This window comes from Brachyhypopomus gauderio, chromosome 20 (genome assembly GCF_052324685.1).
Source record: "Brachyhypopomus gauderio isolate BG-103 chromosome 20, BGAUD_0.2, whole genome shotgun sequence".
Taxonomy (NCBI): Eukaryota; Metazoa; Chordata; class Actinopteri; order Gymnotiformes; family Hypopomidae; genus Brachyhypopomus; species Brachyhypopomus gauderio.
In genome coordinates, this window is record NC_135230.1 from 13,074,998 (window position 1) to 13,137,486 (window position 62,489).

Genomic DNA, 62,489 nt, shown 5'->3' on the forward strand with positions numbered 1-62,489 from the left:
AGACCGATGAGCAGTTTGGTGTATGTTTTATGTAGCCGGTGACGTGTATATATATGTGTTGTGAATTGATTATTTTTTATTTTTTTATTGGATGTCATAGTTTCATTCCAGCCTGGGGTTTACATTTACAGCATTTAGCAGACACTCTTCCAGAGCAGCTGACAACAGTGCTTAACCCTTAGCATTATAGGGTAATTGAACTGACCTAGGATCAGCATACCTGAGTAATAAGACTGTATTTATTAAAATAAGCACTGCTACTCCTACTCCACATCATATTGTCAATGGTTGAAGACACATACATTAATTACACTTGTAGCAGAGTCTCTGTTAACATACTAAAGAATGCTTCCCATAAAATTAGGACACACCAAATTTTGCTAATTGTGTTCATTTTAAAGGGATAAAATAAAACATGCATATCTATTTAATTTTCTGAAAAACCCTTGCTCAATAATGCATTTAGTGAAAATAATAGCTCAGGGAAATGAAAATCAATAGTGAAATCTTCATGATTAACTTCAACTCTTGTAATGCGACTGTGAGAGAATGTACCAGTTTGGTGAAGTGCACCCATGTAATGTCACCACCGAATAAAAGCAAAGCAACGCTGTGATTATTCTGACGAGCTCCCCCGTAATTTATTAAACCCAGCTGCACGCTGAGCTCCTCGCCTCACTGCAGCTACCTTGAACTGCCAAATTACTTTCAGCTGCTTCAACAGAGTTCAGAGTTTTGAAACAGCTGGACACCTTTCTAAAGACCAACCACCAGCCCTTCTAAAGGTTAGAAGTATTTTTATTTAGTTTAAAGTAGAAATAAAAATAGTCTATCTAAAATACTAAGTTACTGTATTGTATATGGTTTATTTAATGTTATATCGTTTTGGTATCCATTACAAGAGGGAAATGCAACATTCGCACGTTTCTATGAACTAATAGACATGAATACCATCATGAAAGACCTCAAAAAACAACCACACCATAGATGAGCAAAGTGAATCAACATTCAGAGACTTTTAGTCTTTTAGTCCAGTGTAAGGATCAGTTAGCCCACACCAGTGCCATTTGCTTTTGTTTATTCTAGAAGATTCTGTGGTCTACCGCTACACCATTAGCCGTGACCCGGGGATGTAACGCGACTCCTTCCATACGTTGCTTTGCCCGCAGTTGCTGGTCTTCCTCTTGCACTGAGAGCAGCGGCGGTACTGGTCACACTGGTCCAGGAGCAGTCTGCTCCCCGCCCTGGCCATGCAAGCACATTTAAACAGGACCTCAACCACACTGATACTGAAGATCCACAGGCTACATGAGACACACACACACCTAGAGAGCCCATCTGTCCCGCCGCATATCTCCTGTTGTCCCGTTTTTCTTTGTCTGCCTCACCTGATGAACGCTCTCTCCTCCTGGTCCCGCTGGCGTTTCAGGTCGGCGCTGCACATCCACGTCTCCTCCAGCGAGGCCCGTAGGTTCTGGAGCCTCTCGTATCGGCTGACGTGGTCGGCCATCATTCTGTAAAGGACAGGTAGCAGGATGAAGTTAGACGAACCTCCCCGGGACACATGCAGACCGAGGGATCTGAGCAGGACCAGGACAGAGGTTTGGGTACGCAAAACGTTTAGTCCTTTTGCTATGAATTCATCCGTAGCACAGTTAGCCTTGATTGGAACAATTCCCTCCAATTCGCCATGGAAACCGGTTAGAAAGTGAGAGCAGACACCATCTCTCCCTGTTGAGTAACAATCTTTCTGATTGTGCAGGAAGTGGGGCCCCCGATCAATGTGAATAGCAATAATAGCTATCAGAGCACAAAAACACTCAGGTTTCTTTGACACCGGGCAAAACATGCGAATATCTCAGAGAACAGACAAAAAGCCCACTGTAGCACCAGAATTGATCCTGGCTCCTAAATGTGTGCACATTAGCCAACGAATGAGTTTACACTCGGTTTATGTGAACAGTCCCTTTCCAAGAATATGTCAGCACAGTGGGTTCCAGGGAAGTGTTGGTTTTTATGCGAAACAGCTCATGCAGCGAGCAGGGCTGTCCGTGCTCCCTACTGAATGAACACACTCTGGAAGTTTTATATGCACCAAGGTTACAATACCCACGAATGTGAATGCAACGTGAGCCTGTCCGGGTGGAGACCAGGCCCATCGGACCGTGTTCCAAACCGCGTTCCAAACTGCATGCACGCCGTGTGCACTCACACATGGCAGTAACTTACTGTTCCTGCTGGCCTAATAATAAGTGTACACACGGGCCACACACTGCTGCAGCCGTTCCCACACCCAGACCAGTGCTTGTGCACTTCTGGCCCTTGTGCACACCAGCCTGTACAGTGTGGCGCACGAGTGCTGCATGAGCTGCATGAGATGGAGCAGAGCAGTGAACATGACCACACACCTTCACACACTCCCTTTAAGTTCCCAACGCCTAAAAATATGAACTGCTGTGTTACTGCATGGCCTACTGTAGCTGTTGGTTACATCAATACCCATCTATGATCAGCAATTCATGTTCCTGTTCATAGCTAGAGCTTAGTGTCTACAATACAATGCATATGAAATTACACAAGTGTTACATGAGCGTTACACGAGCATTACAAGGGCGTTACACGAGCATTACCTGAGTGTTACAAGGGTGTTACATGAGCATTACAAGGGCGTTACAAGAGCATTACACGAGTGTTACAAGGATGTTACACGAGCATTACATGAGTGTTACAAGGGCATTACATGAGCATTAAAAGGGCGTTACACGAGCATTACCTGAGTGTTACAAGGGCGTTACATGAGCATTACAAGGGCGCTACACGAGCGTTACATGAGTGTTACAAGAGCGTTACAGGGGTGTTACAAGGGTGTTACAGGAGCAATACACGGGTGTTACATGAGCATTACACGAGCGTTACAGGAGCGTTACAGGAGCGTTACGCTCATGTGTTCCTCACTCACTCCTTGCGGCAGCGTTGCAGCATGTCTCTCTCGCGCCTGCGCTGGTCCAGGTGCTCACACAGTGCCAGCCTCTTCTTGGCACTTGCCGCCGCCAGCTGCTCGCCGTAGACCTCACGTGCCCTCCGCTGCCGCTCAGCCTGGGCAGAGTGAGCGCCGTCACGCACCCCGAACACGGGGCCGTCCGAATCGGGCTGCCGTGCGGGGATACCCGTGCCCCGGTGCTCCAGCTGAGGGGAGAGCCACAGACACACACACACACACACACACACACACACACACACACACACACACACACACACACACACACACACACACATATTGTTAAGTGCCCCTGCCCACAAGTGCAATGGCAAGAGCCACCCCTGATATCATGGTAGTGCTTTTGGTGTCCCATACTTTAGGCTGGATGTCACATAGTCCTTTCTGCATTAATCCCATCTGTTAATTTGTAAACACTGACCATATCTCCATCATCATATTCTTTTTCATACTTGGGCACTCAGGGCCTTCTGAAGAATCTTCACGTTGCTCTTTTTCTGGTGAAGTTCCTGAGACCTCTGCTTAGCGATCCTGAGAAACACGACATGTCATCTGTTAGATCGCAGCCCAGATCTCAGAAGCCCCACACCCACACGCACTCTCGCACTCTTACTCGTCTGCGAGCTGAACCTGGTGGAGCCGCTCTGTCAGGTCCTGGTCTTGGCGGTCGCGTGCGCACCGCTGCCTCCTGCTGGCCACCTGCTCCGTCAGCTCCTGCATGTAGCGTCTCTGCCTCAGGAGTCTAGGCGGAGTGACCGGGCGACACCTGAAGATGTACGAGTCCTGACACTGTAGCAGGGGAGGGTGCGAACAAAACACAACAAGGGCCAGAATGTTAGCGGTGTATCTGTATTTAGACAGAGTAGATAGACCTGTGTGTGGGCGGGGCTTCACCTCAGCCTGGGAGGACTTTGTGGCCTTCTTTGCCCTCAGTGCTTCAGTGACGCCCAGATTAAACGCCGCCATCTTCTGACAGTCCTCCCGCTTCTGCTCCTCTCTGGCCTGTCGGTTTCACAGAGCCACCATAACACCAGGCTACATATTAGGGGTGTGTGTGTGTGTGTGTGTGTGTGTGTGTGTGTGTGTGTGTGTGTGTAGACTCACCTGTTCTCTCTGGAGGAAACGCTCACCTGTTCTCTCTGGAGGAAACGCTCACCTGTTCTCTCTGGAGGAAACTGCTCACCTGTTCTCTCTGGAGGAAACGCTCACCTGATCTCTCTAGAGGAAACGCTCACCTGTTCTCTCTGGAGGAAACTGCTCACCTGTTCTCTCTGGAGGAAACTGCTCACCTGTTCTCTCTGGAGGAAACTGCTCACCTGTTCTCTCTGGAGGAAACGCTCACCTGTTCTCTCTGGAGGAAACGCTCACCTGTTCTCTCTGGAGGAAACGCTCACCTGTTCTCTCTGGAGGAACTGCTCCATTTTCTGTTGCTCGATGAGCAGCAGGAGTTGCTCCTCCTCCAGCTCCTCTCGTCGCCTCTCCTCCGTCAGACAGACGGGTATGTTACGCTGAGCTCGCTGCATACAGAGATAACAGAGCTCCTACAAAACCACACACACACACACACACACACAGATGAACAACATATTGTGAACTGTTGACCTAAATTATGGACTCAAGAACAGTAACATTTGCAACAATTAAGCTCCATAGAACAAGGAAATACATTAGTTGAGGCTCACCTGTCCAGCTCGGGGGTGGTTGGTGCAGGTCGGATTGAGGTAGTCGTCTTGTCCATGCACTTCCACTTTGTCAACAGCTCCATCTGCTGGTTCCTGGGACATAGCCAGCCTAAAAACGCAAAGTATTTGTCTCTGGCTATATATACTGATAGATGATGTGTAATGGAGTAGGTGCAGTTCATGCAGTGACATGGGTTTAGCTTGGGGGGAGGGGTTCTCCTTCATCCTCATGACTCTTAATTAGGAAGTCAATCTGAAGAAGATATTTCTTCAAAGAAAGCAGAGGCCACTATGAACTCAGAAATGCTATCAATATTACATGAGTCTTATGAACCACAAGCCTCAGTGCATGGGAGTCCGAGTGACTGTACCCCACCGAGTGGTAATCTAAATCCATGCTGTGGTCCCCTCTCTGGGAGCCAGCACAGCTCAGCTGGGCAGCGAACACTAGCGGACGCCCCTGTATCACTCCCCTTTCCTACAGTGATATGGAACAGTGTTGACAGACAGTAGTGTTCTCTGCAAGGTTTTGGGTTTCAGCTCTTTCAGGGGTTACTCATTTTACACTGATCTGGGATCAGAGTTGACACCCCCCCCCCCCTCCCCGAAATGTTTGCTGCTAGTGTTTGGCAGCAGGTGATTTTAGGTCAGTATAAAAGCAATATTTGCAGAGGGCTTTGGTCAGACAAGCCCTGCTGGACTCAGGAGGCTCTATGGGGGGAGTGTGGCTGTGGGGGGTTTAAATGGCAGATCAAGATCCGAACACCAAGCCCACACACAGTGTGCATGACTGATAACTTACTAGTTAGATAAAGTCTCTCACTGACACATCTTCTCAATTACTTAAGCCAGCATATTCATATGGCTGCAGGCTTTTTAGTCACACACTGTACACCCAGGCTAATAATTGAGTCTAACTTACCTTTCTACCATATCTGACGGACCCTTGGCCTCTGGGTCATCTGTGGAGTTGACTGCGGTTGTTTTGGCTGTGGGTGGTCTGGGTCTTGCTGAGAGCCGTGTCCCTACAGTAAAATACCCACAGAACAAAAAAGTCCAAAAATTTGTTTCTCTTATTTCTGGACCTTAAAAGTCTCATAGGGATGTTGAGAAGAATGACTATAGTCCAGATTTACCGGAATGAGCTCTGTACTTATTTATTCACCTCGCCATTTCTCCACTTCCGGCTTCCTTGCTGTTCGGACACTTCTAAGCTTAGCTCTGCTTCATTTTTCTGCTGATTTTATTTTATTACTTTATTTTTAATTTCAAAAATTATAAATTATGATATCTGAGATTATTTCAAAGAACAATAACACCAAAAGCAGTTGCTTTTCTTTTTTCTTGTGATTTTCACATTTCTTAAAACACGTCTGGCACAAGCACCCAAGGACTCCTCTCCACCAGCAGGTGTGAGCACTCCAGAACCACAACATCCTTCCCCCACTGTGGACGCACAAATGGAGCTGCAGATCTTGGACGAGAGCCATGATGACGGTAGTAGAGCTTATCAGCTTATGGGAACACCACAACTTCACAAAGACTCTTCACTCTCCTCCATCTCCACTCCCCCATCATTCCACCTGAACCTCCCAGCAGCAATGGAGAAGATGGTGTTAGCTGGGACAAGGTTGTCACTCTCCACCCACATCTACTGCTTCATCCCCACCTCCATCCCTCAGAACATCCTCAAGCTCCCACACCACTTGTGGCACCCCAACCATCAGCAGAAAGGCAGCTATGCTCTTTGGCCCATCGGCAGAAGGACCCCCACCCACCATCATCCGCTGTAGTTGAAGAGGTCACCTCAGGCTCAAGTAATATGCCACGCTGATATTCTCCGGGTCCCTGCTGTTACAGCAATGAAGTCAGCAGTACTTGTTTTCAAAAGAAGCTTGGACCCAGTATGCCTGTTATCTGTCACATTCCAGTACTTATCAGAAACAGAAAAATCAGGGAGTCGATCTTCAACACTGTAAATGTGGTAAACCTGCACCGTGTAAAACATGAGCCACAGTGTTTGATGCTGAGCACAACGGTGTTTTAAGTCAGCTCTTCTTAGTATTAGGTCGCTAACAAATAAATCACACTTAATTAATGACTTGATTACAACCCATGGGCTTGATTTTATGGTTTTAACTGAAACATGGTTAAATGAATGCACTGCCGTGGCCGTATTGGTTGAGTCAGCACCGCCAAACTTCAAATTCATAAATGTTTCTTGAGCCAGCGGTGAAGGAGGAGGTACAGCTGCTCTATTTAATGGTTCCTTCCAATGCAAGCAGTTATCATTTGGTCATTTGAGTATCTCCGTGTTACGGCCCTGTGTGGTCTTACAGGGGGTCTGTGTCCGTTTGCTGGGTTGTGTGTGTTCTGTTTCCATGTGTATTTCAGGCTCCGCACACCGACACAACGATTATTAACAAGCGTGTGTACACAAATGGCCCCTGAACTACTATCATCTAAACCAGGTATCACCAAATGGCGGACCGCGGTCCGGATCCGGACCCGAACGCCGTCCTGTCCGGACCCAATCACATTCCTGATTAACTGGATACGGACCCAAATGCCAAAAAAATTTTAACGGGAGACTATATTTTAAAACGGAGAATTTATTTTCAGACGAGTGTTACGGTCACCACCCATTTGAGTGTTACGTTCAACCCCCCCCGCTCAACAACTTTCGTTCGCCACCCCCCCCCCCCCCCCCCCCCCCCCGCTCAACAACTTTCGTTCGCCACCGCGAACCCGGACCTAAGGTCTGAGCTATCTGCCAAAAATGGACCGCGGAAAGATTTAATTGATTACCCCTGATCTAAACAATATAATGTTTGCATCTTTCTTTAATAACAAAATTCTCGAAATCCGACAAGATATTAGTCTGTCTCTGCTCACAAATCAGCCTGTTACTTATTCATCACCACGTTAAAAAATCATCGAAATGCCACAATGTAGTACTGTTAATGAATTCTTAATGAAGACAGTGAGGGACCTTCAATTATCTGCATGCAGCCTCGACCCTCTACCTACTACCTTCCTAAAGAATATGTTTAAAAAAATTTTTTTTTAATTTGTTGGCAACGACCTTGTCCAAGAGATAGACCTCGGAGGGTCTTGTAACCTTGTAACCGGAGGGTTGTGGGTTCGATTCCCAGACCTGAGGCCATGACTGAGGTGCCCTTGAGCAAAGCACCTAATCCCAAATGGGTGCTGATCCACAGCCCCCTAGTAATCACTAGTGTGTGAATGTGTGTGTGTGTTCTAACTGCACAGATGGGTTAAAAGTGGAGGACAAATTTCGATTGTGGTGTAAAAATCCCAATTGACAAAATACGGCACATTTACATTTTTTACAGTGGGATTCCCGATGGAGGAACACCGGAGGTGGGGCGTTTTCGTTAAGAAGCCATCGAATGAGATGATATTTCCTGTGTTTTGTAAAAGCCTTTTATTACACCTAGTTGACAGCTGAAGATTTGAGCTTGGAGATTTTAGGTTTGGTGATTTTATTGCGTAGGAAATGGTTTTACGCTATCTTTCCCAAACCAAAGGAAATCGAAGGCTCCCTGGTTAATGGTATTAATTATGCGAGTTAAAATGAGTGGTAAACTGGGCCTGTAAGATGGGGTACCCTGTACATTGTGCGTCAATTTAAGTGTTTTATATTGTTAAGCATGTCTCACTGACTGATGAATGTACAACTGATCAATGCTGTATGGCACTGGCTTCTTCTTTTGTTATGTAAAGCACTTTGAATTGCCAGTGTGTATGAAAGGTGCTGTATAAATAAAGTTGCCTTGCCTTGTCGTGTCTCCTCTCCGCCGTGAGGCTCAGCTGCTTGGGTGAAACCCTCACCCTCATCCCCTTCTTTCGGCAGACGGCCTGAGGAGATCTTGGGGAGCAGGATGGCATTGCTGGTCGCTGGTCGCTGGAGGCTTGAGAGTCTCCCTGACACCACGGAGCTGCTGGTTCCAGGTCTCTGCAAAACAAGCTCATGGTCTCACTCCGAGGTTCCCTCTAAGGCTGGAGGAGTGACTTGGGTTGCCATGTTTTCACATAAACCAACCAGTTTATCCCATATGTTCTAATCACCTATGAGCAGCACATGGCAAACACACAGACCTTAACTGACCATTTTACTGATTCTCCAGGCTCAAATTGAGCCAAATCTATTTCCATGTATCTCCATAGTTATTACATGCAATTGGTTTTGAGATATTGAATATTTTAGCCACAAGCAATCTTACTCATATACATGCCAGGATGACACTGTTCGTGCTTCTAATAATAGAAACATGATATGCACAACTCACGTTGGTCAGGGCCCATAGGAGTTTCCCGGTTCCATCCATAGCTGAGATGAAGTCCCGGTGGAACCTCATCTTGACTGTCCCATGGCGGAAGGAGAGGACACCGATGCCTTGGAAGGTGAGCAGGACGGTGCGCAGTGCAGACACGGCGCGGAGCAGCAGAAGCAGCGTCTCCCGCACGCAGCCCTCCACACCGTCCCGGTCGAACGGGCTCTCCGCCGACACAGCAGCGAAGTTGAGTGGCACCACCGGCACGTCCCCTGCTGTGTGCCCGACGCATATGGAGGTGTTAGTGTGCTAGGCGCGCCCCCTAGTGGTCGCTTGTCCTAATCCTCAAACTGCTCCTACATGGCACCACATGGTTTAGAGTTTTCGCCACTGCGGCTTGTGTGATGACTTGACTTGCCAGCTGCACACTGAGCCCTTTGGGTGCTGAACTGAGTGTATTAGTTGGGACAACACTGGAGCTGTGCCCTCCATTCAGCTCTTCACACACACACACACACACACACACACACACATGGAAACAAATGGGGGCTCGTCCGGGATGGAATGACGAACGTGTTATGGATCTGTGTGAAGCCTTTGAGTTTTAACTATTAACACATTTTGTTTATGTCCTATTTATAGGTGTTTTTAGAACACCTGCAGACGGTCCGCTGTCTGCTGTTGGGGCAGTCATGGCCTGGTGGTAGGGAACTGGTCTTGTGATCGGAATGTCGTGGGTTCGATTCCCAGACCTGAGGCCATGACTGAGGTGCCCTTGAGCAAGGCACCTAACCCCAACTGGGATCCACAGCCCCCTAGTAATCACTAGTGTGTGTGTGTTCTAACTGCACAGATGGGTTAAAAGTGGAGGACAAATTTCGATTGTGGTGTAAAAATCCCAATTGACAAAATACGGCACATTTACATTTTTTACAGTGGGATTCCCGATGGAAGCCATCGAATGAGATGATATTTCCTGTGTTTTGTAAAAGTCTTTTATTACGCCTGGTTGACAGCTGAAGATTTGAGCTTGGAGATTTTAGGTTTGGTGATTTTATTGCGTAGGAAATGGTTTTACGCGATCTTTCCCAAACCAAAGGAAATCGAAGGCTCCCTGGTTAATGGTATTAATTATGCAAGTTAAAATGAGTGGTAAACTGGACCTGTAAAATGGGGTACCCTGTACATCGTGCGTCAATTTAAGTGTTTTATATTGTTAAGCTTCATTAGGTAAGGGGCGGACACCAATTATGTATATATTATTTTTATTTTTAAGGAAGGTTAGTTATAGCCCAATGGAGGATGGGTTCTCTTTTGAGTCTTGGTCCTCCCAAGGTTTCTTCCTATTCCCCACCATCTAGGGAGTTTTTCCTTGTGTCACGGTCACAGCTCCGTACCCTTCCCTGTGGGCGTGTCGCTACGTTGTCTGCGTGTCGCTATGTCCATGTATGTACTTCCGTGGGTGTGGGTTGTTCGTGAGCGTGTTCATAGTCTCACCTGTGCCTTGTCTCGAGATCACGAGGGTCTGTGTTAATCACCTATATAATGTGCGCTCGCGCAGTGTCTTGTGCTCGTCTTTGTCTAAAGTTCCGTGCCAGTGTGAGTGTGTGTGTTGTGCTCGCTCTACGCTCGGAGCTTACACGTCTGTTTTGTCCAATAAACGTTCTATGTTGCACCTTGCGACGCTCGTCGTGCCTCCTTCCTACGAGCGTTACAGAAAGACGAGCCGACAAGATGCCGGGAAACGCTTCTCGGGCAAAGTAGGGAAAAGAAGAAAAGCAAGCGTCGCCATTCATCTTACCCTGCACATGCCCGAGAGGAGTTGATGGTAGAAGGGACCTTTCCCCCGGCAGACCTGGAGGAGACTGGGCCGTTCTATGTGAGCACAGCTGCGTGGACATTTGCTCGTCTTTGTCTAAAGTTCCGTGCCAATGTGAGTGTGTGTGTTGTGCTCGCTCTACGCTCGGAGCTTACACGTCTGTTTCGTCAAATAAACGTTCTATGTTGCACCTTGCGACGCTCGTCGTGCCTCCTTCCTACGAGCGTTACACCTTGCCACTGTCGCCTTTGGCTTGCTCATTAGGGATTTGGACCCATAGTATTGTTAACCTTGTAAATCCTGTAAAGCGCTTTGTGACAACATATGTTGTGAAAAGCGCTATACAAATATATTTGATTTGATTTTATTTGATTTATAGGGTTAGTGGTATGTTAGGATAGTTTTATTTTATTGTTGGTTTTGTTTCTTTCTTTTTTGGGTGCTGCTCTCACCCAGTTTTCCCTCTGAAGTTTGCACAAGATGAACCTTACAGGAACAATGATGATTGGATATGTCTGGTAGTGCTCCAATTATTGTCTCATGTGTACTTAGGTCTAGGCCATAGGAGGAGAAGTATAAATGTGTTAGAGAGAGATATGGAGGGGACATATATTTCCATTTCTGACTATGGTGTGTCCTGGCCTACTTCTCTGAATTATTGTGAAGGGTATTTTAGATTTTCAGTTAAGTAGCCTACACCACAATGTCTGACTCACTAGTAGTTGACATTCAAAGTTTGCTGGCTAAGGTAGTGTGCATTAGTGATGGGACATCTGAAGCTAGGCTTCGAAGCGTGTACCGAGTAAAAAGGGGCGTGTCCGATGAAGCCCCGCTTCGGAGCTTGTGTCATATTGAGCAAAATCACGTGATCAGCAACAAACGAGGCCTCGCATTACATCGGCCACGTCATTGCTTCATTTTGCGTATCGTTTTTCTAAATAAAAGCGCTATGAACCCTGTTGCTTCTTGTTGTAGTTAAATTTAAAATCTGGAACGTTCTAAATTCTTTTTGTTTGATCAGGATGTACATCAGATTCACACATCAAAAACAGACTAAAAACCATTGGAAGAGGCAAACCTTATTTGTAATGTTAAAAACATTTTACATTTGGCAGACGCCCTTATCCAGAGCGACTTACATTTTATCTCATTTTTATATAAGTGAACAATTGAGGGTTAAGGGGCACCTTAGTCATGGCCTCAGGCCTGGGGATCGAACCCACGACCCTCCGATTACAAGCCCAGTTCCCTAACCACTTCCCTTCCCTAAACACCAGGTCATGACTGCCAAACCAGATCTAGAAGCCCCAAGAAGCAATTATTTTAAACACATTCTGTTTTTAAAAAAAATCAGTTTCTAACTCCAAATATTCAGTCACTCAACAATCACTCAATTCCCAACATAGTAAAGTACAACATATCTTCATTGTCAAATACGTTCATGACATACAAGAAAACCCAACACAACCACTAATGGTCAAGGATTAGATTGGCTACAAATCATTTTAATAATTAAAACATGACAATTAAGTATGATTTAAATGATTCTCCTGTTACTAAACATGAGTTTGATGGAAACTTTGTGACAATATTGCATTTACACATTTTTGAAAGTATGATCCAACTGAATGACGAGGCTGTTACAGTTTCACCAGCAGATGTCACTAGTGAGTGATGAATGAAGCCTCGAGTAATGAACCTTTTTGCAAAGCAAAGGGTTGGAAAGCTTCATTGCTTCAAGAGGCTTCATTTGCCCATCACTAGTGTGCATATCTCAGTGACATTTCACTAAATAATACCATGACTCGCTCCTTCTTCACAATGCTGAGAAAGGTCAGACTGTAGACTATAGGCCAACCCCTGTACTGAAAATCATGCATTTCATTGGTCAGATATCCTGTCAATTTCTAATAGACGAACATTATAGAACCCTACAAATGATTACTAGGTGTAAGTTTGGTGACTGATAATGTGAAGAATAATTGGAAAAAAAAATACTTATTGTTCCTTTTAAGACAGTTAATTAAAATATGATGTACTGACCTACAGCAAGAGGTTTGGTCTGTTTGAGGCAGTGGGACTGAGAGATTTTCTCAGATAAAAGAAAGATCGGTCGCTGGATGAGGATATATTTGCTGCCCAATTCCAGCTTCTGCTGGGAAAAGGTAAATGCTCCAAGGCCAGGAATGCACACCCCCTAAAATGAATCGTTAGGACCAATAAGCAAGATTACTTTCCAACTTTACAGTGGTGTAGGTTTCATTTAAAGCTTGGGGGTATAACGCTAAAAGGCAATATTTACTCTTTCTTTTCGAGTTTAGTCACTTTTGTGCTAACAGTATTTAATGTTATCATTTAGAAGCCATGTCCATGTCTCTCACCTTTTGCATGCGCATCTGTCGCTCGATGAACGACGACACGTTTGTCCAAATATTAACCACATCTGTGTAAAAAGCGACATCTTTCATAGGGTAATTATTCCGTTTTATACAGCACGTTATTTCAAACGTATGTAGCTGCTTTAGTTATCATAATCAGTGTGTTTGTAACTTTAACACTAAGCAGTTAAAACTACTCGAGACCGTTACCGTTCTCGGACAGCTGGGAAAGAGTTGGGAAGGCGTTCCTCTCCGCCTCCGACGCCAAGGAAAGGAGCGTGTTGGACATAGCGCAAAAGAGCAGCAAACGTGGCAAGAATGGTCTAACAATCAGAAACGTAATTAAATAAGTTTGTCTATTTTCCCTTATTTTATCCCATGGTATATTCTCTCGCCACTACGCCGAAAAAAAATCCAGATGGTCTTTGTACACCTTCACAAAATAACTTGTTCGGGTTGCTATGGGAGGGTGTCACAATAGACGCCCCCCGCATTGTTACTCTCTTTACGGGACAGTGTCGCTCACACAGAACACGGTGATATTTTAAGGCGAACACAATGAGACTGGACTGCCGGCTCATCAAACAGCTTCCAACTGTGGACATCCCAGAACATTTAAAACGCTGCATTCAGCGAGTCACAAGAATCAAAATGTTTTTCTTGCAAATTATCAGTTCACATTCAAACAACGGACCGTTTTACGTGCCTTCACAACACACCTTATCAGCTCAGAGATGAATTCGAAGAAGGAAAAAAAAACACAAAACTTTAGCTTTCTTGTTCAGGATAAAAGAAGAAACGTACAGAAACTTTAAAAAACTGCAACACATGAATTTTATATGCGGTTACATTTCAGTATACTCTGAAATATCGGATTGTAAAAAACAATCAAGCAAAAAAAAAAAACCCATCCAAAAGCATTTCAATCATATTGTGTTTGCGGTTCAGTAACGGCTATAAAAACGTCTTAACCCTTAGATGCATAAGTGGGGTCAAAAATGACCCCAGGGGGTTTTATTCTTCAAAATCTCTGAAAGTAAATTTTTTTAAACTTCCATATTCCAGGTAGTCCTCATAAAACTTGTTTGTGACTTGAGGCCATTTGAATTTTTTTGTTTGTTTTTATACATTTTATGAAATTGCGGTTTTTGTGTCACTACCCCAGTCTTCCATAAGTGGAGTAAAAAATGACCCCAAGCATTTCGTACAGAATCTCAAGGCTTTGCTTTGGGAACTTTTGATTTTTAACAACTGTGACTGTCAGGATACAATTTTTGTCCCTCTTACACATCTGATGCCTGCATTCTCACTACCAGGAGGTCACAGCAGCATACATGTAAGTATCTGTCCTATTGTATAACACGTAATTTTGTAATAACCCCAGGGATATTTACCTCCAGAAAAAGATTTACAGAACATTGTTGACGAAGTATGGAAGGATGAAGACAACATGAAAATCCACCCATTTGCGAAACATGTCAAACATGAAATAGTTCTACTGCAGGAATTATCAAAGTATATCAACAAAATATACCAACTTAGCTCTTATCAACTGCACCTGCAGGTGTAGTCATGTTAGATCACACACACTGATAGACAAGTTTTAAGCTTGGGGTCAAATTGACCCCTGAGGACGACCAATGCGTGCAATATGTGTTCAGCACATTGAAAAAATATTTTCATGACAATTTTATGCTTTATCACTTGTCCCCATCAAATTAGGAATTGTCATGAAATATGAAGCAAAAGAAAAAAAAGTCAACTACTATTTTTTTGAATGATAAACATTCAGTGGGGTCAAATTGACCCCAAGGACGATAGGAGGGGTATTATCTTCATTTATCAACTCCATGCCTTTTCCGTCATAGAGTTACATGTTGGTCAGCAAAGTAGACAGGTATTTAACTAGCTAACTACAAAATAAGGTTAGTAGTAATGTTAGTACTGTGTTAGCTGTGTGTGTGTGTGTGCGCGCGTGCGGGGGCACATGCATATTATGCTTTTACCTATAACTGCACAGACATTTACTTAGCTACATATTGATTTATTGTTTTGTGTGTCATTGTTTTTGTTTGTCAAACATTGTCTGTTTTATATTTTCTCATCTAGACTATCATGGCTACTCAGAGGCCTGCTAGGATACCCGGAGACCTTTCTCGAGATTTGATCCTGAACGGATGGGATGAAGAGCCCATCGGTGGGATTGACTCAGAATCTGACATCTCAGATGTAGAGGATCCAGAATATTTGTTTTGTTGAACCAAATATAATAAATATAATCACCTTTAACCAAAACTAAAAGCATTTTTAAAAATTTGTTGCAAAAACACATTGATTCTAATTGGGGTCATTTTTGGAAGAGTGTATGTATTTTCGCTTATGCATCTAAGGGTTAAGCTATTGTGTTAATGGTACATCACAAAATGGCTTTCATTTCATTTCATTGTTTAGTGTACAGCAACACTCTATTGCCCATGAGGAATTCCATGTAAGCCTGGACTGAATGCATGTCAGTGAATTTCTGTTCAGCTAATCATTCAGTTAAATAACACACATCATGTCTTCCAGAAGTTTGGATTCTGCACCATTCGTCTCTGAAAGTTTTCGTACCTGAAAAAGGACAAGAAAGTATGAATCCAAAGGAAAACAGCATTATTCAAGGCTGCCTCATACACAGACAATTAATTATATTAGTGTCTAGTACCAGGGGTGTAGCAGCAAATTCTGGGCCCTGTACACTTTCAATATCAGTGGGCCCCTATAAATGCCAGTAAATGAGATACATGAGCAAAATGGGCCCCTCTCCTTACTCAGGCCCTGGGTAGTCAGGTTCACTTTTCCCCCTACTACCACACCCATGTCTAGTACTAATGATGCAATAATCTTTCCCACAAATTTTGATTCAGTAGTAGCTGCGTTAAGGCTCAGAGGGCTGCAGTGATTGCTGATGGGGTATGTGCACCATGCTAGGGTTAGCTGTGCTACCATGACAACCCAACTGCATTCTAAAATTAGCTTAGCTATGCTATCTAGCAAAGATCCTTCCATGCTTGCTAATAACTTGGGTGAAGAACTGGCTCTCTCCAACTGATTGCAGTGTCCTTAGAGCTTGAGGACTTCAGTTTTGGACACATTTGTAAAGATTCCAACTACAATGCTTACTCCAAAGTGTTTTCATACACAGACAAAGTAGGCTACTTGCATACGGGTCTGTGGCCAATGAGTGTGTGTGAGTGAGCACGGTGGGTACAGCATGCTGCGTAAGCTCTACTTTGAAATAAGTATTACCCATCAGAAGAGGAAAAAATAGAAATGTTGCAGTCATACAAGAAAAGGGGGACTCTAATGCAAGGGAAAGATGAGGAAAACTCTTTGGCAGTACTCTGTGGTAACCGGTTTAACGTAACACTCACCACTTAAGAATGGAGCTGGCAGGAACATACATTTCTGAGGGGTTTGGTGTCATCTGAGACTGTGACAGGGCAAAGGAGGAGGTGAAGTTGTATAAGCTCTCCAACATCTTCTGTGTGAACTGCCAGGGGTAGCATGATGAAGACCATGCATTTAGTTTTAGATAGCCCTCCTTTTCCAATTATTAAACACTGATTTCCTGGACATAGATTTAGCCTAATCTGGTATTAAATTGTTATATTAATTATGATGCAGTTTTTGGTCTATGTTTATCTTAGTTTAATCTTTTGATGAACCAGATCAAAACATATATGCGTTGTGTTATTGTCTCTCGTGTCATTACCTGAGTGAAGGAATCCATAGTGGAGACGGCCGCGTTAGAGACGGGCGTCTGCTGGGCCAACTGGTCCAGGGTCTCGACGGACACACCGACCTGGGCTACAGATGGAGCTTGAGGGGCCGCCATCATGCCGAACGGATGGGCCCCACCCTCACCTTTAAAAGGCAGCGATACGATGCGGGGGAGTGAACTGCACCAGGTAGCTCATAATCCAACCACATTCAATACCACCATGGACAGACATACACCAGGGACGTAACCTACCAGCTTTTAAGCCAGATATTTTGAATATGGCACTTGGTTTTTCATTGGTTATAAAGCCGAGGAGTTGCCACACTTGGCCAACGTTGGGGTCGGGGAAAGAGAAATAGACTGCGCCGCCCATGCCGGCCGGGAAAGGCACTGTTCCCAACATGAATACGACCACATGGTTGACGTTCTCAAAGTCTGGCAGGTTGAAGACAAATTTGTCGCTAGCGACCTGCTGGGCGTCTGTCTGGACCTACGGGAGACACGTGGCGTGAAGACCAGTGTGAAATCACGGAAAAGTGCCTAGTTTGAACGCTGGATTACAACTTTGGTTTAAACAATCTGAGATTTCCTAGTAAAGGCTGCCATACACTCGCTGGCTAGCCAGTTAGCAGAGCTATCTATATCCATTTAAAACTATGTTATCTATTCTGGATGTTGTCGTATACAGAGCGGATTGCGTAGCTCACACTGGGTCAAACCAATCGGTCAACATTAAGTACTTACCAGTCTGCCTGCAACGAGACATCCGAACATGATCAATACTGAGAGTCAAGTGTGAACTTGTTCAGCACAAAGGCTAGCTTGCTTGCTAGCTAGTTCGGTTTTAAAAAAACTATTGCAGTCCCAAGAAATACGTGAATATCTTCACAACACCCAATCATTCTCTTATATCCGAGATAAAACAGACATCTTCGCTAGTTACTGTTATCGGATTGTCTTATTTTACTACTCACTGGCATAACACGACAGTACAAGACCGCATATTCCGCAGCCGCTGCTAGAAACTTCGGACAGAAAAGCGCATGATGGGCTATAACCTTTGACCCCGGAAACAAAACAGAGGGGCACGAATAACCGTGCAGCTCTTTTTAGCGGGTATTTGAAATAAGGGGCTGGTTACTCTGTCGACGATAGAACAAACACAAACTCTGTCCTGTACAAAAACTTGGATTTTCTGTTTTACATTTCAACTATGTTTACATGATGTCTAGAAAATATCGCTTTCTTCCTGAACACAGATTAACAAAATGAGAAAACTGGGAATTTTTTTATTAAAAGACAAAAGAGAGATGACAAGACAAATAAAAAAAAAAACAACAACAAAAAAGCAGAGGTGCGTCACATCTGAGGTAAGCAGCTTCCACAGCCTAAGAATACTTGACTCAATAAGCACCCATTGTCCAAGCTCCTTAGCCAACAGGACTCCCTGTGAAGAGCAGTCAACCTGTCCCAGGAATGATGACGTTTCAGCGTAGTCTATCCCAGCGCCATATAGAGGCATCGTCACACACAGCTATGAGAATACTGCTGTCCCTGCTGAAGCTGGTCTGTCTGATGGCCGAGGTGCATTTGGGTATAGTGAGGGTGGTGCACCTACACAATGAGAGAAACAGAGGAAAAACTCCCATAATGACCCGAGCAGAACAACAATAGGGGGTCTGAGTACAAAATGCAGGATGACTGGTAGGAAAGTGATGATTGATCTTACTTGGCTTTATGAGGGTCTTCTACCTCCAAATCCCAGACGTACAACTTCCCGACCTGATTTCCTAGAGCTAACATCTGTAGCAACACCAATTACGATTACTTGTGTACACTATACCCAAGTTGTACAAGCCTTATTGACATGTCCTATTGCAACACTCTTAAATACAAGGTGTACTGTGTGTATCTTTCATAATCACCTTCTGCCAGAAGTCCATGGAAAAGCGCATGTACCAGATGTCACACTGGCTGTAGTCAAAGCGTCCCAAAATGGTCACGTTGGACTCATTGGGCTTGATATGGTCAATGTCATCTTCCATCTTCCCAGGTTTCCAACACACAATGGCATTTTCACAAGACTAATGACACAGGACACGAGGGCAAGTGTTAAAGGAAGAAATAAGTATTACAGGTTTTAAAAGTCTGAGGGTGAATTTTATACAACACGTTACCTTGGACAGAATTAAATCCCCAAGCCAGCGCACGCAATCAACGTAGTTTCTATGTATATCTCTTGTGGAGAAGTCTGGGAAATGTATTTTCTGAGACACAAAAGGCCTGCAATACAAGAAGAGCTGGAAATAACGAGACTGTATAATATATTCTATGTAATAAACTAAAAACAAAACAGCAACGGTTCTTTTTAATAAACACAGTCCCTCAAGCAGAGATGTGATGCCCTACAGTCTACCTGTTGGTCTTGCTGGGGTTGTACTCATAAGAGCCTCTTATTGCTTTCTGCATTCTCTCCGAGTTGATCCTCCACAGCTTCAGAGAGTGGTCCATTCCACAGGACATGATCTTCTCACCGAGGAGGTCAAAGTCCTACAGCCCGCAAGAGGGTTAGTAACGTTCATATACATACTCTCTCCATATTCATCTCCATTATCCTGATCTAAAAATACAACTGAGCTAATGGTGAAGGGGAAAAAATGTACTTTGGTGAGCTAAATTTAAAATTTTTTTGCACAAAATAAGCGACATGTTAAATGGCACACCATAAAAAACTCCCCTAGTTGATCCGACAGTCACGCTTATTTCATATTTACACTCACCGCACTCAAGACCTCGTCTCTGTGGCCCTCTACACCACCAAATATGGCTACCAGAGTGTCTGTCTGGACGTTCCACAGACGCAACGCATGGTCTGGAAAAACGAAACGCAGTTATGGGCACTGCCTTACTGCAACTGTCTCATTTAGCATTGAAATGTGGCTGAGGTGGGTCTCTACCTTTGCTCATTTAGCATTGAAATGTGGCTGAGGTGGGTCTCTACCTTTGCTCATTTAGCATTGAAATGTGGCTGAGGTGGGTCTCTACCTTTGCTCATTTAGCATTGAAATGTGGCTGAGGTGGGTCTCTACCTTTGCTCATTTAGCATTGAAATGTGGCTGAGGTGGGTCTCTACCTTTGCTCATTTAGCATTGAAATGTGGCTGAGGTGGGTCTCTACCTTTGCTCATTTAGCATTGAAATGTGGCTGAGGTGGGTCTCTACCTTTGCTCATTTAGCATTGAAATGTGGCTGAGGTGGGTCTCTACCTTTGCTCATTTAGCATTGAAATGTGGCTGAGGTGGGTCTCTACCTTTGCTCATTTAGCATTGAAATGTGGCTGAGGTGGGTCTCTACCTTTGCTCATTTAGCATTGAAATGTGGCTGAGGTGGGTCTCTACCTTTGCTCATTTAGCATTGAAATGTGGCTGAGGTGGGTCTCTACCTTTGCTCATTTAGCATTGAAATGTGGCTGAGGTGGGTCTCTACCTTTGCTCATTTAGCATTGAAATGTGGCTGAGGTGGGTCTCTACCTTTGCTCACGGACAGCAGCAGATTGGGATCTCTCGGGTGAAACTTGAGCTCGTTGATGGCGTTTCCGTGCCCCACGTAATGCTACAAGCAAAGGAAGGATGACACTCATCACAAAGCAAACACACACACATACACAGGCCCTTCTTTACTGTGTTCGTGTTTGCCTGGACATGTTCATGGAGGCAAGCAGACCAAAACCAATCATAATAGTTCCCCACACACTGGAAAACAGACGCCGTTGGACTCACTTTGACACACTGCATAGTGATGTGGTTGATGATGCGAATGATGCCACGGGAGCCAGCCACCGCCAAGAGAGGGTGACTGGTGCTGGTGTCGTAGGTCCACGCACAGGTGTAGAAGTTCTCATCCGCCTGCAGAAGAGTCAAGGAAAGGGACAGACCACTGGACTCTAAAAAGAGCAGACTGTAAAATCTATTTCTGGTTGCCACGGCGGCAGAGATGCAACGAAGCACTGCAATTTGCTTCATGTTAGTTTAACATGATTGCATAGAAAACTAATAAGTTGAGGATACATCTGCGTCTACGTAAGACTGCAATAGTCGGATTTCTCCTTGAGAATGACATTCGTATAAGGTGACCTGTAGAGAAGAGAGAATGTACAATTAAACCACAACATTCAATTCTACTGGTGCAAGGAACAATGAACATGCTGTCTGGGCAGACGAAGTATGAAGCTTGTGTAGGCAGCCCTTATGAAACATCTGAGCCATGTGTAACTGGGCAGTATCAAGCATTTGTGGTAAGCATTTAGTGTTTAGGGGAGTAGAGTACCTAAAACAATCACTACTTGTTAACAATATCCAGACTACCACCATTATACTAAATAACTAATATTTTAATACATTTGAATATTCGTTATTCTACAGTTTACTAGGCCGAGTGCTTCAGCGACTCACTCTGTTGCTTCCCACTGTGGCGAAGACGAGAGGGTCCCCCTCCTTACTATGCCAGTTGAACTGGACACCAAACAACGGCTGACCATGGTCTTCCTAAAGGAGAGTCAAGCTTTCAAAACAACAACAACAACAACAACAACAACAACAACAACAAGATGCACGTAGAGGTGTCTTGATCTTTCATTCGGGAGGTGAAATGAAAAGCCTATGCCTTACCCTCAGACTGTTAACACACTTGAAGGAGTATTTGCACTTCTTTGACTTCCACTTGCCCTTGCCCCAGCTCTTCCTGCCCGGGGCATTGGCGGTGTTCGTGGGCGTGTCTGGACACTCGGCATTCGTGCCACTCTCGACGCTTGCAGCATCGTCCTGCAAAGTCACATTTTATCATTATTTGTTTGTTTATGACTTGACTACTTCTGAGTTTTGTGAAGGCTACTACCCAGGCATTAGATGAGTACCATCAAGTGGAATGTAAAAGTATTCAATACACTTAAAAGCCTTTAGATTTCTTTGCATCACAGATAATGTGCGGAAGCAGGATGGATGCACCATATTGTGTGCTGTCATATTTTACAACGTTTGTGGCAAAAATAATAACTATCTGAAAAATGTAGTCTGCATAAGTATTAGTCTAACCCTGTATATGGAAAGCTATGAACACTTCAGCAAGCAGCATTTTTATGTGATTAAAAAAAAGAAGATCTGCTGACAAAGCATACTAGTTTATGGTATAAATACTTAACAATATTAATACAAAAAATTAATTGCCTTTAAGGTAATTTCTTAATTTAATTTAAGGTAATTTCTTTTAAAAAGTACATTAGAATCCAGAAATCTGGTGGTGTGGCGGTAAACAGCAAAATGGACGATTAATCAGCGTCCACTAATTCGTTCTGTGCTGTCTTACAACCTTCTCGAGATAATTAGGAGCTAATTACTTATTTTTAAAAACAACATACAGGGTTGAGCTCAGCATGTTAGCGCAGACAGAAGTGTCGTTATAGTTGGTGTGCTCCTTCTACCAAGTCTTCTCCAAAGTACACCTTGGGCAGGAGTGTGTGGACAGAGATTTGGGACAGGGCCTCACAAGACCACCGACACCGAGCACGGCCTAGACACTGTTAGCCAACCGACCCGGTTCTTCTACCGCACACCAGGTAGGCAAAATGAACATTTGGACTTGTCACAACCTCTATTTGAAAACGTGTTAAGGGACGACACGACTCTAGTTATCAGAACACACACGTTGCCACCTACCAAGACCACACAAGTTACACTAGCAGGCAGCTAGCCAGTTAGCCACGGCTAAACAATAACAGTAGTTAGCCAGCCTCGGTGAACACAGAGCACATGCGGCTGTCAGTAGATGAGAACAGACGAAAATAACCAAAACAGATTAAAACAACTAATATCCCACGACGACAGGACCGGCTGTAGTTAGCTAATGAACTTGGCACACTCTGGATCAAAGTAGGAGTTACTTTAGAAGACAAAGTCAACTTTCAGCTGCGAGCAGTTTGAGAAACACATCAGAGCCACGATTCAAAGATAATAATAATAAAAATAAAGACGCCTAACGGCTACTCGCTCACGTTTTCGTCTCCAGAAAGGTCAGGGTTGCTGTTTTCGTCGCTGCTTAATTTCTGCTTTTTTGCCGGCATCTCGTTTCCCGCCTCGGCGTGAGCCTCAGACATCTTCCCCTTCATCTTCTTCCTCGGCTGAACGCTGTAGCCGCACTGCCAGAAAGCGGTTCGGTGCACTCCGTTGCCACACTGCTGCAAAGTGAGTCAACGTGCTGCCAGATGTCGTACACTAGAGGGCGCCCCATTACAATTGATATATTTGTCGTACACTAGAGGGCGCCCCATTACAATTGATATATTTGTCGTACACTAGAGGGCGCCCCATTACAGTCGGTTTATTTGTCGTACACTAGAGGGCGCCCCATTACAATCGGTTTATTTGTCGTACACTAGAGGGCGCCCCATTACAATCGATATATTTGTCGTACACTAGAATCGATTTATTTGATCGCAACGGCGCCTTGCTTAGAACGTCGCTTGTTGGTTTAGGGTGAAATATTTAGCCTTTTATATAAATAATTACCGTATTATCTCTTTATCATAACACGTGCCAAGACTAATATTGTGCGTAAATTAAGGATTCGTAAGGAAATTACGTTTATGTTAAGACGAAATTCTAGTAAAACCTGTTGCTAACGTAGTCTTGTTCTTCTTCCTCGTGGCCATATTGTCGGGGAGGTCACATTAAACACTGACTTTTGCTTGTTAAAGACATTTTGGTTTAAATTTGGTTAAAATATTTATAGCCTACGTATTTTCTGTTTGCATCTTAATAAACAGATTGAGAAATTCCATGGTCATTATTATTACTGCTATAACAACATTTACACAGTATTGTATAATATGTTACCTGAAGACTATGTTGGCCATTTCTACCAGTCCTCAGATGAATTGTAACACAAATTCAGATTTCTCAGAAAGTCTCTGATTTCTCAGTGTAGTCCCTAGCTGTTTTTAATAACATCTGAAACGTGCTTTGTGTGAACTCATCTGTAACATAGTCATGTCCATGGAATTGGGATCTACAATGATATGTCAACACGAGTAAAGGCATTTAAACTGAGGTTGGGCTTGTTCAATCTGTGGAATGGAAACAAATATTTTCATACATGTCTCAACTGTTCCAAGTCTCATAGTTATGACTATGTAGCCTACTACCCTACTGAATTCCTGGTTGAAACTGAAAGGTATTTTCTTCTTTCTCAATGTTTCAAACTGTATACAGGAATACTCAGTAATATACACAGGGAAACACAGTAATATACACAGGGATACACAGTAATATATAATATATACAGGGATATACAGGAAAATCCACAGGGATACACAGTAATATATAATATATACAGGGATACACACACAGGAATACAGTCCAGGGTTGGTGCAGATGCAGAGAGGTCATCCTCATATTACCCAGGATCTATTACACTAAAGAAAATAGATTTTTTACTGCTTAAGGTAGGATAATATCTTTTGACTGCTTTTACTAATTTTTCAATTTCAATTAGTATTCAATTTTTTAATATGTTACAGTGCACATTTGTCATATGTACATGGTCTCTCTCAGTTAGAATTGTGAGGTATGAGGAAAAGATGCCTTCCTTCTCAAAACATCATGTAAACAGGTTTTTCATACTGTAAAAAATGACTCTCTCTCAGGAAATATGCCTAAAATATGTATTCTCATATAGCTTCTCCTACTAATATCTTACCTTGAATTTTGGTAGACCTGCCCCCTACCTGAAAGCACATGTCTCACCTGACATCCAGTCACCTGACATATCTTGAGTAACTGCTGTATATTGTAGTCAAATATTTCAAAGACGTAGTGTAGTATACAAGGTCTTGAAACAGAATATTCTGGACAACTGGTAGTGAAATAAAAATATTATTAGTGTAGTTCCCAAAAAGATAAAAAATACATGCCATTGGAAATGATAGACCATGGGTGGTCAATTAATTTCCCCAAGGGACCACATGAGAAATGATGGTTTTAGAGGGCCAGACTAATAAATATACTTAATTCAGTTCTGCACAATACATATTTACTGTATAGAGTATATATACTATCTCTGGGCGTACTCACACTAGGCACGGTTTGCTGGTTCTGTGCTGGGGCCCGGTTATCCCCCCTCCCCACTCCCCCTCTGGCCTGCACTCACACTGGCTTCATCAACCCGGCCCGAGCACGCTTACGTCATCACAACGCTGCTTTATTTGGAAAAAAGCGCACTTGCACAACACTATGGAGTTCACGATTCTCTTTTATTGTATTTTTGGAGTCGTTTTGGGAGTGCAGAAACACGGTGCAAACACAGATTTATCGATAATTTAACACAACGATTGTCTGCTAAACGCTTTGCTGCCATGACTGTTTAACGTGAGCGTCGCATCACTGACGTCATGTTTGAGTTCCAGCCAAATGAACCAATCAGACGAGGCACCAAGCGGGCCCAGGCACGGATAGCGCTCACACTAGAAGCGAACCGTGCCCGAGTCCACGCGAATCGTGCCCTGGCCCACCTCTTCAAGCGGGCCCGAGCACGGTTAACTGATCCGGGCCCGGGCACGGTTGAAGTGATCACACTAGCCAAACGAACCATGCTTCGGCAGGGAACCGGGCCCGGATCACAGACCCTAGTGTGAGTACGCCCTAAATGAAATGTTACAATGATACTGTATCATGGGTGCGTGGAGAAGGACGAGGCACGAAGTCCGACCCATTCACAATCGTCACGTTTATTTGAGACAAAATAGCACAGACAGCGCACATATAACAAATGCACACTCACGTGTGATGAGCACGGGACACTGCACGAACGCACATTAAATAGACAGACCACAAATCCCGAGTGATCACGAGAAGAGCCACAGGTGAGACCGATGAACACACTCACACAATCACACCCACGAAGATCCACAGACGACTAGACGTAAACAACACAAACACGGCCAAAGGGGAGGGGTCAGGGGCTGTAGCATGACAGATACAATGAAAATGTGGACAATACAATTATTTCATTATTTATTGAAACTGTGATTGTTCAGTTTGTAAAGTGTTTTTTTAGTAAAAAAAAAAAAAAACTAGCACCCTATTGACCACATAGCTGCCATCTCCTCCGTCATCATTTTTGTTAGATCAGTAACTGGGATGTAACATCACAGCTCTTGCCCAGAGCCAAGACAAAAAAGTTTAAATGATCTGCTCAGTTTTGCAGCTGGATGTCCCAATTCCCCTCGATCTGTACCGTTGTGGTTCGCTTGGAGAGGTACACGTCAGCAAAAGCTTCCTTTTTCTCAGGACATATTAGTGCTGCAAAGTCCCCCAAACATTCTTTGTTTCTTGCAGTTATAAGCTGGTCCTGACTGCTACATCTTTGTATGTGTGAATCCCTTGCTGCCTTTGTAGATTCACTAGCACATTTTCAGATGCTTGTGCTCAGCTTTACATTTTACTTCAAAATATAAATATTCCATTCCATTCCTTCTTAAAAACTTTGTATTCTGTACCAATCTTTCTTTTTTGACATTAGCTGACATATTTAAGCTAAGAGCAAATTCCTTGAAAGCTGTCCAACACATTCACTTACACTTGATTGAAGGATGCATGAGAGAACAGACCAGACAGACAAAAATACAGCTTTTTCTCAAAAATGTTCTCAGTCAGAGATAGTCAGAGGGCCAGATGTGGGCCTCATGCTGTACAATGCTTGGGTCTTTGATAGACCCTTTGTGATGGGCAGGGAATGTGAAATAAAATGGAAGCGATCACGCCAAGTCTCAGGGAAAAGGGAGGTTTTAATTAATAATGTGAGCAAACCAAAAACTCGTGACAAGTTCCAAATTAAGCATACAATGACCAGCAGTCAACTAGTGATGTCAAACTCGAAACGCGGAATCAAACTGAATCGATTCATTTGAATCACGGTGTTCCGAAACACACGTTTCGATACGTTTAGAATATTTTCATGCGTTTTAGTTCGCACTTAAGTTCAAGCAGCTGGTCTGAGATCAGAATGTTTACTGATTACTTGTAATGTTTAATCAAAAAAGGATTACACAAGCATTTCCCTACCTTGCAATGTAAAATGAATGTCAGTTATATCAATCCACTGACTAACAGTGTATCATAATGAAAAATACATCTTAATGACATCATTAAAACAACCCTGTTCTCTGCAAAATTATATGTTTTCATGACAAAAATTTATTTAGGGACACAATATGCTATGGGGGAATATTTAATGTTATTTTTAATTACTTCTCTTTCTGTTAAGAAAAAGTTGTGGATTTAGGCCATGGTTGCCCACTAGATGTCACTGTGGCGTGTGATGATTCGAACGTTTCGCTAGATCGAATAATTTTCCGAATCAATTGGTTTATTTGATTCAATCTCCCAAAAGCCCCACTTTTGCCATCACTACAGTCAACTGGTACAAAGTCAAGACAAACGACAGTCAGGTGAGGCAGATCATAGGCCCCGCCCACCTGAGGGACGAACACAACGCAACAACAAGACAACTGCCGCTGTATACGGGGGCGACCAGTAGGGGGCCCACCGTACCGTGACACCCATAAAGTGAATGGCCCAGTAATCTTTAATGAAATGAAATGGTTAGCAAGCCTTTTCTTGGTTTCTGTCATGTTCACTTGATTGCATATCTAATGACATTCAACCTTTTAGGGCTGGTAATTTTAATAGCTGTGTTAATAACATTTGCATGTTCAAATATCAAAGAAAGGTTTCAGACTGGAACACCGCAGTTATTATTTTCTTTTTAATTTTTTCACTTTGTGATCAGTTCTTCATTTAATTTTGTTTACATATACAGATAATGACCTTTAAACAGTTAACAGGTTAGGAAGGAATAAAGGACATTGATGCTAAAGAGCTGAAGAAGTATTATCACACAGCAATACTGATCTTGTGGGTCTCGTTTTTCATAAATTGCTCAAATGAAGACCCAGAGCTAAACTGATCTAGACATGCAAACAGAACAAACATCTTCTCAACTAATCATGATTGCCAAGGATTTTGTAATCTATATATTTTTTTAACCTTAAGATAAGAATCATACCATGTAATTAAGGCACAAAATGACATTGATGTGCTTTTTAGGGATTAATGAGGATCAGTATTGGTGTGGTTTCAGCTTGAACCTAAGTGGTCCGAACTTAAATAGTAAAAGAGGGAAGCCCCTCTCTCTTTCACAAGTATCAGAATTCCTGCTGAGCAATGCTGATCTTGAGCAATGGTCTCTGCCTTCCACAGTGGATTTGGACTTTCCATGCCTGCAGATGTGCAGCTAATGTCTAAGTTTTACTATAACTTAAAAGAATGGGCAGGTCTGATAATGGGATCAGACTCTTGGCCTTAAAAGAATGGACAGGTCTTATAATGGGATTAGTCTTGTAGTCTTGACCTGTTTGTGCGATGGTGGCTCAAAACCACAGTCAGCATGCAACATTTGACACAGCCATCTCCAGACAGCATCTTGTCTTCGTTCTTCTTGACGCAGAAACATATCTGCTGACGTGGCTTTGGATGCATTCGCAGATCTGGTTGACACTGCGAGTATATCTAAAAAAAAATCTTTTAAAAAAAGAGAAGAGGGAAAGTTCCACAGGTTTTTTTTTTCCTATTTGGTTTTTTCTTTAAGAAAAATTTTGAAATAGCACAGTCCAAACAGGATGTAATGCTTGAGTTCCTGGTCTTTAGAAAAGCCAGAAACACACAAAAGCACAGAGCGATGAGTACAATGCAGAAGAGGAAGAAGAGAGCGTCTCACTGTTATTAGCAATGGGGAAGCTAGCCACAGCAGGGCAAAGGGTGTGAATGAGAACACACACACACACACACACACACACACACACACACACACACACACACACACACACACACACACACACACACATAATGAGCCCTTATCATGTTTCTCAGTAACCCAGATGCCTGACCAGAAGTGTAGCTTTAGTGTATCCATGTCATATAATCATCTTTACAGGGTCCTATCACATCGCTCTCATATATGCGTAAAAAAAGTATAAAAGTAGCACCATGGTTGTGGGTGGAGACTGCCAGGAACCTCCAGTGAGACAGGAAGCACTTAGTGCAAGAAGAACTGGGAGTTCCCACACACAGTAACTTCACTGCTCTGACCCCACAGAAAGTCTAGCCACTTTGTTATTCTCAGTCTTCTGAGCTTATAAGTTGATAATTTAATGCTAGAAATGATGTATGCTTCACTGTCAAATACCAAGACACATTAGTGATCCACAAAAGCTTGTTTTGTATTATGTGCAACACAGAGCACATATTTCACTCCATTCTGTGTGCAGTGTCGGACAATAACTACAGTTTGAATTGATACGAATGGATTCTTGCCACTTTAGTTTCTTTGTTTTAACATCCTTGGCTAGGACCTTCCTAGAGGAATAACCATTCTTCTCTTTTCTAATGATCTTTAAAAATAAACAAATACATAAATAAGCATCAAGTGAGTAGTCTGCGTGAGTAAGCGACGTTAGATGTGAGATTTATCAGGCGCTTCTTACAGTTTCATGTCTGACTGCTCTCAGTTTCAGTTAGTCAGTCTGAGGTAAAGATCAGAACACCTTTCAGTGCATGAGCTTGTAACTACGTTCTGTTTTCTGTTTTTACTGACGTAATCTTCTTTAAACGCGTCGCTGGCTGAAACGGTAGCTGATTTCTTTTCTAATTTTGGAACTGAAAACCCAGAACTTGAAATTTCGAATGACTTTTTTAGGGTTTGAGAAAAGGCATGAAAGTAGATAGAGACCCTGCAAATCCCTGAAGCAGGGTTGTATTTTGATGTACTAGATCCAATTAAACAGCTGTTTTCATGATCAAATGGAAAAAAAAGTCAGCAGGACTATTATTTTGTTTTTATTTATATATGCAAATGCAATGGTCAGAATATGCTGTGTTGTGTAAAATAAGGTACCGGGAAACACACTATAATACAAGGACCCTCTAACATTCTGCTTGGGTTATTTACATACAGCAGTGCAGTCAAATTATTCCTGTATATTAAAACCCAGTGTGCTTCAACAACACATTTTGTGTGTGTGTGTGTGTGTGTGTGTGTGTGTGTGTGTGTGTGTGTGTGTGTGTGTGCATGTGTGTGTCTGTGCATTCAGCCAAATAAGAAAGATAAAGAGACATTCATTGAAATTGCTGTGGCATGGATGCTGAACACCTTTACTGTTCTGTAAATGGAAATTTGAATTTGAGGTTCAAATATGACTTGGAATGTCATGCTGTCATTCTGTTATTTGTATATCTCTAACACATGCCCTGGGGTGCATGAAAAACATGATAGAATAAAGCTTCAGCACCATTAGCAACTTATATTCATCCTTATAACTTTTATAATTTAATAATTCTTATAATTATCACTGGTACGAAAAGTCTAAGTTAGGGAATGTTGTTAATACATGGCGGCCCATAGAAACTATTCTATTGCTATTTTATTTTATAGTGGACATGCTTTGGTGTTTATGTCATCTTAAATGGCATTCAAAGTTAAACACATACAGGTGTAGCCAATAACAATCATATTGAACCTCATCACTTTAATGTAATTTATCAATGACATGAGTAACAACGCAAAACATTATGCAAACATCAAAGAGGATTGCCAGTCAAGTGATTGAAAATGCATGGTTCATTTTAAAATGATACATTCCTTGACCTTAGACCTTTCAGTTAAAATGAACCATTACAGAAGGAACACAGGAATGTGGTGCTGCAGAGATGTTTCTGTCATGTAATTATTCCCCTCACTGCATGAGTTTCGCCTTTGTGTGCGATTAGCTCAGTCCACCCACCTCAAAACTGTCTCAACCTCTTGCACAATATCCTTTCAGTTGTACTTTGTTTTGTATTTGATTTTGCATTGGTGAGTGTGATGTTACAGGCGGGTCCAAAGTAATGTGCCAATGACGTAAGGCATACTGTCAAGCCTTTTGTGAAGCATTAGCCAACAGAAGCATAAGAACCACAGGAAGTTGTAATCACCAGTGAGGGGATCCTCATACTATAATGGTTATAAGCGCTACATTCCTCAACGTCTAAGCAAAATAATACTTCCTTGTCAGAAACATTATGTAGTACTAACCTCATATTAACCCTTTGTGATGGGACAAGAATCATGGTATTCATAACTTCATACTGCATGAGGCCTGTTTCCACACCTCCGCCTCAACCCGCACCTGCACCCTGTCCAAGTATCTTTGTTTATGTGGGCATATTCCCCCCCCCCCCCCATTTATTTTGAGGTTTGTTAAATAAAACCACCATGAAGCTGTTTGGAGAAAGCTGGGTTTGGGTTCCCTAAAATTACATTTACTTACACCCTTGTTTAAGTGACAAGTTCTTAAAGATTTGTTATTATTGTCTTTTCTGAGTCACCTCATTCTAATTCCCATTTTAATACTGAATTTCTGTCGTACTCATTAAGCTTCAGAAATGTTTTAGAGGTTTTAGGCCACATCACACTACAATAAATCAGAAACTTGTATTGCATACTTTTTAGAATGTCGACTCCACAGTGTTTGTGATTGCGAAGATTATTTATTAGCTAATGATTTATTAACAGTGTTTACATAGATACAGCAAAAAAAAACTGCACCACAAAGTCACTTATAATGTTAACGGGTGCATATAAGATGTGTTAACCACCCACCAATAATCTGTATTATTTTAACATAATCTAAGCCTATGCACCATAAATATGGACACAGAGAAAATAGATAAATAGGTATTTCTTAAAGATTGTCTTGAGTGACGATATGTAACTCGCTCGGGCACATACATCAAAAAAAAAACAAAAAAACAGAAACTAAAAATGTTTATGCTTAGATCTGTCTATGAGACATACTTCCCAAATTACATCTTTAGTCCAATTGATATGTTAAGGTATTTCCATTGATTTTTACATGTACAGTAGATATACTGTATAGCATATACACAACATATACATCGTATAAATTCCCTTCACCACACATTAAAGAAAATAAAATAATATTTGAATTCAACAACACCTAGGCAATAAAAGGCAATAATAAAATATTAAACATTACATTTTTGACTATTGGTTACATTACCAGTTATATATTCTAACCAAGAAAAAACTTTGCATCATCAGAAAATTCCACATTCCAAAATCATTCATTCACTGAAACTAATTCAACGAAACAGCAGGAAAATAAGCCAGGAGTGGGAACCACCAACTAGCGATATGGCAGTGTGCTCCAGCTTGACCTGCAGGTATTAATCAGCGGTGTGATAAAAGTTCCCTTAGATCATCAAACCGTGACCATCACATGTTTGCACACCAGGCATTTCTAACTGCCAGAGATTTCTTCAAAGATGGAGATTAGTGAAACTCTGAGAGAGGAGGGAGCTGACGTAGGACAGAGACTCTGAGGAACAGATCCAAGCTCCATAGCAACATCGCCCTGGCAACCTCATATTCACTATCATATTCTACGCTCATCTTTAAAAACCAAAACAAAACGATGATTAAACTCAAATACCCGCTGACCTGAAATATATATACAAAACAAAGTATTTTATACTTAAAACTATAATACAAACCAAACCTTTACTGACTGGAGCCCATTGCCACCTACCAAGTTTGAAAATGAACATTTTTGTCCCTTAAACAAAAGAAAAGGTACTTTTAATGTTTTCATTATTCTTCTCGTGTGCCTACATGTTACATATGTGCTGAATTAGTTCTGGACTCAACTTCCTTTGTCTTCTACTACACAGTAGTGAACAATTGTAATCTTGTTTCATAGAAACAACAGACATCTGCCTTGTACCGGCAAATGAGACTGTACAGAGTTTGGACTGCCTGACTGACAGTGTTTCTGACTAACAGGATCGGCGGGTCGGTTCTTTCTACGGCGGGCAGGAGCGAGCGCTGGCCCCGCGGCCCTTCAGGATCCGACGCACCTGGACGAGTGAAGGAAAGCAAAGATGGGGCGTGGTTAGAATCCAGGCCGCTGTTGCACGTGTGTGTGTGTGTGTGTGGGCGTACAAGCTACGGCGGCATGGTTAGTTCAGCGCTCACCTGATCCCCCATGGGGCCTTCGGGTACGAGCTGGAGGGGCTGTTCGTTCTCCAGGTTGCGGGCGCTGGGGTCGCCCCCCCTCCTCATCAGCAGCTGCACGGCGTGTGCCTGTGCCTGTCGGCCCTGTGCGGCCGCGGCCAAGTGGAGCGGCGTGTTGCCGTTGTACGCCTGGGCGGGAGAGAGAGCGAGATCCCAGGTTCACGCAAGCGATAAGTGAAATGCTGACCACTGCTAGAATCAACAGAGTTACAGCAGAGGAGACTTTAATCTCATAAGACATTATTAGTACTGGGGAACCCAAGGATGGAGTCCTGCTGTGCTGAGATGTTAGACGGTAGCTCCGTGTTGCTGGAACGCCCCCACCCTACCTTGGCGTTGATCACGGAGAGAGTGTTGGGCTGGTCCAGGAAGAGGCGTAGGAGCTCCACGTTGGCTTCCTCCGCCGCCATGTGCAGGGCGCTCCGTCCACTTTTGCGGTCCTGCAGGAAGGGGAGACCCACAGTGCGTGAGGGGCTTTGCAGGCGCAGCGGTGCGCGTGACGTTTGTCTGGGGGGTCACGGGCCGTCGGTGCTCACCTTGGTTCCGCTGCACGCGCCCATGAGAAGCAGTGTGCTGATACACTCTGCCAGGACCTTACGCCTCTGCATCAGAGCAGCGGTCTGGGGGGACTCAGGTGCCGTCACATGACTCAGGTCTTGCACCACTGCATTGTGGGAGAGGACAGCAATGTGCAGAGGGGTAAGACCTAAGATGGAAAAAAAACCAAATTGAAATACGTACATGATTTGAGCAATTATCTGTATTGAACAATGACCCACAATGAAAAGAATACAGGATGCATCACCTTATTGGGCATTAACAAATCACATTTGATAAACTTCATTTGATGTTGTTGATATCATGAAAAATGATCTCTTCCTACATAAACTATTTGATGGACTTAAACTGCGAAACTTGCTTCGCATGATACATTTATTCTGTGGTGTCAGAGAAAGGCAGTTACCTACCCTCGTAATTCACTGCCTCCACATCCACCTTCTGACCATTGTTCTCCATGGACCTTTGAATGGCCTGCACAGGCAGAAAGTCACGAAAAGGTTTAAGAACTATTTTGTTGTTCATAAACATGTTACGAGGACTTTGGAGCCCTTTAGAGTGAATTATCTCTAGTGTGAATGGTTATGTGTTATTGGAGGACGTGTCAAAAGTGAGGCGTCTGTCACTTGATAATGAACCCTTAAAGGTAAAATCTGTAGTGATGATTTAACTCCTAGATTCATTAGTTTTTAAAGTTAGCAATAGAATGCTCTATATGCTCTATTAGAATGCTCTATTTAAATGCTCTAGAATATACAGGTGAGATTTGGAACACATCAGCTGTGTACGAGTTAATCTTATTTTATCATGGCTATATCTCAGCAGTGCACATTTCACTGCTTGATGTTTTCCCCGAACTGGGCAAACAAACAGTTAATGATTGGGCGCATGTTTGCGTGCCAGGTCCTGGGAGCGGTTAATAGTTGAAAGCATTGTCAAGATGTTTGTCACTGAGCTTTATAATGGGGAGCTGTGCTGTGGAACCAGTTATGCAGGATAAGGGGATTTTTCTTCTGACTGACATGCCTGCTGCAGCTTTGAGGAAATGAACTCAAGTTAGTTGTTAGGAGGAAGTTCAAGAAAAAAAAACAGATGTGATAAAACGTCTGATAAGATGAAGTGCAGTGGGGGGAGACAGAAGAGAACAAAGGCTGAAACTGGTTGATAGGTTAATGTGTAATCTTCAGCTTTGTCATATGTGAAATTTGTGTGCGTACTTTATACTGTTGCATTTATTCACCATGTTTACTGTAATTGATTACACCTAGCCAAGCTGCCACTGTGGCTTCCAGTGAATGTTGTTCAAGTTCAATTCACTCCGTCTTGTTTGGTCAACCTTAATGTAGCGTTTACATGTTTACCTAGTTGAGTTTACTCAAGGCCAGGACCTACAGCTCTCGCCGGATCAGTTTGCAGCCCAGTGCGAGACGGCCGTGATGAGAATCAGCACTTGTAAAACCAGGTGCTTAGGCGGACGAGGGTGGAGTGCCCTCTCCAGGTTGGGAGTCTGCCTCAAGTGGAGGAGTTCAAGTATCTACAAGCGGCTGAAATGAGTTTCCTCTGCAGGGTGTCTCTCGGGCTCTCCCTTAGAGATAAGGTGACAAGTACGATCATCTGCGAGATGATCCTCCATGTAGAAAAGAGCCAGTTGAGGTGGTTCAGGCATTTGGTCCGGATGCCCCCTGGAATTCCCTAATGAGGTGTTCCAGGCATGTCCAACTGGGAGGAGACCCCGGGGAAGACCCAGGACATGCTGGAGAGATTATAACTTTTGGCAGTCCTGGGAATGCCTCGGTATCCCCCCAGAAGAGCTGGAAAAGGTGGCTGGGGAGAGTGAAACCTGGGCCTCTTTGCTTAGGCTACTGCCCCCGCGACCCAGACCCGGGTAAGCAGATGTAAATGGATGGATGGATGGAGTTTACTCAAGGCGTGAAAGGATTGTTTAATTTATTTGATAAACAGAACGTTTTTAAAATTAGTCATCTTTGATTTGCAAAAGACATATTTACATGAGTATGTGTGTGTGTGCATGTGTGCTGCTAAATTTAACTTTTATGCTGTATTCGACTGATTAAAAACACGTTAATGCCGCATTTTTCGGACTGTACTTTTGGATGTATGTGTTTATAAACTAGAAACAAAGTGAATGGGAGCAAGGGAGAGAACATGACACAAGAGAAAAGAATGAAGAAACCATAGAATGATAGATGTCTCCAATTTAAATAAAGGGAAAATGAAAGAAAACGTGACAAAAATGACAAAAATGTGGAGCTCAGTTTCCTTTTACATAAGCTGCCATCGCCTCTGCGGTCATGTGGAGGTGGAGGACGTGCTCACCTGTAAGGTGAGAATGTAGCCCTTCTCTGCACACACGTGGAGTGGGGAGCGGCCCCAGCAGTCCATGACGTTCACGTGAGCTCCCAGCAAAAGGAGGTCTTGGGCGATCAGGTGCTGGTTGGCTGCCACACTGACTTGGAAGGCACTCTGGTGTGAAAGAAAGCAAAACATGACTTCTGCGGGAGAGCCAAGCGATTTCCTGCTTCACGCAAACTGTAAGCAAGGTGTGTGCTTGATTAAGAAGCTGTTTCACAACCAGAGTGAAAGAGTTATGATTACACCATCACTTTTCCTACATACCGGGGACTGGTTACGCCCATAGATATATAGGCATTTATTTAAATGCTACGTGAGAGTGAACCCTCACCTGATTGTTATGTTCCTTCACGTCGAGCATGCCAATGTTGGCCAATTTCTTAGCAAGCACATAAGCCAGAGCTCTTCTCCCCTGGGCCACCGCAATGTGAAGGAACCTGTGAAAACAAAGTAAACTTCTGGCTCACAAATTTTGGCATCCTAACATTCTAACTGAATTAGAATTGATGATAGATCATCACTTTGGGTGCAATGAATGCAGTTTTTCCACAAACATTGTCAAACAATTCTGCCCTGTTGGTTATGCAGGATGTATAACAGAACATGTCTAATAGGTTTGGTTCTAGGCTAGAAAGTTTTTTTTTTTTTCCCTGGAACTTTAAGAGAAGTCTGTCAACTCACGTGTCTCCATCGTCATCCTTGGAAGTGAGGTCTCCAGGCGTTAGGTTGGCCAGTTTCTCCTCCTCTTGTTGTATCTGCCATTGGAAGAAGGAAACTGGAGGAGCCACAGGCCCGCAGGGCCCAAAGCCTTGTTGGGACCTCAGGCCTTGCAAAGGGGATGTATATGGGCTCTCTGGACCCGTTGGCATCTGGCAGATGGGTATAAGCGGGTTGGGTGTAGCAGTATAGGTGGGCAGTGGGACCTGCGGGTTATAGTCTAGCACTGGACTGTCCTGTATCTTCACAGACTCGATGGACAACTCTCCGCTGGTGAACACATCACCAAATCCATTGTAGATGTCGCACTCTTTAAAGATGTCCTCAGTCGGGTTGTACAGAGACTAGGTGAGACCAAAAAGGTGTCAAAGGTGATCAAAAACAAGCAAGCAGTTTTTACCCTGTACGTGACATAAATGCAGTGTGGTGGTTCATTTTTACATAGTAGATACATAATGTAGAGGAATAAATACTGTTAATTAGTATTTAGGGCTGTGATGGATAAATTAATATAATGGATAATTACCAGGACATTATTATCTAGTGTTGCAGGCTTCTTGATCACAGAAGGAGAGGAGAGACACTCAGCTGACCGCTTTGAACCTTTGAGCAAGGTAGTTATAGCTATAAAAAAAAAACAGCCAAAACGCGTGTCTTCATATTGTTGTCATTATATTTTTCTTCGGAACTTTAACAGTTGTATGTTTTACAAAATAATTACCTGGGAAATCATTTTCATTCTTATGAGGCTGTGTCTGTATAAAAAAAGAATATATTTTTGATCATTATATTAAAGTAACAAGACTATATTAAGAACGTTACATGACATTCGAGGAAAATGGATGAAACTTTAAAAGTTGATGCAGCACACCCGGTTCGTGACGATGAACATGCGAATGTAATAAACAACCACATTCTGCATTACTCTACACGATTTTACATGGCGGTGAGTTAATATTAATCAAAAATTATATTCGGTGGCATCGATGTCTACCTGTATGTCATTGTTCCGTTTCAGCATTATGAGCTCTTTCACGGTGTTTTTCACGCGCACACCCTGGTACCGATTCGACAGCCGTGAACCGTCTTGGGGGGCCTCAGCTTCACAGGAAAACACGCCACACAATTAAGAATTCTTAAGTAGCTTAAATATCATATTTCTGTACATGTACATGGAAAAATGCACCACGAAATCGCCCTTTTGGAAAAAATATTTATGTAACAATTCAGTTTAATGCTACTACTAAGTACTAATAATAATAGTTGTAGTAGTAGTGGTAGTAGTGATAATAATGCTCCATTTAACTAATAATGTACTTTTCAGCTGTATTCTTCCTAAGTGGTTAGCACTCCTTGGGCGAATCCTTTGGGGTTACTAGGTGCAATCCTACTACATATAATATAGACTGTTATATAGACTATTTGTTATTTACATCTTAAATGATCTTTCATTACACCATATAGGCTAAATCAGGATATTCGTATTGAGTAGGAGTCTTTAATAGTACTGATTTGTTAGAAATCATATCGAGTAAACCATTTTAATAGTTGTCATTGTTTCTATTACACACAGATTAGATTATGTAGGATACTAATTATTTTGCAGTCAGATTACCGTTCACGCTATTTTCCACGTCCACTTGGAAAGGGCTTCCCGCATTACTTCGACTTTTTTCAGAGTCGGAATTCGGTGACCAGGGAGACTGAAATCCCGTAGAAATATTCGGTTCCGGTACAGGAGAGGAGCATCCATAAAATGACCATAAATTGACTGGACTGGTCATAACATCTGAATTCGTGTCGAAAAGTCCCAAATCACACTCGGAAATTCTATCAATGATCATCTTGTTCACTTTGTGCACTCACTGCTACTCGGCTGTGTTGTACTTACAGTTGTCACGAAATGGTGTAAGATTGCGAAAGGATTCGAGTATTCAGGTAACGACGACGCCTACGGTGGCCTCTGAACTGAACGCCTACAAGAAGATAGAAGGGGTGTGACTATTTCTTTACATATATTTTTTCTATTTAATTAATTAATTAATTATTAATTTTTTGCTGTAAGGGGATTTCTCTGACGTACCAGGAAATGCCAATCTTTGCCTCTCATAGCACCATCTCAACTAAAATGGCTTTAATGGTATTATTTAAGGCCAGTTATTCAGTGATTACATGATAAATTCATTAGAAATGCAGTCTTTTGTAGTAATTTAGTATCTTACTGGAAAAAACTTTTGTCTATTTTTTTAAATGTTTTTCTTTATCTTCCGTAGTCTATTTTTTTACTTAACAAAAGCTTAAAATTAGTGTTTCAGGTAGCTGGTGAGACTACAGTTAGGCAAAATTATTCAAAGTGATTTTTGAAGTTGGCCAGTTGTGATCATTCCACACTGACCGCTTTGCATTTACGGCTTAAATAATTGAACTCATGAAACAACTTTTAAAATAAAGTAGACAACATTGCCTGAATATGCCTACCTGCTGTTGCTTCATCTCTGTGCAGCGGTTCTGAACCTTTAAAATGCATTTAAAACGATCGACGACTCGAAATGAAATCACTCAAGCAAAAAACGTGACTGGATGATACTTTGTGAAACTTTCAAGGGAATTCCCTAGGCTTTACATGGAGAATACGATGTGAAAAATTACAAAGATAAAAGACAACTCGAATGAATGGTTTCCGTAATACTTAAATGTTTAAGTAATATAAAAGCTTAACATGAAGTAGAAAGTATCTATAACCTACTTCAAGTTCCTTATCTACAACGCACTTTCCGATATAAAATGGATATCCTATAATACTCAATTTCAATACTCTTATCTCCTTATTCATGTCGATAATACAATTAGTTCAAACTGAAAAAAATCGATCGGTCCGATTCAACAGTAGCTTGAAACCCAGCTTGATATCAAGTTTATTCTCAAAAGTGCATTCATAAAACAACCAATGTGAAATAAAAACAGATTTCAAATGCTACACAATACTTTTAGATGATGTACATTAGCAAACATCTACATTTACAGATATTTCTCTAAAATGGAGGGCTTTAATGTGTCAGTTTGTTCAGTCTTCAAAGATGCTGATTTATGACAAGGCAACACCCAAACATAATGCTTTCTATAGATTTCCACAAGGCTGTAAGGTTTAGGATTCTAAGTAACTGTAAAGGAATTTGCAATAGACCTACTTGGCTCTGAAGAATGTATAAGTGCATTATATATGTAACAACAGCTTGGCACTCTTATGTGGTAAAGTCGCTGTGGATCCCAGTGTCTTTATATGAGCTCTTTACATGTATTTGCTAATGCATATATTTGCATATATGTATAAATTTGGGACAAATAAAACAGTGCTATTGCCATGAAGTGGACTATGGCCTCTTTAAAAAATGAGCTCAATTGTTTTTTGTGCTATCCTTAGATGACATCGTTTTAACAGGATAGCTGTATTTAAAAAAACACATTTGAGGGCTAATATTAAAAAAGGGATTTCAAAGTAGGGAGAGCACAGCTTTTAGCAACTAAAATCACCTTAAAAGTGGAGTTTCTTATGTCATCACTGCTGGTATTATATTCAATACGAATCCAGACCAAGATGCGTCCACAGGAGCAGTGAAACATGAAGGTATGCTTGACCCCAAACCGCTTCACTACCTTAAAGTGAGTGAACGCTAATATAGGCCAGATAAATACTGTATATGTGACCTAGATCACATCTACAGGGTTCCCACTAGCCTTTATATAGCCCTGTTAGCATCTGTTCAATTCCAGACAATCTCAAAGTCTCATCCTTTCTTTCACATCACTGTCTTCAAAAGAGGGCACCCTCTTTCAGCTTCCACAACAGGAGAAGAGGGTGTCTGCTCCGAGCCTCTGTATGGAGCGTGGACCGACGCGCACGGCGGTGTCCCCGTCTTGTCGGAGGCCCCTTCCTCCCCCTCAGCCTCCTCTTCCTCTTGCTGCTGCACTGACGAGAGGTACTGCTCGAGCAGGCTGCTGTCCCCCGTGTCCCCGCCCACAGGCGCCCCAGCCAAACACGCGGCTCCTGCAGACTTCACCGTTTCAGGGGATCTGGTTCCTGTGGCGGTACTGCTCAGGCTGTCCTCCAGCGCCCCCTGCTGCTCACCGGGGGAATGGAAGCCCGACTCGGGGATAGACAGCTCGCTGTGCAGAGGGGGAACTGTGGCCTTGGGGCCGGCGCATTTGGAGCTCAGGACGGAGATTACAGAGGGGGACAAACAGCTGAGCTGCTCCTTCACAGAAGACTGCCATTCCAGCATGGCCTGAAGCTGTGACAAGACAAACAAATAAACAAGCGCTGCAGAGAAACACAGTGTCTGAAAAAGAAGTCATTATTTCTGCTGCGTCACAATTCCTCATAAAATTATATTACCACGACCAATGCATGACTCACTTTTGAGGTTATAAAGTTTATATATAAAACACAAAAAACACAAGAAAGGCTAAGAAAAATTTAAAAATTATTTGTTTCACATAATTTCTTTTATTTAAGAAGGAAGCAAATGTATAATAAAAAATGAATAAAAAGGTTGCTGATATTGTAAAAGCGGTGTGGTTCTAAATCTCTCAGTGCTGTAGACATTAATATATATATATATAACATTAATATAAACATTTTCTCATGTAGTCACATGAGTATTCACACGCACACACAGGGTTGACCAATGACACGACTCTTGGCCAGACTTCCTCAAACCTACGAGGCTTAGGTTTATATTTCAGTAGGAAACCAAGAGAACGAGATATCAGGAGAAGAGCGCGAGAGAAAGTGAGACACAGAGTCCGTGTGCGAGCAGACGGCCATTCCTACCTGTTTCCAGAGGAACTTCACAGCCTCTTCCTGTACCATCCTCTGTAGTTTCTCCTCTTCCTGCTGCCTCCGCACCCTATTCCAAGAGATCAGGAGACAGCTGTATATTGTCAGTAGTAAGCAACAACAAATTTGAAAACCACTGTAGAATCTTTTTTTACCTTTCCAGCTCTGCTGTCAGGTAGACTATGTGATCCTGCATTCTGCGCAGGCGAATCTCGCAGCGCACCTCTTTGGCCTGCGGGTGGTGCTGACGAGTCCAGTGTCCCCTCCACCAAGACTGAATCTTGACAGCAGCTTCCCCTGGGTCGCACTGTGCCACCTTAGCGTGTGGATCCGTGTGCTCAGTGTCCACCTCAGGGCTATTCTGTAACACAGCCTCTCCGTTCAGGAGACCGCTCTGGTCCTTGATGATTCCCAAATGGTCGGTTTGTGAGTCGGTTTGCGAGGACGAGTACCGACACCTATCCTCAGCCGAACAATCTAGTCCATTTGTCCGAGGGGAAGCATCGATAACAGGAAGGTTAGGGCTCGTTTCTGTCTCCGCCTTCACGGTGCGAGACCGGGCAGGGTACGGAGGGGCTAGCGAATCAGGCTCATCCAGCTCCTCGTCTTCGCTCTCTGGGGACGGCGGGGAGTGGACGGCGGAGTTCACAGGCAGGAAAGCAGACTCGGAGGAGAGGAGGCTGCCATGGAGCTTCTCCTCATCTGTCTGCATGTCCTCCAAGACCAAGCTCTCCTCACCACACGCAGGGGCTCGCTTGGCGTTGAGCGTCGTTGAGGAGGAATTGCTCATCCAGGTGTTCACCTGGACAACCGGTTTGGTAGAATCTGTCAACAGCAAATGTACAAAAAACGGAGTGAAAGGGACAATATGACAGAGATGTATTATAAGTTGTGGAGGTGTGATGTTAACAGTGAATGGCTATGACAGAGAAGCCAAAGAACGTCAGCAGATGACCGTTGATGGAGATCAGGAAAAATAATATGGCTTATCTACATCAGGGATGTTAAGACTGTTAACCAGTTAACTTCATTCAACAGTGAATACTATCAAACAGTAATTACTTTACATGTTCTTCTATTGGACATGCTTATATATTTTAATTGATTTTCAAATCAAGTGAAAAATTCTGCTTTGTAAAATACACAGTGTACTGTACAGTTTTTTCATGAGTAAACACACCCTGATTTGAATCATTGGTTAATTATCAAGCCTTTTATGAGTTGAGTTGTGTGGTTTAAAGGTAAATGTAAAAGTGTGTAGTGCTTGGCTCTCCCAGATGTGAACTTCACATCTGATCTATACCAATGTGTGATGGAACTCAACCTGGCTGGTCGTGGACAGTGATGGTTTCACTTGTGGCCTCTGAAAGTTTGGCTGTATCGATCCAGTGCTGATCCACATCTAGCTGAGTTGGGCGAGGAGGACTCGGTGAGACACAGTGACCAACCTGGAGCAGCTGTCTCTGGTGCTGCCTGTAGGACCACAGTGCCAGGAAAGCTCGGATTATTAAGGTAGAGTCACAAATGCCTAGTCGGCTTAATTCTTCGTTACATGATGCAAATGAGCATCTTGATGTTAGCTTTCATTCACGGCTGACCACATTAGTATCTTAGCTGGAGGTCATCTGGTGAAATATGTGTAAAAACGTCCCCGTGCTGGTTTCCCTGGGGCACCTCTGTTTGTTGAGGATCCTCTCCAGCCTGGCATCCTCTGCAGACTGAAGCGCAGGACTAGTGGTCAAGGGGCACGTGGCAGCCAGGTACTGGACCAGCTGCACATGTTGCCCAGGACGAAAGGTCCGACCTTTGCCCTGGCTATACAACCACTCTGCCTTGAGCCTGGAATTTTAAATAGAAATAAGTAAAATTAGAAAATGCAAACCATCTCACAAGGAACTGCAGTAACACCTACTAATTCATAAAACTAAAAAAAAAATAGATATGGACTTAATTTTTATAGTTTTTAATATGATGTAATAAAGAATGAGAACAGGAATTGTATGCAACAGTAAATATGTCACATAACAATCAGACTTTGACTATGGTTTGGATGGATTTTTATAGGTTATACTCCACTCACAATACTCCACTCACCCCTCTTTCTGTGAAACCACATATCCATCAAGCACCTTCAGATTAAGGCACCAGCTCACAACATATGGGCGATAATCACACCCAGGCAAGGATGGTGTAGACATCACACACGGGTTGCTCATGATGGACAGCTGCTCAATGTTATAAAGAGGGGCTAAGTAGGAAACCTAGAAAGGAGTTATCAGTGAACATACTGTATAAATGCACAGAAATACATCACGCTTATAAAACAGACAATACTTGATAAGAAAGAGCAACTCTGAAAGAACCTCGTTCAGATCTCGGATCTCATTTTCGGCCAGTGAGAGGATGGAGAGGTTTGGAGGAAAATGGCAAGGGACACTGCGCAGAGTTGTGATAATGTTCCCATGGAGAAGAAGCGTCTGGAAAAGGTGAGACGCTGCATCATTATGGTGTTACTCCTGCCTAACTTTCACTGGCATTATACGGAGTTATTTACAAAAATGTTTAAATGTGTAGCCACACACACATAAGTAAGTATTCGGTCACCCACTTTTAAGGCAAAGAGCTTTGAGAGGTCGCCTGTGTGCGAAATGTTGTTGTCAGATAGATCCAGATGTTGCAGAGCCACACAGCTGTTCAGCTGCTCTATGATCTGAAATAAATACAGAATCATAAGATCCGAGGGGAAACACTCTACTGTACACTGTACTGTACTGATTACGTACTGTCAACAGTCAATTGTCTCTACCTTTATGTTGTTCCCTGCCAGGTTTAGCCACTCAAGGTGCATCAGGTCTTTCAGTCCTTCTATGTAGCCAATGCTGTTGTTAGGGAGGTTCAACACTTTTAAGCTTGTGAGTTTTGACACCCCCATCATGCGAACAAGACGGTTACAGGCGACAGACAGCTGTGCACAGGGAGAAAATTAAACAGTTATTTCCTCGACCTTTCACCAATAAATATGCAAATGACACAAACGTTAATACTGCACAGGACTTTACAAGCGCAGCATTTCAAAAAAAGGAAAAAGAGTTCTGGGTAAGGGCTATGAACACACTACAGTACCTGTTGCAGTTCTGTATTTCTTTCCAGATGTTCTAGCTTAATGATGTGGTTGTGGTCAAGAACGATGGTGTGGGTGTCCAGTGAACAGCAAAAAGTTGGATCCAGTTTGTGGAGACCTCGACTTGAAAGATCAACTAAACCAGGACCTTAACAGCAACACTAAAGTTAGTCAAAACACAGAAACCTCACATTGTCCACAACATAGATCGTCTTGCTTTCTTTAGTCCAACGGCGAACTGACAGGACCTGCTGTCTTACAGAGTGACTTTCTCCAGCTGCAGTGGCCACCATCAAACTGATAAACAAGCTCCTGACATCGATACAACATCGATAGATACGAGATTCAGATGTGCTAATGTACAGGGTGCACGATGGAAACAAGTACAAATATACGTCTTGTGTGGTGACCCACTGATCATAGTGACCCACACAAGGACGGCGGATGCGTCAGGTGAAACATTATTTGGAGCACTGAGCACCAATATAAAAACAAGCCAGTATCTAAGCTAGCTAACGTTAGCTTGCTAACGCGCATCGCTATCCGTTTTCAGCACGAAATTATATGCAACCAAAACGATTACCTTATAGCACATAGTTATAAAAATAATTATACACTGATATGTAATGCAGATATTTAAATACAACGGCAGCGTACCTTCGTAGTTTGACATTTGACTGAAAGGATCGGGTACACCGTCTCTCTCAGTCGTCGCCATACTTCCCGCTTGTGTCACCGCCAGGCAACCGATCGCCAATTTGATTGGTTATATAAAGTTACACATTAAAATATATTTTCAGATTTTTGCAAGCCGTTGTGTCAATATATATATTCAGAAATGCGTTTAATTCGCATAAATATGACGTTTTCGCAAAACGGCTATCTTTATAAACCGACTACCCACAATTCCTCTTCCTCTTCCCTGTCTGACTCGCCGCCATGAAGTAAGGGTTCTACCGTGTTATCCATCAACATCTTACTCAAAATCCTTAAAATACGTCGATAACTGCAACCGTGAAACAAATAAGATGTGTATTAGTTCAATAATCCTACATTATTTTCGCCTTACAGGGTTGAGCTGTGCAGTTTCAGTGGGTACAAAATTTATCCCGGCCACGGCCGGCGCTATGCCAGGATCGACGGAAAGGTAATGGCCGTTTCACTCCATTATTAACAATATACACGTTATTGAAGAATAGTCGGTCTGTCGGGACTTTTAAAAACCAGCGGCGCAAAAGGTTCTCATTTGTTAAAGTTAAAACAGGGCAGTATTACGTTAACTGGTATCTTAGCATCGTTTTTTTCCCGTCGAGAGCACCGGCCTGCGTTACCTAGTAGTGTAGGCTCATACTGCTCACATTGAGAGTATCGTTGGTTATGGTAGTAACCGTCTTACTCTAACTTACTCTCGGACAATGTGCATATTTGGTTTGTTATACATGGCACAGAAAGCAAATGTCTCTTGGCTAACGTAATACCTGTATTGTCTTGAGCGTTATTATTTATTTTCCCGATCTGTCTGTCTAAAGTGCTTCCCACTGTTCAAATGTTCAAATGTAACGTGTTGTTCTTTTACTTGCTGCTCTTGGGGTCTGCATTTGCCGCGTTGTCATATTTTGCATCTCTCTCGCTTCAGGTGTTCCAGTTCCTGAATGCTAAATGCGAGTCTGCTTTCCTGAACAAGAGGAACCCCCGGCAGATCAACTGGACCGTTCTGTACAGACGCAAGCACAAGAAGGGCCAGTCTGTAAGTGTGGTGGCCGTAATGTGTACTTGCACTTGGATGTGGACTATTCTTGAATGAAACTGTTATAAGGTCGTACACACACACAGGTACATCCCAGAGACACAGTCCTGAACTCTTCAGTGGTGGGGTCTCAGTTGGGACTAACTAACTTTGTGCACTTATAGCAGAAGATTACATTGGTTTTGTGGCTACCTTGGGTTTCTGACTGTTGACTGTTTTCTGCTCAGGAAGAGGTGACGAAGAAACGCACCCGCCGAGCTGTTAAGTTCCAGAGGGCCATCACTGGAGCCTCCCTGGCTGAAATCCTTGCCAAGAGGAACCAGAAACCTGAAGTGCGCAAGGCCCAGAGGGAGCAGGCCATCAGGTCGGTGTTTGAAACCTGCGTTTTTAAGTCTGTGTATGTAAGCCACATTTCAAGCTTATTTTTTAGTGTCTATATACTATTCAGTGCTGTCACATGGGATCAATTTGTATTGTATAATGAAATTGAAATTTTGTAACTGAGGCAGCATTTGGTATCTTGTAAAATCTACTGGCTCAGAAGAACCTGTGATGCATGTTATTGCGTGGTTCACGTTTGTCTGATTTATATTTAGAAATTGATTGGCAAGTTGAACAAACTATTATATTCATTCCAGAAACATGGACGGTTACCACTGCAACCACTATTTACTTGTGGTGTTCTGTTCTGGGGGTTACTTGGCACTGTATTGAGTTGTGTGTGGGTGGATTTGCTTTGAGATTGTATACATACATAATGATGAAGTTGAAGTTGTGGATGTCATTGCATTATATCTGGTAAGCTGTTTTGAGTTGTTTAGTGTCCTTGGGCTGTATGTAAATTATATATATTTTTTTTACTGTTTGATTAATTTTGATCCTGGACTGTGCTTAGAATATTCAAAATACTCCAGATGATAACTGCATGTTCAATGTTTGATATTGGGCTTTTTATTGCCATCTAAAGGCGTTGCAGTACGACTATCCTCTGTCGCTGCTGTGTCAAAGGTGGCATAGAACACAAAGGGCTAAGTTTACGCTTAGTACCCGCTTCTGCAATGGGTTTAAGTGCCATTATGGTCCGACAAATCATAATTATGGCTTAGTTTGGGATTTCCACCCCTAAATGTTGTTCTACATAGAACAACAAAAGGTTTGAACTGCAGTGTTGCAGTCCATTACTGATCACTGTTCAGTTTCTATAATTTGCCAATTGTATAATCCACTGTTTCATCTTTGACTAATTTTGATCCTGGATAGCATGCTAGATTATTTGTAATACTTGAATTCCTGATTACCCTTCTGCCTTGGAATGCTTTTCTAGTTGTGATGCTCACCAGGTCTCCAGTCTCGTGTTCTACCCCATCTAACGCTGATGAGGCCTTGTGTTGGGCGTTATATTTGCCAGCATGTGTTCATATGAACCCTGTTGTTTTTACCCCTTAGAGCTGCTAAGGAGGCCAAGAAGGCCAAACAGGCAAGCAAGAAGGTCACCATGCAGAGCACAAAGGTGAGAACCAGATTGTATTGTGCTTTTTGAAGACAGTTATGTGGGGAGAAGTACAGTGTGCCTGATGAAGAGTTGTTGTTGGTATACCAATGTGGAAATGAAATGTTGATGGCAGGCTGTTTTGATGTTGGGCTTTTTATTGCCATCTAAAGGCGTTGCAGTACGACTTTTTTCTGTCGTTGCTGTGTCAAAGGTGGCATAGAACAAAAGGGCTATGTTTACACTTAGTACCCGCTTCTGCAATGGGTTTAAGTGCCATGATGGTCCGACAAATTGTAGTTGTGGCTTAGTTGGGGTTTTCCACCCCTAAATGTTGATCTACATAGAACAGCAAACTAGAATTTGTCATTGGTATAACCTGCTGTTTCTTAAATATTTTAGTCCTGGGAGATGCAACAGTTACATATCTTTGAGGGGAGGATGGTTTTTGAGTTCCTGTAGTAGCCAATAACACGGAGTTGTTTGAACGTGTAATGTTGTTTTTCATACAGGCTCCTGCCAAGGCTGCACCCAAACAGAAGATCGCCAAGCCTATGAAGGTCAACGCTCCACGTGTTGGTGGCAAACGCTAAATTTGTCCCGTTATGTACAAATAAAAATTATTGAGTACTTTTGGGATTTATTTTCTGATCTTTTGCTGTGCATTCTATACACATAGGTAATGGCTCAAAGTGCTTTTTTAATTTTTATTACCCATTTTAAACCATTTTAAACCAGGCAAACATGACCTGATTATTTCTGAGGAATTAAAGATGGAACTCTGTGCAGCCCCATTCTAGAACATGCAGGTTAAACTTCCATTGAGAAAACTCACTGGTTCATTGATGTGTTCCTGAGAGATGCTGAGTGACTGTTGACGTTTTCAGATGTTTGAAAGGGTTGACATTTGAATCTGAGATGTTCAGATTTGTTTTGTGCATGTCCACAAGAGCAGGGTATAGAATTTAAATCAATAATTACATTTATTTCACATTAATACTCAACAACAATACTATTATCGGCTAATGAAACTGATTTACATAGTACCCCCTGTTTAAAATGATTTGGAATATAGAACAAAACTTAGTGTGACAGAATAGACAAATAATACAATAAAATCAACAAAAGACATACTTTATGGTATTCTGAAATGGAAGAGGCAGGGGTGTACAAATGCCCTGCAGACATTGGCTGGTGGTTTCTCTCGCCGTGTATTACAGGTTGTCCTCTCACCTGCTTGCCAGCAAGTTGAAATTTTTTTCACCTGATGGGGGCAGCAGTACCACCAACATGCTGCTTGTTAAAGTTAGCTGAATTGTCATTTTGTAATTGTGCAAATACATTTACTTGACATTTTCCAAAGCTACAACCAAAATGTCCAAACTTGAGTGAGATGGAAATCAGAATACTTATCCATAAAGAGGCAAAGCAAATACGACTTTTTAAAGTGGCTTTTATATTAAAGGAGTTGAAAATAAAAAAGCATGATCATTACAATATTCAGAGGATGAGAGGTTAGAAAAATATAGAGAAAATTCTTCACCTGGAAGTGCAGGGTCTGACATCTAGCAGTGTTACTTCACAGCAAGGCAGTCTGGATTTGATTCTCTGGTCGGTTTTATGTGAAGTTTGCATGTTCTCCCTGTGCCTGTGTGTTTTCTCTGGGTACTCCGGTTTCCTCCCACAGATGTGTGTTGGGTTGATGGACACAAATTAAGTGTTATATCCAGAGTTGCATGGACGTAATTTTGTAATAAAAAGTGGGGGGGGCATGGAATCGTCGCTATTTAAATATTTGGCTTTAACCATAAAAACTGGGGGGGGCCAAACCCGGCTTTTGAAAAAGTGGGGGGGACATGTCCCGTGCAGAGTTGTATAGTAACGGAAGTAGAACTACTTCACTACTGTACTTAAGTACTAAAATGCTGTATCTGTACTTTAATGGAGTATTATTTTTTCCTCTTACTTCCACTTTTACTTCACTACATATTTTCCATCAGTTTAATACTTTTACTCCGATACATTTTTTACGTGCTGTATAGTTACTCGTTACAATTATAAACATGTTAACTGGCGCTGTCACCGGGTCAAGCGATCAGGCAGTTGTATGAGAAAACTGCGCAAGCTCCGGTCGCGTCTCGTTTACTCTTCTGCTGCCTTCACTCAACACTTGAGCTTCGTAATCTAGGTTCAACTGAAGCCTGGGCTGTGTTCGAAATAGATTACTACATACTGGATACTGCATACTGGACTCAGTATATACTGGATACTGCATACTGGTCCTCGTAGTAGTATGCAGTACAGTTTCCAGTATGCGACAAAAGCAAAGCATACTACGGGGTCACGTGATCGTAGCGTTGCATGATGGGATGCAGTATACCACGAAGATAGCTGTTTGCGTACTGGAAAATTTCATTTTGGTCACATACTGCATACGGCATACTGATTTGGGGCTCGATCAGTATGCCAGTAGTATGTAGTAGGCTATTTCGAACACAGCCCTGGTTTGGTAACGTCGTGACTGCCGCAAGGGTCCGCGTGGCAAAAATGATGCAATCGCGGTGGCTCCGCCCATGCGCGTTGGCCACGCGCGCAGTCGTGTCGCGAGGTCGTGCACCTCTCGATTTTTGTGCGTGCGAAGTTACAAGGTGGAATTCATGCACTTGTACGGCACTTTGAAGGTCCATTTGCAGTATTTTCCAGCACCTTCAGCTTAATTTACATATTTATACAAATACACATATATTCGAAATTATTCCAAATAATTTGCATATTATATCTCATTAAAAGAGATGGTACCGTGTTTGGTAACAGCAGAAGAGCAGCATAAGTGCTGCATAATAAGCTTGTTGGCGTTTTAATGTACATATTGGCACCTTCCACACCTTCAACATCGAGTGATCGTGGCGGTGAGGGTGAGGAAGGAGATCACCCCACATCAATGTAAGTTATAAATATAAAGCACAGAAGACACACCAGCTTTAACTGTCAGTAAGCGCTAGTTATGTTAGATATCTTAGCTAACCTAATTATGTTCATGACGTGCTGCAGTATTCACTTAACAATAGCTGGCAATCATAATGGCGATGTCACGCTCAGTTGTGTTTTTAGCAACAGTAATCCATGTTTCTTTTCATTCTTTTATAGGGTAAGGGCATTTATTGGGGGTAAACGCAGGGCAGTAGGCTCACCCTTAGAATCCGACGGACGGATTCTACGTCCAAAATACACCTCGTTTTCTCAGCTAAATTAAGGCGAACTTGTACTTCTGCTTCAAACCTACGACGTAGCGAGACATAGGTTATCTGTTTTTTGTGTACGAATTGTTAAGCCTAGTTTTTTAAGTTGCTACTTGTTTGTACATACAGACCACTTGTATTTGTGGTCTTTGACATCTTTGATTTGTAAGTTATGTATAAAAACAATTCATAATCAAACTTTGACAGCTTTCTTTAATTAATTCAAAACACAATACTTGTACTTTTTACTTTCAGTACTTGAGTAATAAATTTTAGAATAAACTACTTGCAATACTTAAGTACAAAAAATGCTGAATACTTCTGTACTTCTACTTAAGTAAAGTTTTTAAAGAACACTTCAACTTCTACTCGAGTACATTTTTTGATAGAGAGTACTTGTACTTTAACTCAAGTATGGGTCTCTAATACTTTATACAACACTGGTTATATCGCGATCTGTCGATCGCTGGTGGTTGGCGCCAGAGCGAACTAGTAACTCATTTAATAATATATGTGGATCAGAGGTAAATAAACTGGATTTTTTTTTTCGGCGTGAGATATCGGACTTGTGGCATGAGAGCGTGTGAAAACGGTCAAATGCGTGTGTCTCACGCTCAATGTGTGAGAGTTGGCAACCCTGCCCATATGTATGGTCTAATTTTACCAGTGTCCATCAATAAGGAAAAGCCCAGAGCATTGAAACAATCTTACACAAAAATTGCTCCTAGTGAGAACTCTAGCAGCTGCATTTTTAATCAACTGTACGTATTAGGTCTCAGGTTCTCTTCAGACGAAGTTACTGAGTTTTTCTTGAGCGATGGTCAGTCGGTCCACGCGGTTCTGCATGTCAACGCGATGTCTGCTGCTGTCTGACTCCTCACGCAACACCTCCATCACATTGGCTCCATCCATTAAAGCCAGCATTTCACTGCACAGAAGCTGAACAGACTCTTTCAGCATGAAGTATCGGATCAGCATGGGCACCTGGTCGGCCAGACGCTGCACTACGATCTGTTGGTAGGAGGTGAAGATGAATATGTTTAACTCCATTACTAGGGTAATCATTTTAAGTCAAACTACTGGAAGATACAGTATGTGTTGCAGTAGCACATTTCAGTGTAGATCACAGTCATGCACAAGAGAAAAGATGTGGGGGTTGTTCTTTCACACACAAATTTCAAGATGCTGAGACAGACTATCTATAAATAGATAAAATACCCATAGCACATACAGTATTTTTTTTAGTATATTTGATTTGAACATTGGGTGTATTTATATTCATATCATATCCCACAGTCAAAATATAGCTATAGTAGACTAAAAACTACAATAGAAGTCATTGTACTTCTGACATGCTGACCGTCAAGACATCACCAAACAACATTTAAGGAGTCTTATCCTTGAGGGTATTTGATTATGATATCGCTGGACCCTATGCAGGTGTACCTCATAATATGCCTGCAACATTTCGGGATACTTGTTCCTGCTGTCAAGACTAGCATGGTTATCTTCTGAGGGTTTATCTGGTTCTCCAGGATGCATCTCATTCAGAGCTTTGAAGTAGATGCCATCTTGAGTGTAGACCAGTTGCTCCATTTCAAACTGCTCCCAAATCCTTTGTTCCACTTTCTCCTCTTGCTTTGATTGAATGTTGTCTATCTTGTTCTGAATAGCAGTAGTAAGGAAACAAAACACTGAATGGCAGCATGTCACGCCTAAATGAAATGGGAAATGTACTTTCAGAATAATGTTTATTTATTTTCGTGTCATTAAATCTTTAAAATATAATTTACCATGGCAACACACTGGAGAAAAGGGTAGTTGAGGAAGCAGGCTTTACACACATCAGAGAGTTGCTTCTGAATGATATCTGAAAGGTTTCACAAACATCATTAATACAGATCATTGTTGTTAATAACGTCCACAAGGTCTCTTGCTCTGTTAGGCTTTTTAAAATCCAGATTTATCATATTTATCATTGATCATCAATCCAGTCATTATTTGCCCCAAAGAACTTCGCTGAATTAAATTATTTTCTTTGTAAAATTACTTGGTGTTATTTCAAATTATTCAGGTTGTAAAATATTGTTTTACTCCACTGGAAGTAAAGGTTTTATTATGTAAAAAAAGAATTTTGCTTCATTGCCTGTATTACTATAATCTCAAATTTGGTATCTTTCTGCTTTTTTTCTTTTTTTCATGAATTACATGTAGCTAACAAATAAAGAAAGTGTAGAACTGATTTAGGTTGTGAGTTGGAAACAAAGAATAAACCTTTTTAGAAAAACCAAAGCAATGATTAAATGAATCATCCAAGAAGGCAGAGGTATTTCAAAGCTCACACAAGGGCATTTCCAAGCTCATGCTTTCTATGATTTACACCAACATCTTCCAACATACAGTAACTGCAGAGACATCATACAAAAACCCAAAAGCCTTCAAATTAGAGTAAGGAGTCCCTCAGCACCATAACACCTCACCAAAGGTGTTTACAGTTTGCCTTAAATTAATCATTTGAGATTTGGTGATTACATTATGGTTATTGCAAACACTCTCGAAAAATTTAAGGAAGCTCATTAAGCTCAGCTTAATGAAGCAAGCAAAATGCTTGGTCTTCCATGACTTTTAAGAAAACCCAAATGATGATTAAAAACAAAATACTAGATGCACATATTCACATCAAAGTAGAGGATGAGACCATCCAGCAGGCCAGCCACTACCTCTACTAAAAAACTCACAACTCAGAAACACCTAAACATCTAAAGAAAAAGAGATCAATTGCACAATTAAACTGGGTTGGCAGGCCTTCATCCAAAACAACTCCATCTTCAAGTCCAACATATTGAAAAGAAAAGCTTACAACCAATGTATAATACTGGTTTTGACATAAAGTTCAGAAGCCCTGAATTGGATACAAAACTCAGTTGCAAATTAAGAACAATGAAACAAGCTCACAAAAGAATTATTCTAAATAGACAGCATAGTGGACGTGGAGCAGGCTGATTTTAGAGACATTTATCAAGACATTAGCAAATCAAAGTAGAACTGGGCAGGCTACGTGGTGAGAACAAAAGACAACAGATGGACCTCCAGGGTCATCAACTGGACCCCCAGGAACCAAGCAAAACTGTCAAAATACCCTGTGGTGTGATTTTGTGATCCTGACTAATTTTAACCACAATGGGAGAGAAGACTACAGCCAAGGCTGAAGAATGAATGAATCAATGAATCAAAGTATATTGGCACAGGAAGTATTGCACTAAAAATGGACCTACAAGTGCAGTCCTGTTTTATATGTTCCGTTTCTTCCTTCACAGATCTATGACCATTCAAAATCAGTTTGTTCACCATATTTTATCATCTACTAAAGTATTAAAATTTTATTAAAACAGATATTCTCAACTTTGTCTTTAATCACTTCAGGGAAACATGTTTATTTCACTCTGCCTTCATTGGACCTCAAAGTAAAGTAACTACCTATATGGAGGTAAGTTTGAAGCCAGACAAGAGAGAATAAGACTGGGTAGGTCCACTGAATTGAAGAAAGACTGAACTAAGCGCAGTGGCTTTATGAAAAACTATTCTGCAAAATGTTGCACAAGTGCAACTGTTAAGTACTAGGTAAATGTTGATACATATGTTGCAGTACACACTGTGATTTGTGAAGTGAACATACCTCTTATGACCCTCAGTGTGTCAATGGCTGGTACCTTCAGCTCAATAACAAGTCTCTTCACAACCATCTCAAACACATTATAATCACTGAATCCGGGCAGCTCCCTTCCTCTGTGTTTGTAGTCGTAGTCGTTTATCACATTCTGAACTGTTGTATGGTCTATTGGATATAAAGTTTGAAATGAAATTTTGAATGACTAAGCCCTTTTTATAATGTTGTTAAAAGAGTATTGTCAAAATTTGAAAAAAATACCATTTATTTTATATTTTGTCTTTTAAGATGACTAGAAATGTTTGTGTAAACAATTGAAATATTTCTTTTTGAACTATAAGATGCATTGAAACATATTTTCTTGGTCTTATATGATTATTTTAAATGACTAAGTCATTATTTTATCCACTAATGGCTTTTCTGCATATGGACGTATACTCACATGATTGCTTAGTACCATCAAGATGATTTTTCCACGCTTTGAACTCTGTCCGAATGAGAATAAACAAGTTGTCCTCATTGACCACCTCCCCAGATACCAAGCGGTTGACCTTGTCATTAAATTGTGTCAACGTCTGCAAGAACCACCAGTATAAGATTTCAGTCATAAGGTTTAGTCATTTCAGTCAAAAAATTGACTATACTTTGAAGGTTTGTGAACTTGGCAACAGGAAGTGGCTGCTCACGTCGATGAAGAAGGCCTTCCTCTTCTGAGGGTCCAGAGGTGGGCCTGGCTCACACAGGCTGAGGTCTTTCCTCAGATCCCACAGCTGCTTCTTTATCTGCTCTGAGAGCAGAGGCAGTGATTTCTACAACAGAGAAAACAAAACTATGACTGTGTTTACACACAATCTGCATAAAGGTTTCGTTTGACTGAATGACTGAATCACTTGTGTCAGATTGGAATTCACTGAACTAGAAATATTAAAGAAGTAGAACTAGTCTTATTGTGTTGCTTTTGCTCAGAATGATATTACCTAAATGCTTTTTTCAGTAGGATTAATTTTTCAGTTAAACAATAAACAATAAGTGTTTCATTTTGTAAAGAAAAAATATATTAAAAAAAACTTTTTTTTACATTTTTACTCTCTGACATTGTAATGACAAAAATGTCTGTGAATAGCTACAATGCCAATACATTTGACTATGGAAGCATTTTATAGAAATTCAAATATCTTAAATTTGAGATTAACAAGCTGGCAATACTTTCTCGAAAAAGACATACTTTAATATGATCAACCAGGTCTTGAGTCAGTTTGGTGGCAAGACACTGAACAGTTGCTTTCTCCTCATACAGCAGGCAACTGTAAAGAAAAAGCAGGAAGCATTTTGTAGGCACTGAACTTTAGAAGCTATGATTGTGACAGATGTAATATGAGATCTTCGTAAGAATGTAACCTGAAGAATTCATGACGTCTGAAGAAATCTCTCTCCACACGAGTAGCATCAGCCAGAGAAATTCTGTCATCAATTTGTTTTTGGCCACGGCATTTAACAATGACATATCCTTTACTCAAGGGAATCACCTGATTTCTGACTATATCTAAGACATTTCTTTCTGTTCCTCTATCAACAAGGTCTGGTTTGGTGAGAATAGCTGTTCAAAAAATAATAAAAACAACATTAAAAATAATTTATATGTATTTTGCACATTGTTGGTACAGAGAATTTTACTATGTGTGCTAAACATACCCAGAGTTCTTTTCCCTTCAGGGTCCACTTCTTGTGCCATTTTCAGTGCTTCTGTTGTTGCAATGTCAACATTACATGGAACCACCACCAAATTGATAGTTTCGTCCCTCTCAATATATTTTCGTATGAGATTTTTAATCTATTCAACAAAATGATATTTTTAACACTGAATAAAACTGTGAATGTAATTCATGACAACAAAATGTCATGTTTTAGTTTGCTCTTACCTGATATCCAATGTCCTCAGGTTGACCTTTTACAGGAACTCTAGCAATCCCAGGTAGATCAATCAGTGTGAGGTCACACACATCAGGGGCCATGATCTCCAGAGTGATGAGGTCATCACATATTCCTACACCTTCTCCTGCCAGCTTATTCTGGGCTGTTGGATTGATGTAATAGATACAAATTTTGTGTTGGACTGGGCATTTTTACTGCTATTATCATGCACATAATCTTTAGTAATAGTTTTTTGAAAATCAGTATTTTCAAAATAATGTTAACGTCCACATTCTCATTTTTTCATCTTTTTTTGTAATTTCAGAAACTGTACTAACCTGTCTCAACATGACGCTCCACCAGAGAGGGGTCATCAAACTCAATGTATTCATCATTGTAAGATATGATTGCTCTCCAATAAACTCCGCCCCTAATCTTCCTCAGCTTCAGCTCCAGGGGACATCTGGTAACAATACCTACAGTGGACAGACAAAACAGCACATTTGAGAACTGATTCTCCTTTATGGTAACTGGTCCAGTCTCCTTAAAGAAGAAGTGAGAATATCACAGGGCTTCATATGAAAGTGACTATTAAGTGCCAGTTGATAAAACCTTGAATTAAATATTAATTAAGCATAGTCTTGCAAATGCTAATTGATTTATAAATATTTAAAAATTGCAACTCACCACTCCCCCTGGGTAATGCCACACCAGATAAGGCTTCTAACACTGAGCTTTTTCCAGAGCTCTGGTCTCCAATCACTGCTATAGTTGGCAGAGCCAAATCGTCTTCGATACCAATTAGCCTTAGAGAGTCAATCAGATCAATATATGGACGAACCCTCTCCTCTAGATGGCTATGGAACAGCCCTTCCATTGGTTTACTGTGAACACCAAAAAGTTATCAAATTATATACGAGATCACGTCAATAAATAAAATAATACAAGGAACTTAAATAATTCAAATTCACTTGAGCACATAAAATTTATACACACCGGTTTTCAGTAGAACAGGGGATATCTTCATAGCTATCTTCTTCACTCTCCATTATCTTGGAAATCTCTAGAAAAAAAAGACTTTGACTTGATCTTTCTTTAGTGCTTTCAGTGCATCTCAGAAAGGCAGATATGCATTCTTACACAATAGGATTTAGCTTTTTACTTACCTGGCTGTCTTCAACAATGTGACTGCAGAAAGTTACTACACACAAATGAAGTAAAAGTGATTTGTCTGATTATATATGCAGGCACCCAGACCCACTGCACCCACTGAGAAGAACATTTGAGGAAGTAAAATTAAATGACATCCACATTGGGTTAAATAACTAAATGTGAAACTATTTGCAAAAATAAATCCCCTGGGTTTACCAATCCGATGCTTGGATTTTCCTGCGTCTTATATTACTGTAAGATATTAAGCTCTCTTTAAAGTTCTAACTTTAAAATCTCAAATTTTTAACTTTATACTACCAAACATGTTATGTTCATCAAACATTTATGTTCATTTATGTTCATCAAACAGATATAAAAAAAAAAAATTAGTGGTGGGCCGTTAACAGCGTTAACGGTGTTAACGCAGATAACAGCCCACCACTAACACACACACACACACACACACACACACACACACACACACACACACACACACACACACACACACACACACACACACACAGATAAATATGGTCTGCAGGCGAGTTAAATTTAATCATTGTTACTAATTTTATTACTGGCAGCGTTAACGGCCCACCACTAAAACATTTTTTGTCTCATTCATAAGTATTGAATTGTAACTACAAGAATTGACAAATTGATGACAATATTTACAGAAGTGTTGTTTTGTTTCCTGTAAATGGCCACTCTGATAATCACAATCTTTCGTGACACTGCAGTTCAGGAAGTTGGCATCTTTCCTATGGCAGGAACATGCTGAGTCATTTTCTGGTATTGTAGTTTTTAAAAGTTTAAATTAACAAAAATGCACACCTAAGTGTTGGTTAAAGCAGGGTTTTTCAAACTATGGGTCGCGACCCTAAAATGGGTCGCGAGGCAAAAAAAAAGGGTCGCTAAAAAATAAATGTTAATATATTTAATAAATTATATTTATAGCGCGCGACTGCGCGAACGGCGGAGGCGTTAATACTTGGCGATCGATCGCGATATAATAGTTAAACTCCGTCAACAACTTACGTTCGCCGCCCCCCCCCAGTCAACAACTTACTTTCGCCACCCCCCCCCCCCGGGCAACAACATGCGTTCGCCACCCCCGTCAACATCTTACGCTCGCGACCGAGTATACTGTATATATATTTCTTAGTAGGCTGGGTCGCGGGAAAAATCATGGACAAAATATGGGTCGTTAGAAAAAAAGTTTGAAAAACACTGGGTTAAAGAGCTAGTCCCATTCTGTATTGCAAATAAGGTTAACACGTCTTAATGAGACCGAGACACCCTCTAGAGAATTAATTTTTTAAACTATTATATTTTGTTTAACTCGGTCAGTCATTGCTGGCAGCACTAGTTCTGAGCTCAGTAAGAATGCAAGTCTACTTTGTACACAATGCAGCTGACCACGTGTTACCTGTGCTTTTGAAGTTTTAAAAACTTCTAAGTACACTTCATTTCAGCTTGCTTTATCCACAGTGAACAACATGATGCTCGGTTTAATTGCCCACAATTTAAATATTTGCTGAACAAAAAAGATGCTTTAAAAAAGATGCTTAATATCATATTTGCTTAATATCATATCCACTTAATACCCGTTTGTAACAATGGGTAGAAGACCAAGGAGGGGTTTCATAAACACAACGACATTTATTAACAGTGCTTTTAGCACTTAGCAACAATGAACATAGACACAAACACAACAGGCAGTTGACTCTAATAAAGACAAGTCATAGGCACATCGACACCCAGTAACAAACAACACACATTCAATACTCCAACAAACAAAGAGCAAGTGTAACACACAACAGTAGCAAGACAAGTATAAGGTGCAATGAATGAACACACACACACACACACACACAGAACCACACTCAAGGAAATACATATTTAGACATAGATGGATGAAACATGCCCAAAGTGAGGGGTCAGGGGATGTAACATGATACCACTTAATATCCACTTAATATCATATCCACTTAATATCCACTTAATATCATATCCATTTAGTATCCACTTAATATCATGTCCACTTAATATCCACTTAATATCATATCCATTTAATATCCACTTAATATCATATCCACTTAATATCATATCGATTTAATATTCACTTAGTATCATATCCACTTAATATCCACTTAATATCATATCCATTTAGTATCCACTTAATATCATGTCCACTTAATATCATGTCCACTTAATATCCACTTAATATCATATCCATTTAATATTCACTTAATATCACATCCTATCCACATAATATCGCTGATGTAGCTTCACCCTCCTCTATCCTGCCTCTTTAGTCTTTAGTGAGCAGTTTCACTACATTAGCTCCATCCAGTACGCCTGCCCACAGCATAATGGCAGCTTGCCTGTTCAGATCAAGAGGAAGAGTTTTTTTAAAATGGAACCAAAAACTGCTAAGCTTCATTTGTAAAGTTATAAGGTTTCTCAGTTGTCTTATGCATGAGCTGGAAAGTACATAGAGGTAGTAAAACTTTCACTGTATTACACAAGGTTTCTAGAGAAACAGGATGTTTTAGACAGAGGACATTCACAGCTTCACACACACGCACTTAAACACACGCACCCATTGTGCAAAGCAATTTTTATTTAATCCTGATTAAGTAAATGTGCATTTCAAGAGAGAAACAGAAAAACATTAGATTATATTTTATATATAGTATATATACTGTATATACACTGATCAAAAAAATTAAGGGAACACAAACAACACAACAAAGCAACACTGATTGTGAATCAATTTCATCTGCTGTTGTGCAAATGGAACAGACCACAGGTTTAAATGAAAGGCAATTAGCAAGACACACCCTATAAAGTCAACAATCCACAGAAGTAGAAATCTAGACAATCTATGGAAAGAACTAAAGATTAGAGTTCATAAAAGAGGCCCATGAAACCTTCAAGATTTGAAGAATGGGCCAAAATCACACCTGAACAATGCATACGACTAGTTTCTCCATCCAGGAAGCATCTTGAAGCTGTCATTGCCAAAGGCTTTTGTTCAAAGTATTAAATAAATTTCAGTAAGAGTGTTCAATGCTTTTCCCTTGTGCCATTCCACATTATTATACATAACTTAATTTCAGGACATATATGGTTTGATTTCTTTGTATGTATGGATTACTTGGGTTGTTACTGACATCTGGTGTTTAATGTCCATAGCACCTCTAGAAATATATTTACTGAGAAAGATGGTGATATGTTCAATACTTATTTCACCCACTGTGTGTATATTGGACATACCTACTCCATTAAATGTGTGTGTCATATAAGAACTCTTTTTTTTACCTCCAACAATGCTGATCATGTTTGTTGCTGGCAGCATTAGTTCATTAGTCACCAGTTTCTGCACCTCCCTTTGAAATATATTAAAGTTGCATAATCCTGGCAGCTCCCTTGCTCTATGTTACATGCAGAACCGACCTTAACGCTCACTATGCACACAGTATAGAGCCCCTCAAATTAAAGAAAGCCCCCTCATCTCCCCCTCCCCTCACATTAAAGACGTCCCCCTCGTTTCACCTTCCCCTCACATTAAAGAAGGCCCCGTCATCTCCCCTGCCCTGTGTTTCATGCAGAGCCAAGATGCCCTTAATGCTCAGATGCCTATGCATGCAGTGTAGGCCCCCTCATCGAAATCATCTGTCTTCCATTTAACGTTGACATATCCTTGACAAGTTTGCTGATGCCTGACTCTGGTGTTCAGGTGACAGACAAAATTGAATAAAGCATCTTTAAACTCATATGGCAGTTTGGTGCCTTCAAGTTCTTTTTTTTTTACCACTGTTTAAAATGGCACAGAAGATGAATATAGAGCTCCACGTGCCAAGCCTTTCATATCTTACCCAAGCTTTTGCAGGATCTGCAAATTAAGTTATGCAAAGTCATTTTCAGCCAGCAACACTGCAAAAATCATTCAGAAGTGATCATTTCTAATGATCTTATGTGTAGGTATTAAACAAAAGGGATAAATTAAAAACAGCCGATCGCGAGAAATCCGGTGTTCTGAAAATCTGTGCTACCCTTCGAGCTGTCCTACATTGGGCTACTGCGCATGCGCATGCTAATTAACGTCACTGTCAGCGTAGCCCAGAATTTTGCGCTGCCAGCTGAGTATTGCCCATTTATCATATTAAATCATATTGCAATGTAAATCTTTTTGCATTTTATTGTGTTTTTTCGACAATTGTTAAATATTTTTGTGAATATCCTAGGTAAGACCTCGTAAATTTTACTATTTGCTCGAGTGTTTCTAACAAGTGGAGGTTTCAAATGTCTGTTTTAGCCTCGCCGTGCTCAATTTTATCCATCTGTTCATTCCGGTGTTCTACACTAACTGGTTTTAGTTGATTGATCTTAAAACAAGCACTTCTTAATGCTTAACATTTGTTCAGTTTGGCTATTTTATATTTGGTGGAGGAAAAGTGGGACACCATGCACCAGTTTCTGCTAAAGGGATCATACCCAAAGACCTTTAATAAATCACAAAGGCAAAACCTCCGAAGATATGCCTCCAAGTTTCA

General features: G+C 41.6%; 7 protein-coding genes and 2 non-coding genes across 11 annotated transcripts; 3 read left to right on the plus strand and 6 right to left on the minus strand.

Moving 5' to 3' along the window:
- Positions 1-850: 850 nt before the first annotated feature.
- Positions 851-13,865, minus strand: LOC143484069 (coiled-coil domain-containing protein 81-like). The gene is made up of 14 exons (XM_076982563.1): positions 13,386-13,865; positions 13,179-13,240; positions 12,841-12,994; positions 8,994-9,253; positions 8,482-8,659; positions 5,603-5,705; positions 4,681-4,789; positions 4,393-4,539; positions 3,893-4,000; positions 3,612-3,787; positions 3,451-3,529; positions 2,960-3,186; positions 1,389-1,514; positions 851-1,244 (listed from the first exon to the last, which is right to left on the minus strand). Exons 1-14 carry the CDS (start codon positions 13,462-13,464, stop codon positions 1,106-1,108), a joined length of 1,947 nt encoding a protein of 648 aa, XP_076838678.1. The 5' UTR covers positions 13,465-13,865; the 3' UTR covers positions 851-1,105.
- Positions 13,866-13,991: 126 nt separating this feature from the next.
- hikeshi (heat shock protein nuclear import factor hikeshi) lies at positions 13,992-18,013 on the minus strand. 2 transcript variants are annotated; one of them, XM_076982566.1, is made up of 5 exons: positions 17,683-18,013; positions 17,191-17,428; positions 16,930-17,081; positions 16,589-16,647; positions 13,992-15,785 (listed from the first exon to the last, which is right to left on the minus strand). In XM_076982566.1, exons 1-5 carry the CDS (start codon positions 17,710-17,712, stop codon positions 15,731-15,733), a joined length of 534 nt encoding a protein of 177 aa, XP_076838681.1. In that variant the 5' UTR covers positions 17,713-18,013; the 3' UTR covers positions 13,992-15,730. The 2 variants fall into 2 exon arrangements, with proteins under 2 accessions (XP_076838681.1, XP_076838680.1); XM_076982565.1 differs by having other exon boundaries at positions 16,589-16,707; positions 17,683-18,008.
- Positions 18,014-18,231: 218 nt separating this feature from the next.
- eed (embryonic ectoderm development) lies at positions 18,232-23,168 on the minus strand. Its single transcript, XM_076982564.1, has 12 exons — positions 22,984-23,168; positions 21,605-21,757; positions 21,389-21,481; positions 21,005-21,070; positions 20,717-20,842; positions 20,468-20,549; positions 19,719-19,810; positions 19,355-19,488; positions 19,116-19,221; positions 18,864-19,022; positions 18,668-18,741; positions 18,232-18,552 (listed from the first exon to the last, which is right to left on the minus strand). Exons 1-12 carry the CDS (start codon positions 23,095-23,097, stop codon positions 18,426-18,428), a joined length of 1,326 nt encoding a protein of 441 aa, XP_076838679.1. The 5' UTR covers positions 23,098-23,168; the 3' UTR covers positions 18,232-18,425.
- Positions 23,169-31,542: 8,374 nt separating this feature from the next.
- nfkbiz (nuclear factor of kappa light polypeptide gene enhancer in B-cells inhibitor, zeta) lies at positions 31,543-38,732 on the minus strand. Of its 2 annotated transcripts, none has more exons than XM_076983044.1 (12): positions 38,380-38,732; positions 37,759-37,865; positions 37,486-37,519; positions 37,291-37,367; positions 36,729-37,108; positions 36,379-36,484; positions 36,012-36,158; positions 34,085-34,148; positions 33,653-33,822; positions 33,446-33,556; positions 33,078-33,245; positions 31,543-32,959 (listed from the first exon to the last, which is right to left on the minus strand). In XM_076983044.1, the coding sequence occupies exons 1-12, from the start codon at positions 38,606-38,608 to the stop codon at positions 32,906-32,908; spliced, it is 1,647 nt and encodes a 548-aa protein (XP_076839159.1). In that variant the 5' UTR covers positions 38,609-38,732; the 3' UTR covers positions 31,543-32,905. The 2 variants fall into 2 exon arrangements, with proteins under 2 accessions (XP_076839159.1, XP_076839158.1); XM_076983043.1 differs by having other exon boundaries at positions 37,291-37,388; positions 38,380-38,731.
- A 930-nt stretch (positions 38,733-39,662) lies between these two features.
- On the minus strand, positions 39,663-45,495 carry cep97 (centrosomal protein 97). Its single transcript, XM_076982410.1, has 11 exons — positions 45,380-45,495; positions 44,725-44,870; positions 44,408-44,566; positions 44,210-44,311; positions 43,965-44,078; positions 43,696-43,862; positions 43,276-43,440; positions 42,926-43,074; positions 41,757-42,426; positions 41,596-41,671; positions 39,663-41,053 (listed from the first exon to the last, which is right to left on the minus strand). Exons 1-11 carry the CDS (start codon positions 45,438-45,440, stop codon positions 40,562-40,564), a joined length of 2,301 nt encoding a protein of 766 aa, XP_076838525.1. The 5' UTR covers positions 45,441-45,495; the 3' UTR covers positions 39,663-40,561.
- A 113-nt stretch (positions 45,496-45,608) lies between these two features.
- On the plus strand, positions 45,609-48,588 carry rpl24 (ribosomal protein L24). The gene is made up of 6 exons (XM_076982412.1): positions 45,609-45,666; positions 45,794-45,869; positions 46,359-46,469; positions 46,697-46,833; positions 47,916-47,979; positions 48,471-48,588. The coding sequence occupies exons 1-6, from the start codon at positions 45,662-45,664 to the stop codon at positions 48,549-48,551; spliced, it is 474 nt and encodes a 157-aa protein (XP_076838527.1). The 5' UTR covers positions 45,609-45,661; the 3' UTR covers positions 48,552-48,588.
- On the plus strand, positions 47,423-47,558 carry LOC143484697 (small nucleolar RNA SNORA17). The gene has a single exon (XR_013122693.1). It is a non-coding gene; the product is annotated as a small nucleolar RNA SNORA17 (small nucleolar RNA).
- Positions 48,118-48,252, plus strand: LOC143484696 (small nucleolar RNA SNORA17). The gene has a single exon (XR_013122692.1). It is a non-coding gene; the product is annotated as a small nucleolar RNA SNORA17 (small nucleolar RNA).
- Positions 48,589-48,922: 334 nt separating the features above from the next.
- LOC143484002 (interferon-induced GTP-binding protein Mx3-like) lies at positions 48,923-58,070 on the minus strand. Its single transcript, XM_076982411.1, has 14 exons — positions 57,942-58,070; positions 57,772-57,838; positions 57,463-57,659; positions 57,114-57,251; positions 56,784-56,938; positions 56,557-56,695; positions 56,263-56,461; positions 56,090-56,168; positions 55,551-55,673; positions 55,307-55,439; positions 54,874-55,032; positions 52,991-53,067; positions 52,644-52,862; positions 48,923-52,208 (listed from the first exon to the last, which is right to left on the minus strand). Exons 2-14 carry the CDS (start codon positions 57,822-57,824, stop codon positions 51,984-51,986), a joined length of 1,896 nt encoding a protein of 631 aa, XP_076838526.1. The 5' UTR covers positions 57,825-57,838; positions 57,942-58,070; the 3' UTR covers positions 48,923-51,983.
- Positions 58,071-62,489: the final 4,419 nt, after the last annotated feature.

Bases quoted from the DNA above. Each gene is read 5' to 3' on its own strand.
- LOC143484069 (XM_076982563.1), bottom strand. From the start codon at position 13,464: ATGTCCAACACGCTCCTTTCCTTGGCGTCGGAGGCGGAGAGGAACGCC. The intron at 4,540-4,680 runs GTGAGCCTCAAC...GTGGTTTTGTAG, and splicing joins ACCACCCCCGAGCTGGACAG to GAGCTCTGTTATCTCTGTAT. The intron at 3,788-3,892 runs GTGAAGCCCCGC...CCCCTGCTACAG, and splicing joins CAAAGTCCTCCCAGGCTGAG to TGTCAGGACTCGTACATCTT.
- hikeshi (XM_076982565.1), bottom strand. From the start codon at position 17,712: ATGTTCGGATGTCTCGTTGCAGGCAGACTG. The intron at 17,429-17,682 runs GTAAGTACTTAA...TGTCTCCCGTAG, and splicing joins GTCTCGTTGCAGGCAGACTG to GTCCAGACAGACGCCCAGCA. The intron at 15,786-16,588 runs GTGAGTGTTACG...GTCCTTTTTCAG, and splicing joins GCCAGCTCCATTCTTAAGTG to GTACGAAAACTTTCAGAGAC.
- eed (XM_076982564.1), bottom strand. From the start codon at position 23,097: ATGAAGGGGAAGATGTCTGAGGCTCACGCCGAGGCGGGAAACGAGATG. The intron at 21,482-21,604 runs GTAAGGCATAGG...ACTCTCCTTTAG, and splicing joins AGTGTGTTAACAGTCTGAGG to GAAGACCATGGTCAGCCGTT. The intron at 19,023-19,115 runs GTAACGTGTTGT...CTGTGTCATTAG, and splicing joins GGGATTTAATTCTGTCCAAG to TCTTGTGAAAATGCCATTGT.
- nfkbiz (XM_076983043.1), bottom strand. From the start codon at position 38,608: ATGATCATTGATAGAATTTCCGAGTGTGATTTGGGACTTTTCGACACG. The intron at 36,485-36,728 runs GTGAGTTGACAG...TTGTTTTCACAG, and splicing joins AAGGATGACGATGGAGACAC to GTTCCTTCACATTGCGGTGG. The intron at 32,960-33,077 runs GTGAGCGCTGAA...TCACTCGTCCAG, and splicing joins AAGGCCCCATGGGGGATCAG to GTGCGTCGGATCCTGAAGGG.
- cep97 (XM_076982410.1), bottom strand. From the start codon at position 45,440: ATGGCGACGACTGAGAGAGACGGTGTACCCGATCCTTTCAGTCAAATG. The intron at 42,427-42,925 runs GTTGAGTTCCAT...TGCTGTTGACAG, and splicing joins CACTGTCCACGACCAGCCAG to ATTCTACCAAACCGGTTGTC. The intron at 41,054-41,595 runs GTAGGAATGGCC...GTCTTGTCACAG, and splicing joins TGAAGTTCCTCTGGAAACAG to CTTCAGGCCATGCTGGAATG.
- rpl24 (XM_076982412.1), top strand. The intron at 46,470-46,696 runs GTAAGTGTGGTG...TTTTCTGCTCAG, and splicing joins AGCACAAGAAGGGCCAGTCT to GAAGAGGTGACGAAGAAACG. The intron at 46,834-47,915 runs GTCGGTGTTTGA...TTTACCCCTTAG, and splicing joins CAGAGGGAGCAGGCCATCAG to AGCTGCTAAGGAGGCCAAGA.
- LOC143484002 (XM_076982411.1), bottom strand. From the start codon at position 57,824: ATGGAGAGTGAAGAAGATAGCTATGAAGATATCCCCTGTTCTACTGAA. The intron at 56,462-56,556 runs GTATGTTTAGCA...TTTTTTGAACAG, and splicing joins TGAAGGGAAAAGAACTCTGG to CTATTCTCACCAAACCAGAC. The intron at 52,863-52,990 runs GTAAATTATATT...ACTGCTATTCAG, and splicing joins TTCTCCAGTGTGTTGCCATG to AACAAGATAGACAACATTCA.